Below are 72,089 nucleotides of genomic sequence, written 5' to 3' on the forward strand. Positions count from 1 at the left end.
ACAAAATTACATATAAGAGGTTGTGAGGGGAATGGGAAAATAAACAAGGAGAGAAATGAATTACAGTGGATGGGGTAGAGAGAGAAGATGGGAGGGGAGGGAGGGGGGATAGTAGAGGATAGGAAAGGTAGCAGAATACAACAGTTACTAATAGGGCATTATGTAAAAATGTGGATGTGTAACCGATGTGATTCTGCAATCTGTATTTGGGGTAAAATTGGGAGTTCATAACCAACTTGAATCTAATGTATGAAATATGATATGTCAAGAGCTTTATAATGTTTTGAACAACCAATAAAAAAAAAGAAAGTAAAAAAAATCGTATGGTAAAAAAAATAAAACAATAAAAAAGAGTGGTATAGTGTTTGTATTCCCTCAGAATTCAAATATTTAAACCTAAACATTAATGTGATGATATTAGGAAGTAGAATTTGGGAAAGTGGTTAGGTTTCAAGGTTAAAGTTCTCATGAATGAAATTAGTTAACTTAAGGAAGAATATCAATAGAGACTATTCCCTCCTTCCAGCATTGGAGGACATAGTAACAAGGTGCCATTTATCGGATGGGTAAGGGGCACTCACTAGACCTTGATAAAGCCTTCATATTGGACTTTCCAACCTCCAGAACTGTAAGAAAAACATTTTGTAAAAAATAAACTACCCAGTCTATGGCATTTTAATGTATCAGTCTGAAGGGACTAAAACAAATATTCTTTGTGTATTAAGAAAATGGAACTTTTGTTTTATGCATTGCATATATTATGATTTGACATTTGCCATTCAATTTATTACTTTTTTTCTGTGGACAGGTTTGATTCTTAAATAGTTATATTAATCTTTTCAAATAAGCAGTCTGTCTTCTGTTGTTCTTGTGCTGACATTTCCAAACAGAATTTCAATGTCTTACTGAGGGCTTCTGGTCTGCATCAGTATATGGTAGAGAAGCAGTAGGGGAAGCAGTCTCATAAAAAGGTGCATGTGTTTGAGCAAAAAACCAAGAAATTTGGGAGGGGCCAAGACTGTTCTAACAATCCAGTCTTACAGGTACTATTCCACTCCTATGAGATCTGACCCATTTTCACAAAGCAGCAAAAAGTAGTTGGGTATTGGTATAATTACAGTGTAGATTAACACTATTACGTGGTTATCTACATGATACATGTAAGTTAACAGTATTAAACATTATGCTAAGTAAAATAATTCATGAACAACATGTCATACATAATATTATTTCTTTTGTATAAAATGTCCAGAATGGATAAATCTACAAATAGAGAAAGATTCATGGTTAACAGGATCTAGGAAGAGGCAGAATGAATACAAAGTGACCACTTAATGGGTATAGGGTTTCCTTCTGGTGTGATGGAAATGTGTTAGAACTATCTAGAAGTGATAGTTTTACAACATTTGAAAGTATTACATGCTACATATCTGTACGCTTGAAATGGTTATTTTATGTTATTTAAATTACACCTAAATATAGCTATTATGATATTTAAAGAGGAATTTTGATTACACTCTACTTTTCGTTTATTTGATGATTTTAGAACTTAGAATGTAACATCTGACTTTAATATATGGCCAGATTATATGAATTAATATTTGATTAGAGAATTCTGCTTCGATATTTTTAGTAAATATGCCTAAACATGTTTGTATTATTGTCAGATTTTGGTCCCAGAGGTTTTTTAGTTTTACAAAATTAGCTTAGTGCTTTCTCTGTTCCATAGAACTTTAGTGTTCATGATTTATAATTGAATATCTTAATTTATTGCTAACAATAATTAACACAAACTGTGCCTTTTAGGATTTCAAATATCTTTGATGTGCATAGATTTACTAAATTTACTTTTCTTCTGAAGTTGCTGAAATAGTTAAGGAAATCATAACCCTTTCTGTACAAACATTGAAAATAAAGCCTAGAAATTTAGAAAGAGGATTTATGCAGTTAATAACTGACTGTCAGTTATGAGCTCTTCCAAATTGCCATCTCTGTTCCTTCTAGATTTTCAAATAACCTTTAAGAATGGTTATTTTTTCTTCTTTTCTGAGACCAATGTTTTCCTTTTAGAACTTTTCTTTTTTTGAGAGAGAGAGAGAGAGAGAGAGAGAGAGAATCTTTTTTGTAGATGAACACAACACAATGCCTTTATTTTTATGTGGTTCTGAGAATCGAACCCGGGTCCCACCTGTGCTAGGCAAGCGCTCTACCACTGAGCCACAATCCCAGCCCTAGAACATTTTTAATTGAAATAAATTAATTGTACCATATTTATGGGGTACTGTGTGATAATTTGATACACATATACAATGTTTAATTATCAAATCAGAGTAATGAGCATTTATATCTTCTTAAATGTTTGTTATTTCTTTGTATTTGGAGTCTACAAATTCCTCTTCTTTAGTTCTGTAAAAGTTTATGCTATTGTAAACTATATTCACCTTAATTTGCTGTAGAAAACTAGGAATTATTCTTCCTATATAATTGTGTTTTTGTACCTGTTGTCAACCCCCTTCTCTGTTCCATTCCTTCTATCCCTCATAGTCTCTAGTAACCATTATGCTACTCTCTTATTCTATGATGTCAACCTTTTTAGCTTTCAAATATGAATGAGAACCTTTGCTATTTGTTTTTCTGTGCATTAACAGACATGTCTCACTTAACATAATGCCCTACATGCTCATATATTGTTGGAATAACTTTCAGTCTCAGCTAGCAGCTACTAGCAACTCGGAAGTACCTGAAATATCCACCTTCCTTCAGGCCTGACAGGAGCGCCTGCAGGATGGGGTGAAACCACATCCTCAGCACTTGTGGTTAGCATTGCCAAACTGCCAGGCCAGGAAACCGAGAGTCAGGGGCTTCAGGGCATGAAACCCCTGAAGGGCTAAAGACCCTTCCAGATTGCTTTCTGCCATGACAGCAATATTTAGAGTTTCCTCACAGTGCGGTTACATTAGGCAGAAGATGATTGGCTTATGGATATTGCCTTGCTTATGTATGATTGATAGGCACGCCCCATTCAAACCTATAACCATTGTGTGCATTCCAAAAAGAAACTGAGCTACTGGATGACGACCTGAGGCGGGTCTCAGGCCAGTTCTCTCACCAGCTCCCAAAGTCTGTGTGTTGATTCCGCATCTCTACCCCACCCCCACCCCGCGACAAGGTAGCTGAGTGACCATCGACCAAGAAGGGACTCAGGAACACATTCAATATATCATCCAAAAATTACATAATTTCATTAGTTTCTACATCTGAAATGTAGTTATTTGTGTATGTATACTATATTCTCATTACCTAGTCATCCACCAATGGATACCTCTATTGATTCTTATTGTGACTACTGAGCCCAGTGCTGCCATACACATGGGAGTGCAGGTATCTCTTTGATATGCTGATATATATATATATATATATATATATATATATATATATATATATATATATATATATATATATATATAGCTTTCTTGCCAAGCTTTAGCTGTGCTGTCACTAAAACCTGTCCTCCAGTCAGATATGCAAATTGGGAGACTCTCTGTTGCTATTTTTCCTCTAAATTTTGATTCCACTTTACCATCCACTTGTTTTTATTCATTTTCAGAAGCCCTTAGGTTATATATATTTTTTGAATTTTCTCTAGAGTTTTTATTTTTTATTCTATTAATGTCAGTATGTTAGTGGTTTACCCCTCCACACTAGAAGTGGAATTCCCATGTCCTTAACTATAGTTTTCTCAGAACACCATCTCAATTGGAGTTCATCCTTTCTCTCCTGTGAATTACATCTGTAGCTTGTTTATATTGTGCATTTAGTTTGTAACTTACTACATAAATTTTAATTACCTCTTGACATTTCTATCCTCACAAAACACTAGAACAAAATGTTTTTTCCCTTATATCCATAGTACTACCTGTTACAGTATTTTCTCATTTTAAACTACGGAAGAGAACTGCAGGCTAATTTCAGAAAAGAAATGGAATATGTAAAGATTCTTTGGAAGGTGAGAATATCACAATTTTAAAGATCTAAAAGAAGCATGTTATGATTAAAGCACAGAAAGAAAAAGAGTGTGTACTAAGAGATAAAAAGGACCCACATCCTACAGTTTTTTAACACCCTAACAAGGGTGCTAAATCTTAACAAAGATTTTGTTTTCATCTGAAAAGCAATTAGAAGTATTTTAAGCCAGGTAAGGTGGGGCAGTAACAGATCAGGCTTTTTCTCAAAGATTTTCTGTGTATGGTGACTGGATAGCTAGTGAACCAGAATTAATGGAGGTGTGACAGTAAGGAAGCTGCTGTGTAAGTCAAAGGAAGAAAAAATACTTCAGAATGGGGTAGACATAGAAAAAAGTGGACAGATTAAAGAGGCATTTATTGCATGCTAGCTTCAAACTCCAGGATAGACTGCTAGCATCTGGAAAAAATTGTGACAAAGTAAACATAAATTGCAGTAGATTAAAATCAAAATCAATAATGTACAAGTACTATACAATTGAAACCAGAGGAAACCTATTGAGACATAAGTAAGTATAAAAATTCATTGTACTCCCAGAATGTCTGCGCTGGATTTGGAAGCAGAATGCTTGTACCTATTAGGAAGCTAAGCAGCCATCAATCTATTAGATAAGTGCTGCATATTCAGACATTCAAAGACCAATTTTCCATTCCCCATCATCCATATTATTTTCTTTTTAGTTCAGAAGTTGTAACAGAAAGTTGATAGTGTATTATTCTTTGGACAAAGAAAAGTATGATAAGTGAAGACTGAAAGAGAAAAAAAATCATGGTACTAGTGCATATTTGGGATTGAAGTATTTTATGCTCTCTCTGTTTTGAGTGTCAAAAATTCAGAGATTAGGAGTAAAAGATATACTTTAAGTTCATAACTGTAATAGATGAAATCCTGATAAAATCTTAGAACCATAGGTGGATATATGCCTTTTGACATACTATTTACTTGTAGATCTTAGAAGGTGATTTGATTAATATTAAGGTAGCCAATTTTAAACAAGTTTCATTCTAGACACTATCTGCTGGTCAAAATATGGTCATGAAAAAGGAAAAGAAAACCTTCTAGAACAAGGGAAAGGGATTAGGGAGCATTATCTCTATGATTTAAAGAAAAAAATAAGACCTATGAGAACACATTTTTCATATTAAGCAAGAATCAAAAGCTATGAAAAATAAAAAAAATATAAATCACAATGAAATGGAATAAATAGAGAAAAATGAACTAGATTATAGGAGAAATAACTAGCTTACTAGTGAGCATTGCAAGAAAACTAAAAAATGCAGTTGAAAATTAAGATAAAAATTCCAACTGGATGTAGCACATAAAAGACAATAGATATGAAAGAAAATTAATGCAACTTCAAGCTAGATACTCTTTAAAAAAGAAAATGAAAGGAATTGTGCTAAAGCAATAATCAAATGTGTAATTAAGGCAGCATCTATTCAATAGGCAATTTTAAAGTTTCAATATTTAGATGAATAACCTATGATATTACCAGAAAAATCATCAAAAGGTAACCTACACATTGAGAAATTTCACCCCAAAATTTGAAATAACTAGTTTAAAGACAAAACATCCAAACAGAAAAGACACTACTTAAAAGGAAAACATTGTCTACTCTCAGAAGTTTGCTCTTAAACACCAAATATTGGAATATGAGAAAAACAAATATATATAGAATAAGATGTAAGAAATTGATAACAAGCTTTTGTTTTATTCTCAGTTCTAGTACATACAATGCACATAGTAAACAGAAATTCTCAGTAAGCTGGAGTTCAGAAAACAGATCACCCATGTGATATTTAAAAACTGCTTGCACACACATATCTCAAGCAAATTAACTAAAATGAAGAATATATAAATGAAGAACTCACATTATGAAGAAATTTTAGAGTGATCATTAAACTCAGATAATCTCAGGTGGCTGAGGCCAGGAGGATCACAAGTTCAAAGCCAGCCTCATCAACTTAGTGAGACGCTGTCTCAAAATAAAACATGAAAATGGCTGGGGATGTGGCTCAGTGTAGGGGTTCTGTGTTTGGGATTGGGTTCTCTGCTAAAGTTCCTGATTGTGGCATGCTTGGTGACTAGGAAGTTTCTGTGCAAAGACACAGAATGCCTGACTGTTGGGAAACTCCTGTGCAAATACACAGGAAACCTGGCTGCTGTAGCAGTCTTTTCAGTTTTGACTCTCACCTCAGGCACACAGCTCCTGGGAATACAGGGGCTTGTAGGTATTCTGAACATGGAAATGTACAGGGAAGCATTCCTCTGGTGAGCAAACTTCTGGGGGGTAACAGGCACTCTTGTCTTCCGCCCTTGGAATGCCCAGCAGTTTCTCCTTGAAGCCAGTAAGCTATACAAGTGCAATATCTAGTTTTATGGTAATGTCCTTAGAGAAAAGGGCTCTGTGTCTTAATCAGCCTGAACTCTGATCTCAATTATCTAGCACCTGAGGTTAAAGGAATACTAAATAATAATGTAGTCATGGTAGGGAACAACCTAAAGGAACTTTTGATATAAATAAAAGTAACTGCTTGGAGGAGCAGCCACTTCTTTTCCTGCCTCCATATCTTTTCCTCTGTGTCTCTTTTTAGTTTCCTTATAGCTCAGTGGTTAAGTGCCTTTGGGTTCAATCCCTGGTATAAAAAAAAAAAAAACAAAAAAACCCCCAGATACTCATGTATCTATATTTCAATATTTAAATTGAATTTAAAATTGAATTCAAATAAAAAATGTTGCAACCTACTATTGTGTCTTTTCTTCTGCACTCCCCTCACTTGTCAGGAAAAAGACCAAAAGTTCTGTCTCAGTTCAGGGAGCCAATTTACTTTCTCTATTGGGGATATCACCCAGAGCATTAACTGGCTTGCCTCCCACTTCAAATCTAAGAGCATAATGTGAAATCATGATCCTGTGAGTATGGAGACCCAAAAGGACAAAGAGAACATGTAAGGGAAAAAGGCATGGCTAGCTGGTAGTGTTCTCCCTTAAATTAAATAGTTATTAAGAAATTAGTATCCCGCATTCTGAGTGAGGCCCAATTCTCTCCACCATGAACATTTACTAACTTTGACTCAGCACAGACAGACCAGTATTTATTACAAGAAATATATCTAAGGGTTTCAAGGTCTCCCAACATAACAGTTTAGTCCCAAGGTCATGGAAGGAGGGGTTTGAACTGATGACTGCTAGAGGCTCCAGGATCAGGGAGCCATCCCCCCTAGCCAAAGAAACAGTTTCCTTCATGCTGATGTCCATGTTCTGTTTTTTTCATTTTTGTTGTTGTTGTTGTTGTTCAAAGGGGAGCCTTGACCTCAAAAGTAATACCATAAGCCGACCAAATCACAGATGAGAAAAAAGAAGACACCTGATAATTTTCTACATCCAAACCCGGCCTGATTACCATCTGGAGGAAAAAAAAAAAACATGCACTCCAAATGAAAACAAACTATAACACCATATGATAAAAACTGGTTTTACAAAAGGAATAGGAAAAAATTGGTAAAAAGTACATTCTGGTCTGATAGAGATACTCTGAATGCTCCTTTATGAGAGTAATTACTACCATGTTTTGTCATTTTTTCAGAATTTGTATATATATATATATATATATATATATATATACACACATACACACACATACATATATTTTTTGAGCTCATGGTTTTTGTCATGAATTTATATTTGATCCTGCATGCCTAAATTTTTTTCTGATCAGTCTTGTCTTATCTAAGTAAACTTTTTCCCCCAATATCACTTTTTCCTGTTGTCTTTATTCAGAGGTCAATTATTCAAGGAAAGCTCAGAAATCTCTTTTCATATATATTTTAGTGTTTACCTGTGTACTGTATGTTGTGTCTACATATGTGTTTTTGTCTATATATTGTTTACATGGTACCAAAATTGGCATATAGACAAATGAGGGCTCAAAAATGAAATTAATAAAAGGGAATGAACCAAATACCTTTTAGTTCATGTGACTTAAACCTTTATAAAATGGTTCAAGTTAAATTGGTTAAAAAGATGAGAGTAAAAATGTCTTCAAAATTATTAGCCCACACATTTTTCTAGATAGTCAATCAATAGTGTTCATTTCTATGAAATGTTTGAAGAATAATGTCTATTGCTTCTAGGATTTTTCTTCAACAGGAAAATATGGCTCATACTCTTAACTACATTTGCCTGATATCTTAGTTATTCAAAGTTAAAAGTTTTTAAAACGAGTAAATTAGATTTACCATAAATGAAATTAATATTCATAAATCTGTTTAGTGGAGACATGAGATTAATTTTCAAGTTAAAACACCAAATTCAAGTACTTTTTTCATCTTTTATATTTATTTATTTATTTATTTATTTATTTATTTATTTAATGTGGTGTTGAGGATCAAATCCAGCGCCTCACATGTGCTAGGCAAGCACTCTATCACTGAGCTAAAACCCAAGCCCTAAAGTACACTTGACATCTTGAATTCCATAAAGTAAAATATATTTGCATCTATTAAATGTGTTTTTATAAGTTGGTAAAGGAAAAGAAAGTTTAAGATTACTTTGTTTCTAAGCCTTTACTGAAAGGTAGGTTAATAAAAATCAAAATTCTAATAGGTATAATTCAATATGCAAAGAATACAAAAGGTTTCATCTGTGTTTTAGCTAATGCACTGTATATAACATAAAGCATTGCATATTATTAAGTGTCTTAATTGGAAAAAATTAGAAATTTTATAAGGTTTGTATCAGAAAGTAAATTTAAAAAAGGGTCAGCAACCTGGAAAGAGATATATACAAGTTCTAGATATGAACCTAAATATGTTTGACTGAGCTTTGTCTAAATTCTGTGGAAAAGCTTGTATTATAGAAGCTAGATGCATTTTTACATCACATAATAAGTCTATTTCTGATCATTGACAATGTTTTTTAAAAACACAAGAGATTTAAATTGTATGTTGATTTTGACAGTGTTGCTGACCTAGAAGAACTGTGATTATAGTTTCCATACACTATGGATTCTAAATGATCATTTAGAAGTTAAACTTGATTGATATAAGGACATCAGTGTAATTGTGATGCTGTTACTGGTTTCTTTGTATATTAGATATATTCGTGTTATCCATGGACATTGGTCTTATAAGATTTAGGAGAACAGTTTTTCAAGCTGGTGATCTCCAAACTAAAGTTGTCTATAGCAATAATTTCTTTTTAAATATATATATATATATATATATATATATATATATATATATATATATATATGACAGTGGAATGCATTACAATTCATATTACACATATACATGCAATTTTTCATATCTCTGGTTGTATGCAAAGTATATTCACACCAATTTGTGTCTTCATACAAGTATTTTGGATAATGATGACCATCACATTCCACCATTATTTCTAACCCCATATCCCTTCCCTTCCCTTCTCACCCCCCTACACTATCTACAATTCATCTATTCCTCCCATGCTCCCCCTCCCTAACCCACTATGAATCAGCCTCCTTATATAAAAAAAAAATATTTAGCATTTGTTTTTTGGGGGATTGGCTAACTTCACTTAGCATTATCTCCTCCAACTCCATCCATTTACCTGCAAATGCCACAATTTTATTCTCTTTTATTGCTGATTTACATTCCACTGTGTATAAATGCCACATTTTTTAATCCATTTATCTATTGAAGGGCATCTAGGTTGGTTCCACAGTTTAGCAATTGTGAATTGTGCTGCTATAAACATTGATGTGGCTGTGTCCCTGTAGTATGCTGTTTTTAAGTCCTTTGGGTATAGACCAAGGAGAGGGACAGTTGGGTCAAACAGTGGTTCCATTCCCAATTTTCCAAGAAATCTTCATTCTGCTTTGCATATTGGCTGCACCAATTTGCAATTTCTCCAGCAGTGTATGGGTATACCTTTTTTCCCACATCCTCACCAATACTTATTGTTGTTTGTCCTCATAATAGCTGCCATTCTTACTGGAGTGAGATTAAAACTTAGAGTAGTTGTGAATTGTACTGCTATAAATTTGCTTTTCTCTAATTGCTAGAGGTGATGAACATTTTTTAATATATTTGTTGATTGGTTGTATATCCTCTACTGAGAAGTGTCAGTTCATGTCCTTGGCTCATTTATTGTTTGGGTTATTTGTTATTTGGTGTTTAGCTTTTTGAGTTCTTTATATACCTTAGTAATTTGTGCTCTGTCTGATGTGTGAAAGGTAAAGATTTGCTCCCAAGATGTAGGCTCTCTATTCACCTCACAGATTGTCCCTTTGTTAAGAAGAAACTTTTTAGTTTGAGTCCATCCCATTTCTTTATTCTTGATTTTAATTCTTATGCCACAGGAGTTTTATTAAGGAAGTTGGGGCCTAATCCCACATGATGGAGATTAGGGCTTACTTTTTCTTCTATTAGATGCAGGGTCTCTGGTTTAATTCCTAAGTCCTTGATCCATTTTTGTGTTGAGTTTTGTGCATGGTAAGAGAAAGGGTTTAGTTTCTTTTTGTTGGATATGGATTTCCAGTATTCCCAGTACCATTTGTTAAAGAGGAGATCTTTTCTTCAATGCGTGTTTTTGGCAACTTTGTCTAATATAAAATAATTGTAATTTTGTGGGTTAGTCTCTGTGTCCTTTATTTTGTACCATTGGTCTACCAGTCTGTTTTGGTGCCAATACCATGCTGTTTTTGTTACTATTGCTCTGTAGTATAGTTTAAGGTCTGGTATAGTGATGCCACCTGCTTCACTCTTCCTGCTAAGGATTGCTTTAGCTATTCTGGGTCTCTTATTTTTCCAGATGAATTTCGTGATTGCTTTTTCTTTTTCTATGAGGAATGTAATTGGAATTTTGATCGGAATTGCATTAAATTTGTGTAGTGCTTTTGGAAGTACGGTCATTTGATAATATTGATTCTGCCTATCCAAGAGCAAGGTAGATCTTTCCATCTTCTAAGGTCTTCTTTGATTTTTTTTTTCTTTAGGGTTATATAATTTTCATTATATAGCTCTTTCAGCTCTTTTCTTAAGTTGATTCCCAAGTATTTTATTATTTTTTTTTTGAGGCTATTAAAAATGGGGTAGTTTCCCTCATTTCCCTTTCTGAGGATTTGTCACTGTCAAACTCAAGTATATAGGATGTATTACCTTCCCCAGCAAACTACCAGTTTTCTGCAGGAGAAATTAAGGTTCAAAATGATGCTGATAAGAAGAGTACAGGTTATCCTAAATTGTGTGTGGGTGTATGGAAATGGTGGCTTTTGTGAGCCTTATACAGACCAGATCCCAGAACTGAAGCAAATTAAGTATTATTTTTCCCAATCACAAATTTGGTAAGAACAAGTTCTAATTAGACCTGGAAAGCATGGGCCAAAGGGACCTAGAGATGTTATGGCATTGGGGACTTAAAAATCTGATGTCACCCTTCTGTCAACCAAAAGCCAAGAATTGGGCCTAGGTGGGACTTTCTGGAAACTTTGCTAGAATACCAACAAAATTAAAGGGCAAGAGAGGCATGTTCTCTCTTTCTTTTCTGAGAGGACCCACTCTCTCTCTGAAGAGTGTTCACTTTTCCCCTTTCCTATCCTCTCTAACAAATTCTTCCTTGATACTCTTGATTCATGTGACATGTCTAAAATATTTCTGACCTGATCACAAGAATCCAGGTTTGAAGCAGGGTCTTCATGCTGCCTCAGTTTCCCAGAAGGCCCCAACACTGCAACAATGTGAAAGTGGCCATTTATATTTGCTTTAAGACAACACTTGCATGGAGCATCATTTAACATACTTTCACTCGAGTCTTTAAATGTCTTTTGCCAGTGAAGTGTGTTTCTTGGAGATAACATAAAATTTGGTCTTGTATCTTTTCATTGGAGAATTATGACCCATTATATTCATTGTTATTACATATAGGTACATGTTGCTTTCTCTCATTTCATTTTATTTCTAATGTTTTAATCATGCCTAATCCTCACATGCTTATATACTTTTCTAATATGGTTTATTCTTTCCCATGCTATTTTTGTTATTTTTATCTTTCTTTTCTTTGTGTATTCTGCCTTTCAGTATCCTATGCAATGCTGGCTTAGTGGTCATGAACTACTTTAGTTTATGTTTATCTTGAAATGCTTTTTATTTCTCCATTAATTCTGTGATTCTGAAGGATATAAAGACATAAAAATCAACATTGTTATGGTTTGGATATGAGGTGTCCCCCAAATACTATCATGTTAATGCAGGAGGTAAAATGATTAGATTATAAGAGCTGTAACCTAATCAGTGAATCAATACTCTTGATGGACTAGTAATTTGAATGGGTGGTAACTGTAAGCATGTGAGGTGTTGGTAGAGAAACTGCATCATTGGGGATTATATTTTATATATATATATATATATATATATATATATATATATATATATATATATCATATACTTTGTTATTAGTTCTTAGGAGTTTCTCTGGTTCCTGGCCACCTGAGATGAGCAGTTGTTCTCTGTCATACCCTTTTGCCATGATGTTCTGCCTAATTTCAGGCCCAGAGCAATGATTTCAGCTGACCACTGACTGATACTTCTAAAACTATGAGCCAAAATAAAAATTTCCTCCTCTAAGTTGTTCTTGTTAAGTATTTTAGTCACAGCGTTCAAAATCTGAGTAACACAAAGGTATCAGTTGTTTACTTTCAGGGCTGGATATATATCACTCAGTGCCCTCCAGACCTTTGGAATTTCTGGCAGGAGTATGCTCTTATTCTGATGGATTTGCCTTTATAAGTAATTTGATACTTTTCTCCTGAAGCTTTTAGAATTCTTTATCTGTTACGAATTATTGGCATTTTATTATTTTTAAATTTTTAATTTGTTTTAATTAGTTATATATGACAGTAGAATGCATTTATGCACTTTGATATATCTTACATAGATGGGATATAATTTCTCATTTTTCTGAGAGTACATGTTGCAGAATCATATTGGGCATGCAGTCACATATATACATACAGTAATAATATCTGCTTCATTCTACTATCTTTCCTATTCCCCTTTGCCCTCCCCTTCCCTCCCATTACTTCCCAATACCTAATCTAAAGTAATGCTATTATTTCCTAGTACCACCTGCTTTATTGTGAATTAGCATCCACATATTAGAGAAAACATCTGGGAATCAATCTAACAAAAGAGGTGAAAGACCTCTACAATGAAAACTGCAGAACACTAAAGAAAGAAATTGAAGGAAACCTCAGAACATGGAAAGATCTCCCATGCTTCTGGATAGACAGAATTAATATTGTCAAAATGGTCTTACTACCAAAAGTGTTATACAAATTTAATGCAATACCTATTAAAATCCCAATAACATTCTTCATAGAAATAAAAAAAGCAGTCATGAAATTTATTTAGAAAAATAAGAGACCCATAATAGCTAAAACAATCCTAAGCAAGAAAAGTAAGCAGAAAGCATCACAATACCAGACCTTAATCTATGCTACAGAGCTATAGTAACAAAATGGCATGGTATTGGCACCAAAATAGATTTGTAGAACAATGGTACAGAATAGAGGACTCAGACACAAATTCACATAAATACAGTTATCTCATACTAGACAAGGGTGCCAAAAACATTTACTGGAGAACAGATAGCCTATTCAACAAATGGTGCTGGCAAAACTGGAAATTCATATGTAACAAAATAAAATTAAACCTCTATCTCTCACCTGCACAAAAATCAACTCAAAGTGGAGCAAAGACTTAGGCACTAGAACAGAGAGAGAGCTTGCAGCTAATAGAAGAAAAAATAGGCCCAAATCTTCACCAAGTCAGCCTAGGATCTAACTTGCTTAACAAGACTCCTAAAGCCCAAGAAGTAAAATCAAGAATCAATTAATGGGATAGATTCAAATTAAAAAGCTTCTTCTTATGGAAGGAAACAATAACGTGAGGAAAGAGCCTAGAGATTGGGAGAAAATCTTTACCACATGCACCTCTGATAAACCATTAAACTCTAGGATATATAAGGAACTCAAAATACTTAACATCAAAAAGCAAATAATCCAATGAATAAATTGGCTAAGGAACTGAACAGACACTTCACAGAAGAAGAAATACAATTTATCAACAAATATATGAAAAAGTGTTCAATATCTCTAGCAATTAGAGAAATGCAAATCAAAACTACTCTAGGATTTTATCTCACTCCAGTTAGAATAGCAATCATCAAGAATACAGGCAACAGTAAATATTGGTGAGGATGTAGGGAAAAGGTACATTCATACATTTCTGGTGAGACTGCAAATTGGTGCAGCCACTATGGAAAACAGTATGGAGATTCCTCAGAAATTTGGAAATGGAACCACCATTTGACCCAGCTATTCCACTCCTTGGTTTATACCCAAAGGACTTAAAATCAGTATATTCTAGTGGCACAGCCACATCAATGTTTATATCAGCTCAATTCAGCTAGACTATGGAACCAATCTGGGTGTCCCTCAATAGATGAATGGATAAAGAAAATGTGACAGTTTAATGTTAATATATCATGGATAAGTTCTTCTCTGGTTCTAATTGGACCTCTTGTAAATGCTTCTCATTCTTGCATGTCAGTATCCTTTCCAAGATTAGATAATTTTTTAATATTGTCCCCAAACTTGTATATTCTGTTCATACTTTCTCATTTTTTTTTCTTTACTACTGCCTCAGTGTTCTAATTCTTGCATTTTTCTCCTAGGTCTGATATTCTTTTTCTGTTTAGTTTAATTTGCTGGTAAGCCTTTCCACTGAATTTTTATTTGATGTTTTTCATTCCTAATATTCATCTGATTCTTTCTCAAAATATAAATCTTGGAAATGCTCTTTTATAGCCTGCATTTTCTCCCTTTGTTCCGTCTTTAGATTTTCTCTTAAAATATTGATCACTTCAAGGGGCTGGGGTTGTGGCTCAGTGGTAGAGCACTTGCCTGTCATGTGTGAGGCACTGGGTTTGATTCTCAGCACCACATATAAATAAATAAAAATCCATTGGGGAATATTCCCCAATGGATTTTTATTTATTTATTTTATATATATTCCCCAATGGATTTATATATATATATAACTTTAAGAATCAGCTGCAATTTTGGGGGCATTTCCTCCACTTAAGTATCTCTGGATTTAGTTTTTGGTGATTTTTCAACTTTTGGAGGCATCTATTTGACATCTGTGTTATCTGTGTTTCTATGTTGTAATTTGCTCATCTGTTGGAAAGGATATCTATAGCACTGTTATCTGAGGGTCTTTTTTTGCAGACTGATTTCTATTTACAATTTTAGCCTCAAAGAACCCACTGAATGTGCTCAAAGTGATATGTTTGATTCCTAGCTCCACTTTGAGAGAATAGCCATCATTAATAACAACAGCTTGAAAGCAACCCATATATTAAACATACAATAAGATTTTATTGAAAGTCATCTCTACCCCTCCATTAACCAAACAGAAGAAGTGGGATGTGATTGTGTGTAATAGGATGAAAAATCAGATAACAGAGAAGATAAAATTAATTAAACTTTATAGAAGTAGAGGGCAATGGAAATTAAGGGAAAAGAAGATTAAAAAAAGAAACAGAAAAAAAGTATTGTGGAAGAAGAAAGGAGAGAAGAAGAAAATAAAAAAGAAAGAAAAGAATAAAAATGTGATTAGAAAAAAGAGATAAAATTCTGATTCACAAATTAAAAATAGTTAAAATTATTTGAAATATGAAATAACAAGTATTAAAGGGAAACCAAATAAACAACCATAGAAAGCAGGTGAAATAAATAGCAAATAGGAAAAAGACTAAAAAGTTCTCTTTGCTGAAGTGTTTAAAACATAGAGACTTCTTTCAGGTACTTACAGTTTTGAAAATATCAAGGTGTCAAAGACTTGGATAATGTCCAAGACTTGGTAGTGTATTCCCTGATGGGCTTTCAGCATAGAGCCAGTGTCTGAACCACTCAGTTATGTTGGGATGGAGAGCTCTATATTGTTTTTTTTTCCCCAAAATTTAGATCAGGCTCTTGATTCAAAAATACTGTGTAGAACTCAACCACTGTAGATTTTACATCTACTCTTTCCACATCTTCCTCCTAATCCCCCATTAATTTAGACAGTTCTGGTTGTTCTGTTGCAAAGTTTTGATAAAGCAATGACCCCCTGGGGTCTGTGTCATTCACAGCCCAATAGTCAGATCCCTCTTTGGGACAGGTGGCTGTTTTGTGTATTCTCAGTGTTTACTAGGTATGCAGGAAAGGCAAGGGAAGCCAATTTAATTACAAAGACTTTACCTCACTCTCCTCCTTTGGTAAAAATCTAGGTGAGTCTAGAGATTTCGCACCAGGCCTGTGAACAAGTACCCTAGTTTTGTAGAGGAGTTGGAGCTGGTGTGTCCCCTGCCTGGTGAATGGAACCCTCTCCTGAGTGACTAGGTGCATTCTGTGCAACTGGAATAAATCATGCACAGGGAGAAGCTCCATAGTCCTAGGCAGTGGAATGGGCCCTGCTCTCTTCCCTCTGCTAGCCAACTGGTTTTACTGGCTTTAGACTAAAAGTCATTTTACTATATCAAATATCTTGGTGACTTGCTTCCAGATTTTTCCTCTGTTTTACTATGTTCTTCATTCTCCAAGGTAGATGAAGATGCAGCACATTTTGTTTTCCTAACGTGTAGGCTTAAGGAGCAAAGTTTAGGGAACCACAAAACAATGGCCCCCACCACAATTCTCTCCTTATAAATTGAGAAAAGCAATGTACTTCTCAAATATCAGCTCACTATGCAATTCCAGGTTCAGCTAAATTTACACTGACTTTCCCCTCTGCCACTGTTTCTGCAATAATTGAGTCAAACATGTATCTCTTTCTCTCCCATTTTGTATCTCATAAACTGTCTCTTTCTATGTCATTCCTTTCAGGTGGCAAAGGAAACCCATCTTCCTATATGGTCCTGTTGGCACCATCCACATGGGAGAATCAAAGGGCTGCTGACCATCACCAGGCATAGGTGATGGAAGTTCAGCAGTACTATAAACAAATATCTTTAATTTCTTATGATAGATGCAGTTAAAATTTGCTCTGTATTTTCAGTGGAATTCTGTACAGCCATTTAAATCAGATTGTCAAAGCATATTTATTGACATGAGATAAAAATCATGGCATGTTAAGTAGAGGCAAAATGTAAAAGTGTATACATACTTTTGTAAAATGTGCCTATGTGTACAAGTATCCTATGGTTGTGTATGTAACCTGATAAAAGTAAAAGGCCTGAAAATTTTTGCAAAATGATAACAGTGGATAATTCTGACTCTTGTAGTTATGGGTGGTTTTTAATTTTTTGTACTTTATTTCCAAATCTTGGACAAGAAACATCTGTACTTCTATAATCAGAAGAAAAAAAAATTAAAAGAACTCATAGGATGAGTTATTCAAGTTTCACAATAATTATATTTATTGAACTAAAGAAAAACTCTCACCAATGTAAGAACTAAATGAAATGATTTTAAAGCAAGACTTTAAAGTGTTAAAATGAGCAGACTATCAGGAGAGTAAAGAGAGTGTATGATAAATTAATTCTTCTTTATGGTCAAATAATATTTCATTGTGTATGTGTAGTACAATTTCTTTAACATTCATCTGTTGATGGGCATCTAAGTCCATTCCATAGCTTAGATATTGTGAATTGTGTTACTATAGTCACTGATGTGCTGTGTAACAGTAGTATGCTACTTTTAAATCCGTTGGATATATACCAAGGAGTAGAAGAGCTGGGTCATATGGCAGTTCCATTCCTAGTTTTTTCTGGAATCTCCATACTGCTTTCCAAAATGCTTGCACAAATTTACAGCCACACCAGCAATGTATGAGTGTTCCCTTTTCCCCAAATCCCCACCAACATTTGTTGTTACTTGGATTTTTGATAATTGCCATTCTGACTGGAATGAGATGGAATCTCAGTGTAGTTTTAATTTTTATTTCTCTAATTGCTAGAGATTTTGAACATTTTTTCAAATATTTGTTGATCATTTGTGTTTCTTCTTTTCAGAAGTGTCTGTTTAGTTCCTTTGCCCATGTATTGATAGGGTTATTTGTTGTTTTGGTGTTAAGCTTTTTGAATTTTTTTGGAGATCAATGCCCTATGTGAAGTGCAGGTGGCAAAAGATTTTTCGCACAATCTATAGGTTCTTTATTCATGTTCTTGATTGTTTATTTTGCTGTGAAGAAGCTTTTTAGTTTGATGCCACTTCTTTTTTTATTTTTTGATTTTCCAGTAAATGGATGGATCTAGAGAATATCATGCTAGGTGAAATAAGCCAATCTTCCAAAAAAAATCAAGGTCGATATTTTCACTGATATGTAGAAGGTAAACCACAATAAAGTGGGGAAGGAGAAGAAGAAACTAAGTAGTTAGACAAAGGGGAATGAAAAGAAGAGAATAGAGATAAGAATTAAAAAGACAGTAGAATAAATCTAACACATTTTTCCTATGTACACATATGAAATTGCCCACGTGAACACCATCATCATGCCTACACAGAAGGGGGTCCTAATTAGAACAAGATATATCCTATGCTTGTATAATTTTATCAAAAATAGATTCTACTCTCCTGTGTAACTAAGAAAAAACAATAAAATAAAATTTAAAAAGACGATATATGAGGAAATGAAGTTGCAGAAAGAGCGTAATAATAATAATAAATAATAAAAATAAAATAAAAATAAAGTTGCAGAAAGAGCATAATAATAATAAAGCTTGAATTGGAATTGTATAGTTCTTATAAAGTGATAGGAAAATGCTTTGAGTGACTGTCACCAGTATATTTTAAGGAAATCATTTGAGTTTTCGGGTTTGTTACTTATGCATTTGGGGTATTTCTTATAAAAATTACTAATCCATTGTCATTAGATGGAAACTCTGTGGAATATGTCATAGAAAATCTTCAGACTTAGGGATAGGTATTTGCTTTATTGTTCTCTCTTAACATCAGTCACTTCACTTCACCAGATTAGTCAGAGGCCAAAATGACAACCTGATATAACTGCTTTGACTGAACTTTTTCCATGCATTCAGTTACGTGCAAACCAGAAATTTACTTTATTCTCATAATCTTTGATAAATTGTTAAACTCTAGTTTCATGTCAGCTATAGAAAATTCAGTTTGAGATCAATATAATAAACACCATTTAGTCTTATCTATTCCAATAACTTTGCATTTAAAGATAGTTTCTCTTTGATGCACAGCTCAGTAATATTTGGGTTTTACTGTTATTCAGTTTCAAGTTACAACTCTCAGTCTGAAAATTGGAAAGAACAGCATATCCCTAAGGCTAGAAATATGTGAGACTGCTAATTCCTGAGTGTGGTAGAGAGATATTGTCTATTAATTATTTTTTAAACTCCATTCTTTCTCTTTTCTGCCTGATAGTGTGGTTAATATTTGAAGATGGAAGGGAGCAACTGTTAAACTCAGGATACACATATTGATGGGAGTAAAATTGCTTCTTCCTTTCTGTTACTTCTTGTTGCTTTTCTGTCAGATGTTGTACACAGAAGGATGGAATGTATGTTTTCTTTGGTAGTGTACATGCTGAATGAAATTTTTAGCACTATTCCTAACAGAGTATCATAAGTTCTATTCAGTCTGACTAACAATGAAACACTAAACTTTTTTCCAGGATCATATAATGATTCCATTGCTTTGTAATGAGACTAAATTTGTTTTCAGGTAACCTAAAATATTTAGATCCATCATAAATACTATAAGGGAAAATTATTTGTATTAGCATCACTATTTGGACAATACCAACAAAATAGCAGAACATTTTCTATATCATGTATTTTTGAAAGTTTGCAGTAACATGAAATTTTAGGAGAAGGTCCTAGTTCTGGTGTACCTTTCTGAGTGGTTGAATGTGTTGCTGAGGAAGACCAGGCCTTTGGACTAGTCCTTTTGTTTCACTCCACATACCAGATGGAACTATGTGTTTCTACTCAAACACTATGTTTTTCTCCTTTCAGGGCTATATTCATATTTTTCTGTCAGCTTAGAAAAGCTCTTCCCTCATTTCTGCCTACCTAAATATATTTAACTATTTTTAAGACCTACTTTCATAGCTACCATCACAAATCCTTCCTTAATTAATACATACAGATGAAAGATCATTGCATCATAAGATTGCCCACAGCATGCTGTCAAATTTACTTAGAATTTTCTGAAACACATGGCTTCTACTGGGTAGTTCCTTAAGCATATGATCATATTAATTCTATACCCTATAGAGCATATTATACCTCTTTAAAAGTTCTGCATGAAATAGATATTTTATAAATATTTGCTAAATTGAGACTGAGCTAAGTCTCCAGAAGACAGGGCTGTCTCCCACATTGAGATCAGGTCCAGAATACTCTAGATCTTAAAAATTTTCTTTTTGTGCACATGTCAGTAACTTGGAAACAATGTTAGATTCCAAATTGTTTACCCTGTAGAGAATAAGCATTCTCCATGGCAGTTTAGTTATCTGAGTTATTTTATGCAATAAATTATTAAATGACAAAAGTGGCTTAAGGTATCAAATGAATTGAGATTTGTGTGTTAAGGTGAATATAATAGTAAGCTGGGAATCAGAGATTTCAGAGTGTCAATTTGGAAATAATTGTTCAATTAAATAAAAACCTCTGGGCTTTAATTTTGATTAAAATTCTTATCTTTTCTCTCTTGCAGACTATTGAAATTAAATTTATCCATTTAATCATTGAGGGCCTAACTTGTGTCATGCACCATTTTAGGAACAGGGAACAAAAGCAGTGAATATGGCAGGCAAGGTTCTTGCTCCTTAGACTTTACATTCTAAGTGGGAAAAGATGAACTATCATATAATAAAAAGGAAAATATAAAGTAGTAATAAATTACACAAGGAGAATAAACTAATGTGTGACAGAATGTGACAGGGCTAACATTAATTAAGACCACATGTTCAGGAAAGACATGTGCAAACTAGGTCTTAATTGGAGAAATAGTGCAAGCCATGAGATTAGCAATCATAATGTTTGAGACAAAAGGAAAAGAATATATAGAAAAATACATGTTCTTGGTACAAAATTATTATTACGTTTGGCTAAATCAAAATAATGGATATAGTAGTAAAAAATGAGGGAAGAAAAACAAGCATATTCTAAATAATTTAAAGCCTTGGATGTCACGATAAATAGATTTTCATAGGCATTATGGGAAGTCTACAGGGGGTATTAATCAGGGGAGTACAAAATCATTATACCTTTATAAGGTATAATTAACAAATAAGCATTATATATGTAATGCAATTTGCTATTTCACAATGTGTATATTGTGAAATGATTTCCACAAAATAATTAGCATGTTCACCACCTCACATAATTATCTTTTTATGGTGAGATATATTATCTTAACAAGTTTAAATATAAAGTGCTTTTTTACAATTACTGTGCTATAATTAATTCTCTAAAAATTATTAATCTTTTAATAACTAGTTTTGACCCTTTTGACAACACCTCTCTGTTTCCCCTAATTCCATAGCTGTTCTTCTACTCCCTACTTTCTATGACATTCAGTTTTTAAAATTTAGCATGTAAGTATTTGTCTTTCTGTGTGTGGTTTATTTTGCTTAGCATGGCATCTACCAGGTTCATGCATGTTTTTGCAAATGATAGTATTCCCTTCTTTTTAAAAAACTAAATAATATTCCATTATGTGTGCATACATACATATTTAATTTCTTTTATATTTTAAGCATATATATATATATATATATATATATATATATATATATGTAATTTCTTTTTTTATTCACCCATTAATGGACACTTGCACAGTTGGGTTGCTTCTATATCTTAGCTAAATAAATAATATTGCAATGAACATGGAAGTGTAGACAAGAGCAAGCTTTATGATTGAGCAGAGATGTTAGTAGGTTTCCGAGGCCTCCCATCATTATTACACATTCTCCCAACCACTAAGATATGCTAAGGGCTTCAATATTCTTGGATGAAGATAAAAAGAAGTGGGGAAAAAGTGGGCATCTGGGGTTAGCAACCTGTATGATTGAGGGAGTCAGGTATTAACTCACTACATACGCACTTTCTCTGGCTGAAGAAATTATTGGCCCAAATCCTCTCATAGCACTCAGCTATACTGACTTCAAAAAGCTATATTGCAAGTAAAATGAAATTGTTCTAGTTACCCTCTTCAACACATTTATTCTCAGTTTATTATCCAATGGTATAGTGGAACTTCTCTGTTGGACTCCCACAAAGGTACACTTATCTGTGTATATTTGTCCAAATCAATGCTTATATGGGTAATGATGGTAGAAAGCTTCTATTTTGCCATTGCAATGATATCAATTCCTCCTGATGAAATCTTATTTACATTGAAGAAAACAAAAACTGTGACAAATGCATTAATTTGAGTCAACAACTGACAGTACATCATTCTAGGCAGATGTTCACTACTTATAAGGTATTCACTCCTCAAAAGTACAAATGTTCAATATGATTTTGTCATTAAAAAATTAACTTGATATTAACCTAAAATAAAGAAGTCTTCAGATGTCAGAAATTAATAGAAATCTCAAAACCGAGGGATGGATGCATAATATGAGTTGTATGGTAGCCTAGGAGGCTAAAGTTTAGAAGTACAAAGTGGCCTTAATTTGTGTGAGCAATTGAATTAAAACCATCTGCATAAAACTGAAACACTAAATAACTGCCATATTCATGCAAATGAAACTAGGAAAACTCCACCCACAATGTTCATGGAATCTATGAGCTATCACGTGCCCACTAATATAAGAAGAAAAAAGAATATTCTTTAAAAAATAAAACCTGAGGCTGTACAAATAGTGGATATGTGATTTATATTTAAATTATCTTCATACTTTTGGAAACCAGAGTCAGGGCATTAGTATGAAACCTGATCAAAGACTAGTGAAACCATGGGGAAAACAAATAGAAAGACATTCTTTTGTGACTCTTCAACAATCCAGGGCTCACTGGACACCTAATGGAAGAAAATAAACAGAAAAAAATATGAGTTTTATATTTATTAGCTTTATTACATGGGTAAACTATTCACAGTTAGAGATATGTGCACACATACAGAAAAAAATAATGAAAAAAAATTAAGATAACTTAATGTTATAAAAGAGTCTCTGAAATAAGTAGCTTAAAATTTATAAAAGAATTTAAGAAGGAATGTAGACCACAATGGAATTGGAGAATGCTATAAAAATAGGCTGTATTTGAAAAATAATCAAGGTCACATAGAAATCTTATAAGTCGGTGATTAAATTAAAAACTCAATGAAATAAATAGTTTGACATAGAGAAAGCATTAGTGACTTGAAAGTCAGAGATTATGGAAAACACACACAGCAATACAGAAAAATAAAGATGGAAAATAAGAAATAATTTGAAATGTGAAGAATATAGAGAAAGTTCAACATACATGTTGTGGGCTGAATATTTGTGTACTCACAAAATTCATATGTTGAAACAGTAATCTCCCATGTGATGGGGAGGTGAGGACATTAGGAGATGAATAGGTTTAAATTATGTCATAAGGATTGTAACACTGATGATGATATTAATTCTCTAATAAGATAGGAGAGGAAGGTAATGAGAGAGAGAGAGAGAACATAAAGAGGAAAGGCCATGTGAGCACACAATAAGAAGGCAGCAGACTATAAGGCAGAAAGAGATCCACTGCCCAAACCTTACCCTGCAGGCACCTGGGTTTCAGACTTCCAGGCTTCCAAAACCATCAAAAATAGTGTCTGTTGTTTGAGACAACCAGAATATGACATGATATAACAGACCAAGCAGGATAAGACATACCCGATGTAAAGTGGGCTAAAGAAGGAGAGAATAGAAGGACTCATTGATAATTTCTCCAAATCTGAAGAAAGACATATATCTTTAAATTGAAAACACAACAAAAGAAGATTTTTTTAAAGTAGAATAAATATAAATGAATATAAACCTGAAAATATTGTGGTATAGACCTACAGAAGAATAAAACAAAGAGAAATGTTGAAAGAAATCAGAAAAATACCGTTTATCTACAGTTAGATAGTATAGTTATCATTAGCAATAATTGAATCTAGCAAACCAAAGGATATTATTATTAAAGCACTAAGGAAAAATAACCAATCTGGAATTCCATAACCAAATAATCTATTAGTCAAGTGTGAAACACAGAAGTTTATTTCAGAACACTGGCTCATTTAAGGGAGAATTTGAACTGTTTCCAGAGGGAGACTAAATAACTATATTTTCAAACAGAAAAAGACAAGAGAATTTACCATTTACAGACCTTTGCTGTGTAAAACTAAATAAGAATAGATACTTAACAAAAACAATTATTATAATTCCTATGAGAGATTAAAAACAAAGTAGATATAAAATATTATACGTATGAATTACAGGCAAGGAAAATAAGTTGAACTTCTAAGTTGTGCAAAGAATATAATTAAAGAATCCCTGTATACTCTACTTCATTGCTTAAATTTTATATATAAATTATTTAAGTAGGTATTATGTTTACATTACTGCAGTAATGTTCACTAAGTGGCTTAAAATATAAAGTAATTCTATGTAGCAGTTTCACTGACTAAATAGTTTAATAGGCATTAAAATAGAAAAATCTCAAATGGTCAATGAAGCAAAGTTTAATTGTATATGTATGGTATATAGACATATATGATATAAAAAGTATGTATAGTGTGAAATCATTTTTTTAAAAACATCAATAAATATTTGGTAAATGTATCAATATAATTTCAATATTCTGAAACTTAGAAAAGATAAGAATTGTAAGTTCTTTCAATAATGAGGAAATTTTAGCCCAGAAATTTTTATTGAATAGAATATTTAACTATTTCCAGATTGTAATTTTGAAATTTCTGATTCCAACCTTAAAGGTCTATTCACCTTAACACACAAATCTCAGTTCATTCAAGACCTAAGCCTCTTTTGTCATTTAATGGTTTGTTGAGTAATATCACTCAGATAAATAAACTGATATGCAGAATTCTTGCTTTCTGGACTGAATGTAAAGATGTTCAAAAAACTGAGCTATTAAAAATAAGAGTTAATATAGGAGGAAGTATATGGGGTTAAAATTCTTAAAAAGCATTTTAAAATATCCACACACCTAATACTAGGTGAAACCAAATGAAATGTTCAATCTTTTAGCTAATAAAATGCCAATTTTATATAATTTAATCTAAGGACTCTGTTTTATGGGCTACATTTATATGTTTGTAAATTTCAAAGAAAAAGTTCTGAAAAGATACATAGCAAATTTATAAATCACCTTTAAAGATGAAAAGAAAGACAGGATTTAGGGATGGTAGTCACAAGAGTGACTTAGAAATACATGTGATATTTTAACTTTTTAAAAGCAGAATGTGCCAGGCATGGTGGTGCACGTCTGTATTCCCAGTGGCTCCAGAGGCTGAGGCAGGAGGATCACAGTTTCAAAGCCAGCCTCAGCAATTTAATGAGTCTGTAAGACTGAGAACATGTCTCAAAATAAAAAATGAAAAGGATTGGGATGTGGCTTAGTGGTTAAACCCCTTGAGTTCAATTCCAAGTGCAAGAGAGAGAGAGAGAGAGAGAGAGAGAGAGAGAGAGAGAGAGAGAGAGAAAGAAAGAAGGAAGGAAAAATATGTAAGTGTGTGTGTGTGTGTGTAGTTAAAATCTGTTTTCAAATATTATCTCATTACATCTATCAAGTGCCTATTAGGTACAAGTCCCATGGCAGCAAAGTTTTGGTGTATTTTTACAATTTTTTTATTGGTAACCCCAAGCTGAGGAAAAATATATGCCTGAATATTTTTAACTAAGCCTGTTTACAATAGGCTTTTGATACATTCTTCGAATTGGGACTATACACAATCTATTGTCAGAGCTGGATCACATTTATCAGATGAATACAATATTTTTAAATAAAAGTAATTCAACATTGTCCAAGCCCTTTAATTTAAAGTTACAGTATTGATCCACACAGACTAGAAAAGTTTTAATTTAGGAGATAAAACAAGCTTTCAATAGGGCTTCATCTTCCAAGTTTGGGAAAAACTCAGTATTCATCCCAAATTGCTGCTGGGGTGAGAAGGAAGTGAACTGCAGAGTGAGCTGTCAGCAACTCCCCAGGATCTGAAGGAGTTCAACACATGCTCTCCACATTCTGACCTCTGCTGTCAGTCATGATTCACCAATAGCCTATTCTTCTTAAACATTTATCATCTGTTCCCCAGACATCAACAATTGGATATAATTTTTGCAGGCTGTCATTTGTCATTATTTTGGAGATAAAGAGAGAGTGAAACATTCCTTGGAGTTTAGTATTTCTTCTACTTTCCACATATTGTGTGCTTACAGAGAAGAGAGTTTCTTCCTTTATATATCAAAGTGAACTACACTTCAGCGACAGAAATATTAAATGTAAACAAAGTAATTTAGAATGAAAATCATTATTTGAGAGATTTCAGCATCTATACCAGACAGATTTAATTAAAAACATTAAGCTGCATAATTGTTAGCGTGTTAATCCAAACAGACAATAAACAAGCACAAATAAAAATCTGACACTGTCATTTGAGTAATTCATTACTCACCTTCTCTAATAAGTAATTATTCAATTATATGCCAAGGGAAAAGTTCCATGTGCTAAATTATAATCATTGGCTTAATTCATGTCAAATGATATGAGAGGCCTCTAAATTTTTTTCTCCCAATTTGAAAAACTTTCTGATTTTCTAATTCTTTCTAGTTTATTTCTAAAATCAGCTTTCTGATTTTCTAATTCATCTGTCAAAGTGTCAGGCATGATCTCAATTTAACTCTCTAGTCAAATTAGGCTTCATATTGCCTTAACTTTTTTTTTTTGTTATGGAACTCAAACCCAGGTGTGCTTAACCACTGAGCAACATCCCTAGCCCGTTTTATTTATTTATTTATTTATTTGTTTGTTTGTTTGTTTATTTGTTTATTTGTTTATTTATTTATAGATATACATGACAGTGGAGTATATTTTGACATATTATATATGCATGAAGTATAATTTATTCAAATTAGGATTCCAAAATGTTTTTTTTTAATCTCCAATTTCCACACAATTTTAGTCTTTTTTTAACTTGAAGAAAGATGAAGACTCCCTACATTAATTTTACAAAAAAAATTACTTATTGATGTAATGGTCAAGAGAGAATTAGGGAATATCAGGAAATTATTCTAAATAATTCAACTGCTTCTATATGTACCGTGCTCTCATAGTAAACTGCTTTCATATTTCCACTGGTAGCAATGCATTATTTCTTACTCCCATTTATGCTATGAGAATCACACTGTGAATAATAATAAGAAAATATAGCATTTTGTTCCTTCAAATTAGCTCATAGATAAAAGGATTTACAGGAAGAAGTGTGAAGAAATCGATTTGCATTCAAGACATTACTCCAAAGCAGAAAATCACAGAGCCTCCTGATATTAAACAAAGTAAAACTGGAAAATAATTCCACATTTTGTAAATAAGCAATTTGGGTTTAGAAAAGGTAAGTTGATTAACTAAGAGCACGCAGCAAGTTAATGGCAAACTGAGTCTAGAATTTGGATCCCCTAATTCCTACACTGGTTAATTTCTACTACCAAAGGTTGAGAAAAGATTTATAGAATAATATAAAGGAAAAGGACATAAATGAAGTCATTTGTTTGACACTGTTTTAAGACACAATATCAGTAAGAGCATCACAGATATTCAATCTTAGAAACAGATTGAAACTAATATAGCAGCTCAAGTCCTAGATTATTTAGTGTTAATCATGGGAGAAAAGAAGAAAAATAATGAACTAGATAGTTATTACAAAGCAATTAGAATGCAGTTTATTTAGATAAAATTGTCATAGCTGGGTATCCCACACAGCAAAGTAACATGGCTCAAAAATCTATACCTTAAGCCCTGAGTTTATATTGATTTCCAGAGTGGTGACATCACCACTTCCTGCTCTTTGCAGGGCAAGTACTGCGATGTCAAAAACAGGTAGAATGAAGGTGCTCTTACCTTCTTGCATACTGCATATTACATGAGTTATGGAAAGGTTCACATTTGTCCTTGGTATCATATATGAGAAGTTATTCTTCAAAGTCAAGGTTTGGGTAAGTAGAGGTAGGTCCATGGAGTCAGTGTATGGCAGCAAAACAAGGACTTGCTAGCTTTCGTAGATACCTCACAAGCTACTTTAAATTTTAAAAATAAACTGCAATAAAAGACATTTTGGGCATCTCAACACATTCACAGAGATGGGACAGTTATTTTAAGATTTTGAGGAAAATCAACCGCTGTCACATACTCAGTGCACTACAACTAGGAGATAAGTACAATTACAACATTAGATCCTGGTAATATTCCTTAGACTGTTACTTGTTTGTGAAGTTGGGTATTCTGAAGTTGTCGCAAAAGCAACTAGAGCTAGAGATGAGGATATGAAGTGGGATAGCGCCAGAGTATTCCTTTATGATGATTTTGAGTATTTTGTTTGTGGGGGTGGATATACAAATCTATGCATGGGATAAAATTGAAAAAAAAAAGATAAAATGTGCACTAATAAATGTATATAAACTGATGAAATCTAATTAAGGTCTAATGCTTATACCAACTTCAATTTCTTGCTTTTAATATTATACTATAGTTATGTAAAACATTACCATTTGGGGGAAAATGATAAAGGGTGACCAAGACCTTTCTGTATATATTTTTAAATATATTTATTGAGATATCATTCACATGCCATGCTATTTTCTTATTTTAAAAAAATACAATTAATGCTTTTTAGTGTATATAGAGTTGTACAACCATCAACACAATTTTGGAATATTCTTAATAATGCCAGACAGAAACTCTGTAGCTATTTAATATTAGACTAATTCCTCTCTCCCTAGGCAACCACTGACATTCTTTCTGTCTATAAAAATGTGTCTGTTATGGAAATCTTGTATAAATGATGTCATATAATATATATATATATATATATATATATATATATATATATATATATATATATATATGCTATTGTGGTGGCTTCATTTACTTGGCATAATTTTCCCAAGGTTCATCCATGTTAGAAAACATATTAGTATTTTATTCCTTTTTATCACTAAAATATTCTCTTGTGTGGTTATGCATTTTTATCCATGTATCAGTATATGAGCATTTAAATTTCTCCATTTTCTATAGTGCTGCCATCAACATTCCTGTACAAGTATTTGTATTGACATGTGTTTTGTTTTTTTTTTAAATTTATGTTTCAATCCTCTCATTTTTATACTGACTCTGCAATTGTTGAGTCATATGACATCTCTGTTTAACCTGCTGAGTAACTATCAGACTATTTTCTATAGTAACTGTACAATTCTATATTTTCACTAGCAGTACATGAGGTTCTTATTTATTACCCACATTTTCTCTATCACATTACCTTGATTTAAATTGCTTCAGTCCTAATGTATGTGAAGTTTTATATCATTTACTTTTGATGTGAATTTTACTGGTGACTAATATTCTTGAGCATCCTTTTCTTTGTTTAGCGGCCACTTGCATATGTTTCTGGAGAAATGTCCATTCATATACTTAGCCTATTTTTAATTACATTATTCATCTTTTATTATTGAGTTGAAATAGATACAAATCACTTTACAGATATACAATTGAAAAATTTCTTCTATTCTTTAAAGACAAAGTAGGTGGTGGCCTGACATGGATGGAGCTGTAGCAAGAGGGATGTCTGGAGTTTCTATTGGCCATGGACCTCCCATGCCAGATAATGTTAGTCCCATTTGGGGTCCTGATAGCCCATCATCCTCTGCATGTGGAAAATACCAGGTCCATGACCCTGAGGCTGTTTACAGCCTGGGACTTCCTCTCAAGGAAAATAGTGTCTGGCTAGGTTTCTGAGATGGAGTAATGCAGGATAGATCAGACTCAGGTATTCCAGTGGCTACAGGTCCCATGACCTCCTGCAGATCTGGGTTTGTAAACACCACCAAAGGTGTGCTGTTTCCCAAGACAGTGATGGAGTCAGGATCCCCAGGCTGCCAAGATTACAAAGTGCTGCGTCTGTTGAACTTTGGGGCAGGTTTCTGGGGTGGCCAAGGGGGCCATCTCCTGGGAAGCCATCTGTCCTGGGAAGTTTCATTGTCCCTCAATGTGGCCATTGTGAGGTAATAGGACTTGCTATGGAGGAGACTGTACTGGAGGGAAGCTCTGGGGGAAACCCATCCATACTTGAGGTACCATCAGAGGCTCCTGGGACCCATGCCCCATGATAGGATTGGGTGACATCAAGCCAGGCCCCATTGGGACACCATGAGGAGGTATGTTGTGTCCCATAGCATTCAGAGAGGGCATTTTATTGGAGTGAGAAAGTGACTGAGTCTTTCCCATTTGGCTAAGAGTTGGCATCAGAACCATGGGGATTGGACCTGAAATTTAAGGATTCTGTGTATGAATGCCCATTCCTGGCATATTATTCATTGATGGTAGGTTGGAAGAATGAGCTGGAGGGAAGTCATCATTAGAATTGGCCACAGTCTTGTTGGCATCATGGTATAATGAGGTCGAACTGGGCAAACTTGGACATTCAAGACATGAAAATTGACAATGGGTTCTGGGAAAGGATCTGCTCTGGAGGCATAGTGTAAGGTGTACTAGAGGGACGACTTCCAGGGATATTCACATAGGCAAACTAGCTGGCTGTAGGAGGTGGGGGGGCACCTGACTGTATACTTCCCAGCATGGCTGGGGAGGCCAGGGTGAGGGGAGCTTTACAGCATTCTGAAGGGGAGGTTTGGGAGAGGAGGTCCATCCAGATGATAGGGCAGGAACTGATGAAGATTCGAGGTGAACTGGTGATGCAGCAGCAGACCCCAAGACAGGGGAGGACTTAATGGAAGCAGCAGCAGCTGGGCCCACCAGCATGCCTGCCTGCTGTGATGGAGTCTGGGAGGTCTTGAGGTTCCTCGAGGACAAGCCCAGCATCAGGGACTGAACTTGGTGCATGATGGGAGACTTCAGATATTAATGCCTGGGGAATATACCTGGCAGTTGCCACAGATATATCCAAGTGCTTCTATCCCAGGTCACGCTAAAGTGGAGGAGCTATGTTGAGGTTAGTGGCATTACTAGAAAGGTTAAGAGGAGTGGTGACATGTGACTGAGCTGGCTGTTAGTTCATTGGTTGGGCCCAATTGATTCTCTGAGATTCTGCAAGGCACTATTGCTGCCTGGACTCTGAGACATGGGAAGGAATGGCTTGGGGTCCATACCATATTCCTGTTGAGGGTTCGCACCAAATGGCAGGGGTACCATCTTCTGCTGTGGAGGCAGCATGTCTGAATTACCTGTGTGTAATTTCATCATCTTCTCAGGGCCTGCCCTAGCCTCTCTAATCTTCTGAAGTATCATCTGAGTGTTGGATCCCATGCTGAAATTTAGATTGTAATCTCCCTTTACCTCACTAGGAATCATCTCAAATTCAAGTTCCTGACCAGGGCCTATCTGTGGAGGCATTCCTTTTGGAAAGTCACCCTTAGAAGAACTCAGTGGACACTCAACTAGTAGTCAAGGGAAAATGGGATTGTTCCTATGCTTCATGTAGCACTGGGATCCTGGGATCATCTTGTTCATTTCCATGCTGGGCCTGATGCCTTTCATGCTTATCTCTCAGGGAGACCCAGTTGTTTGTCTGTCAGGTACTATTGAAATATTTCTTCAGGCAATCCTTGGGGGTTGTGGAAGTGTTCCCCTAATCCAGGACTGCTGATGGCTCCTTGGCCAGAAGGAAGGTTTCAACCATCTGGAATTTTTGGCCTATCATCTGACCAACTGACTTCAGAAAGGCCTGATCTAGGTGCAGGACTGGGCACATTTGGCCCTTTTATTTCATAGTTTATCATTCCTGCAAATATAAGGAGGTGCATTTGGCTTCCTGGTATGTTGTGATGGGGAACCATGTCCTTCAGGGGCTGAGAATGTGAAATATTGATATCTTCAGAAAATGTCTCCTGTGCTCATATATGAATACATGATAACTCCACATCATGTAAAACCACAAGAATGGGAAGTTACACTCCATGTATGTATGATATGTCAAATACATTCTACTCTCATATATAACTAAAAATAACAAATAAAAAGAGAGAATGGTTCTGTAAACCCAGGCAGCCAGCCTTCACTAGGAGTCATTTGTTTTGAAGGGGGTGGCCCTTGAACCACTCCCCACAGCCCATGCTGATGGACCATCATGTCCTGGAAGGAGCACTTCTGTACACCACTTGTTCCTGCTTCCTCATCTTGACTTCATAAAACTTCTGCTGCAGTTTCAGCCACATTATCTGCTCAGGGGTCATGTGTTCAGGGGGTCAGGTCCTATGGGCCCAGATTGGGAGTTGATAGAAGGTGGAACAATTTCATCTGGAGAAAAGGGTATATCTCTATATCCTTGAGTTCCAAAGGGAGTTCCACATCTGTCAAGGGCCCAGATTAGGCTTTGGGATTGAGCTATCGTGGCCTGTATTGGCTCTTATGTATTTTTATGAGTTCCATCTAAGCCAGAATTCTGATGGGGTCCCCATTTTGTCCTCCTATGAATTCTTTTGGTCAGAGAAAAGTATAAGCTGGATATCTCTGAGAGTTTGCAAGGAGTGCTCATAGTGCTCCAGCTGCTTCCAAGACAGGCTATCAGGGATTTCTCCCAATGTCGGGGGCTCACCACTAGACACTGATAGAGATGGAGAGGTTTTGGGATCTGCTGATGAGCTATTGCTCCCCTGGGAGTTAGGGGTCACTGCTCCATTGTTAGGCATCTATTTTGGTCTGGTACCATCTGGGGGCAATGGAGTGGAGATGGCAGAACTGCCTACAGAAGGAATCAGTTTATTTTCTACCACAGAACTGTCATGATACAGGGTATTTAGGGATGCAACAGGCTTGGGTGCTGATGCCAGAATGAGTTAGCTGTAGATGGGTTTTAGTCAGCTATTTTGCTACTGTGACTAAAAGAACCAACCAGAGCAACTGTAGATGAGGAAACATTTATTTGGGGGCTCATGGTTTCAGAGGTTTCAATCCACAGACAGCAGGCTCTATTCCTCAGGGCTTAAGGTGAGGCAGGACATCATGGTGGAAGAGTGTGATAGAGAGAAACAGCTTACATGATGATCAGGAAGTAGAGAGAGAGGTCTCCACTTGACAAATACAAATATATACCCCAAAGTCATGCCCCAATTCCCACCTCCTCCATCCACACCATACCACTTCAATTACCACTGAGTTACCCTATCAGGGGATTAATTCACTGCTTGGGTTAAGACTCTTATAATCCAATCATTTATCCTCTGAACCTTCTTGCATTGTCTCACATGTGATCCTTTCAGGGACACCTCACATCCAAACCATAACATCTGGTGTTTCTGAGAAGAATTCTGTTCCTGGTTGGCTGGAGCTGGGGGTAGATATGGGAGAGGTTTCCAATAACTATCAAAGGCAGATATCTGTGTATTCAGAGGGACTGTGCGTCTCTCTGTGCTGGGAGCCATTAGCCAAGTATGTATGACAATTTCCTTGCCAGCGTACCCCATGTTGCTTAGTGGAAGGACTCGTGGAAATAGGACATTTTGCAGTGACATTGAATGTAGGTGACCTTGCTCAAGGACCAGGGAGGATTAGGGTGTTCCCAGTTTAGGATAATCGGGTTTAGGGCATTCCAGGTTTAAGATTATTCCTGCTGGGAATAGGGCGTATCCTGCTGCCTGAGTTCCCCTTGAGTTCTCACGGGATTCAGACAGTATATTTTGGGAGACAGAAGCCCAGTGGATGTGGATTTGGGCAGAGAACGTGGATTTCCCCAGAATGTGTTTGTAGACGGCTGGTGTGAGTTCGGGAATAAAGAGTTGCTGTTTGAATCTACAAGCTGTGTGGTGGCTCGTGATTGTGTGCCCAGCCAGACTGCGACATTTGTGCCCAGCCAGACTGTGTCATTTGGCGGCTCGTACGGGGAATGTCTAAAGCTTGGAGGTAAGTGAAATTGCTCACCCCTGAGGAAGAGCGAAAGAATGGGTGACCAATTCAAAAAACAATGTGTTATTGTTTTGATTTATCTTGTTTTTGTTTCAAGCTGCCTATCCCTAGAAATTTCTCAGGCAAATTGGAAAAAAATGGTTGACTAAAGGTTTGAAGTTTGTCGGCCCTGAGGAAGAGAAAATTGATACAACGATTTTTTATTCTGTTTTTGTTTCATTCAGTTTCGGCTTTGTTTTGTGTTATCTTATTGGGTTGCGTTATCTTTATAGTAGATTAGAAATTAGTAAAAAACAAACCAAAAAGATGTTAAGTAAATTGTTAGAGGTTCAGACCATGGAGAAAGATATTTTAGATCAAGCAAAAGAGAAGGTCTCTCGAGCTAGTCAGACAGAGGAAGAAAATTTAAAGGAAAAGGGGTTGTTAGGAAAAAGGCCACAACAGGAAGCTGTTACTAACTCTGTTTTATCACAAGAGGGCGTAATTCAACCAACAGCCCCACCGATGGAGACAGCTGAGTGGCCCTCAAACCCCGTAGTTGATAAATGGGATCCTGAGACAGGACCTCAAAGATTAGCATGCCCTGTACTTGAACAGGCAGGAGGGCAGCGAATTCACCGTGCTTTAGATTTTAAAACAGTGAAGCAGTTAAAGGAGGCTGTAACAACCTATGGTCCCCAAGCTCCCTTCACGGTAAGCATGATCGAGTCCATTACTAACTTGGACATGACGCCAGCAGATTGGGCTAGCATGTGTAAATCTGTACTAAATGGAGGACAATATTTGTTATGGAAGGTTGCCAATGAGGAATTTTGCGCGGAGACAGCTAGGCGAAATGCAGCAGCCGGTTACCCTCAAAGAAATCTAGATATGTTGTTAGGAAAAGGACCTTATGAGGGTCAACGGCAACAAATTGAATATGATCCTGCTATATATGCACAAATTGCTGCAGACGCAGTTAGGGCATGGAAGACTTTACAAGGACATGGAGATTTACAAGGTCAGCTATCTAAGGTAATACAGAGAGCTAATGAACCTTACGCTGACTTTGTAGATAGGCTAATTCAAACGGCTGCCAAAATTTTTGGGGATACAGAACAAGCAATGCCATTAATAAAACAACTGGCTTATGACCAAGCAAATCATTGCTGCAGAGAGGTTATTAGACCATGGAGACATGAAGATTTAAACACATATATTAAATTATGTAGAGATATTAATGAACAAGGGCAAGTCTTGGCAGCTGCAGTACAACAGGCTTTAGATGCCAGGCCAAAAACATGCTATGATTGTGAACAAACAGGACATTTTAAAAGGAATTGCCCCATAGGAGGAGGGTTTAACAAAAGTAGGTATCAAAGGAATAGAATACCGGGTATTTGCCCACGATGCCGTAGAGGGAGACATTGGGCTAATGAATGCCGTTCTCAAACCACCATAGAGGGTACTCCCTTATCAAAAAACGGACAAAGACCAGGTATTTATCCATGATATTGTGGAGAAAGGCATCAGGCTCCATTGCCAAAAAATGGACAGGGGGGCCCAATGCCCCGGGGCCCACAACCACAAATCTACGGGGCAGTGGAGGAACACAGCAACACCATCAGGGTAGTGCCCAGGACACATTGTCCATTAAATCCCTCATCAGACAAACCCGAGGGAGCACAGGGTTGGACATCTGCGCCTCTGCCAGAGCAGTATTAACTCCAGAGATGGGAGTTCAAATCATTCCCACAGGAGTAAAAGGACCTCTTCCCCAAGGAACAGTAGGCTTAGTATTGGGATGTAGTTCATCTACATTAAAAGGACTTATGATAAGTCCTGGGGTAATTGATCCTGATTATGTAGGTGAAATAAAAATTATAGCTAGTTCTCCAAGAGGTATATCAGTAATTTCACCTGGAGATAGAATAGCACAGTTGTTAATAATACCCAGCCTACATAATAAATTTCCTAGTCATAGTGTAGAAAGAGGTTCCAGGGGATTAGGCTCCACAGGTGTAGATTGGGCTATGTTGTCTTTAAATTTAGATTCTCGCCCAATGCTAAAACTAAATATTCAAGGTCATGAGTTTAATGGGATACTGGACACAGGAGCTGACCTTAGCATCATGTCTCGTCAAGAATGGCCAAAACATTGGCCATTACAACAAGCCACTCAAACGCTTTGAGGCCTAGGAGTGGTGACTAATCCCCATAGAAGTTCTATGATATTAGATTGGAAGGATCCTGAAGGATGTGAAGGAACTATACAGCCATATGTATTGGATCATCTTCCTATAAATTTATGGGGACGAGATGTCCTAGATCAATTAGGTTTGACATTAACAAATAACATCAATCCTAATGCGCCCACTACTAGGGCTAGACAAGGCTTTAGGAAAGAAGAAAGATTAAGAAAACAAGAACAAGGTATGACAGCACCAATTCAAATAGATCAAGAAACAAATAGACATGGATTGGGTTTTCAGAAAGGGCCACTGAGACAATCAAAATTACTTGGAAATCAGAAAGACCAGTGTGGGTTCCTCAGTGGCCCCTGACTAAAGAAAAGATACAAATAGCCCATGACCTGGTCAAACAACAATTAGCGGAGGGACATATACAACCTTCCGTATCTCCCCATAATACTCCCATTTTTGTCATTAAAAAGAAATCTGGTAAATGGAGATTATTGCAAGATTTAAGAGCCATTAATAATGAGATGGTTATTATGGGACCTGCTCAATCAGGGATTCCCCAATTGTCTGCTTTACCAAAAACCTGGTATGTTTTAGCTATAGATATTAAAGATTGTTTTTTTTCAATTCCAATTCATCCCGAGGATAGTCCATATTTTGCATTTACTATCCCTGCACTAAATCATGAAGGTCCTAATCAGAGATATGAATGGAAAGTACTCCCTCAAGGGATGGCTAACAGTCCAACTATGTGTCAAATATATGTTAACAAAGCAATCCAGCCACTTAGAAATCAAAATCCTGAACTACAAATATTTCACTATATGGATGATGTATTATTGGCACATAAAGATAAAAACATATTGCTGGAATGTTATGCCACACTTACAAACTTATTAAAAAATTATAATCTAGAGATAGCAATAGATAAAGTACAATTAAATTTTCCAATTAATTATTTAGGAGTTCTATTATCCTCAACCATGGTCCGTCCACCAAAATCAACATACAATCCACATACAATCCACAATCCCATACAATCCACAGGGACAAGGCATAGTTGAAAGAGCTCATCAAACTATTAAAATGTACTTATTAAAGCAAAAAGAGGGAATTGGAAGGGGGTATATATCCCCCAAAGATAAACTTAAAATAACACTTTTTACTCTAAACTTTTTAAATTTGGATTCATCAGGACTTAGTGCTGTGGAAAGGCATGTGTATCCAAAAAATTTACATAAGCCTAAAGTACTTTGGAAAGATATTCTAACAGGACAATGGAAAGGTCCTGACCCAGTGATTGTCTGGAGTCAGGGGTCTGTTTGTGTGTTTCCACAGGGAGAAAAGCAGCCAATTTGGATTCCAGAGAGATTAACTAAAACAATTTCTACAGATCGAAAAGAAGATGATTTGACTCAAATCCATAACAGCTGATATCCAGAGCTCCAGCTTGGCCATTCTTACATCGCAACAGTGATTAACCAGTGATGTAATTTTTATTTCCTTGCCAGCGTACCCCATGTTAATTGTGGTAGTGCTGGCATATCTTTGCTGATGGTGTCACCAGTGATGCAATTTTTCCCACGGAGCCGTCAATTGGCTTGGTGTCGTGGCATTTCTGTATCCTCCTCCCTTCTACTAGTGATGGTCTAAAATTTGGGGGCCAATGGCTATATGCTGGACCAGTAGTCAGTGACGGGTATGATCCAATTGCAGTGGTATCAACCTAAGACAGGAGGCTGACGCCTAAAGGTCAGTTTTCCGATGACGGGTAAGAACCATATGTTGAATTGGACAACCTACCAGGCACGGTCCTTAAGCCACATTAACCTCACTCCCCCACTGGCACCAAGGCCAAATTTGGGGGCCAACAGAGGTGAGGCTAAGAACCTCACCCCCCCACTGGTGCATAGACCTATCCACAAGTATGGCTATATGCTGGACCGGTAGTCAGTGACGGGTATGATTCAATTGCAGTGGTATCAACCTAAGACAGGAGGCTGATGCCTAAAGGTCAGTTTTCCGATGACGGGTAAGAACCATATGTTGAATTGGACAACCTACCAGGCACGGTCCTTAAGCCACATTGCTTGTTGTTTAATTAATCAGAAGGGGGGAGATGCTGGGAGCCATTAGCCAAGTAGGTATGACAATTTCCTTGCCAGCGTACCCCATGTTGCTTAGTGGAAGGACTCGTGGAAATAGGACATTTTGCAGTGACATTGAATGTAGGTGACCTTGCTCAAGGACCAGGGCGGTTTAGGGTGTTCCCAGTTTAGGATAATCGGGTTTAGGGCATTCCAGGTTTAAGGTTATTCCTGCTGGGAATAGGGCGTATCCTGCTGCCTGAGTTCCCCTTGAGTTCTCACGGGATTCAGACAGTATATTTTGGGAGACAGAAGCCCAGTGGATGTGGATTTGGGCAGAGAACGTGGATTTCCCCAGAATGTGTTTGTAGACGGCTGGTGTGAGTTCGGGAATAAAGAGTTGCTGTTTGAATCTACAAGCTGTGTGGTGGCTCGTGATTGTGTGCCCAGCCAGACTGCGGCATTTGTGCCCAGCCAGACTGCGGCATCTCTGTCTTGCTGTTAGTGATGTTCTAGGTGTGTTCAGAGAATTGTTTCACCCTGGTCCTTCAATACAGCTTCTTCAGCTTTATTGGACATCTCAATCGAAAACACATAACACCACTTTGGCTGTAATCTTCTGAGAGGGTGTGGGCTTTGGGGAAGTACTTTGGCCATGGGAAAGGGGTAGAAGATCTGGGCCTGTAGCAGTTGATGGGGTCATGGACTATGTTTTGTATGGGAATCCTAGGACTTTATAAAGTCAGCAGAATTATATTCTGTCTTGCCAGAGTCATCTGGCATGTTTGGAGTCCCAGTTTCTCTCTGATTAAAGGAGTTGTTGTTTTCTCCTTGCACTGGACATCATTTCCAGCCCCATTCTTCAGCCTAATGCTCCCATCTGGGCCAGGGTATGACCAACACTCTTGGAGTCATAGGGGGATGGCTGGGATTGGTTGGCTGAGTACCCCCTGTTTACTCTGATTAGAGATTCTGGAATCCAGCTGGGGATTTCCAGATAAGGACATCACTGCAAGAGGATGAACCATCACGGTCCTGCTTGATTTGTAGCTACACTGTGGGTTTTCTGATGGAGAGTTCCTCAGTTCAGGGTTACCGGAATGCATTGATTGAAATCCTGAGCTTGCAGTCACAAAAAGGGATGATCTTACTGAGTTCCTCTTGGGCAACTGCTGGGGGCAGCATCAGTGGTCCACGGATTGCTTGGTGTGCCCCTTAGCATTGGTCACCTGCATACCTTTTTCCTCTTTGTTTTTCTCTGCTGTGGAAGTGGGTCCTTTCCCCGTGCAGCTCCCACATTCTTTGGGTGTGTTCCTCCTGCTGCCAAAGGAAAATCTTGCTTCTCTAGGGAACTTAAAATCCCAAGGGCTACAGCACCACAGTGCTCATCCTAGAGGTGGTGAGTCCAGGAATTCCTTCATTAAAGGTGGCACTCACCTTTCAAGGTGTCCAATTTATTCTCTTCTTCTACATAGATAATAAGAGCTTTCTGAGAATGATCTCTGCTACCCAAACAAAAGGAAAATTTTAAGGCTAAGTGGAAGGACACTACCTAATCCCACATTCAGTCAATATCTATCTTTCCACTCTCTGGTGGTTATCTTTGCTTACATTTCTGCAATTTCACCACTAATCCTGTCTTGCCACCTGGAAGTAGGAGTTGGGGAGGGGCAAGGAGAAGCGGATTAGGGGAGGGGGTTTCAGTTAGGGGCAGCCTTGAATCCCCCAGTGGCCGGGCTGGGGTCAGCGGCAGCAGTGACACAGCATGTCCCCCTGCAGCAGGAAAGGCAGCAGCGATGCCACCCCACTTCCACAGGCACTCATAGGCTCCATTATCCACCTGTGCCTCCGCCTTTCCAGCTCCACTCTCCTGATACCACCCCTTTCCCCTCCCTTTGACCCTGCCCCAGTTGCACTGCATCAAGAAAGTTACTGCCAGCCCTGCCTCAGATGCCAGGAAAGAAGTGCCCCCTCCCCTGGCCCCAGTGTTCCACGGGTAGGGGAATGGGGACTGCCCCTACCGAATGCCTGAAGAATTTACTAAATTTATTTCTGGATGACCTATTTCTTGGTGAGATCATTTGTTATTTCTGAGTAGATACACCACCAATGTTTGGGATATAAATCTTTAATATTATCATACTTTCTTGTTAGATTGTTCCCTTTTCCATAATGAAGTGACATTCCTTTTCTTTTCTGATTAATATTGACTTGAAGTCTATTTTGTCAGATATGAGATTAGCCACTACTGCATGTTTGTGGTATCTGTTTGTGAGAAATATTCTTTTCCATCCTTTTACATTTAATCTGTGGATGCCTTTGCCAGTAAGTTGAGTCTCTTGTATACAACATATAGTTAGGTTTTGCCTTTTAACCCACTCTGACAGACTATATCTTTATTGGAGAATTGAGACGTTTACATTTAATGTTATTACAGAGGGATGATTTTTATTTCCTTCCATATTCATTTTTATTATAGATTTTTAGTTATGGATAGTAGTAGGGTTCATCCTGACAAACTCATACATGAATGGAATTCAGTTAACAATTCTCCCCTTTTTTCCTCTGCCTTTCCCTCCCATCCTTACTTTCTTCTCTCCATTTCAATTTATTTTTAATGTTTAATTCATTCCTGATTTTTAATTTCTTACATGCACTTCTAATGAGTTCTGTTCATTCATTGGCTCTAAAGTCTGTTGTTAATTGTACCTACCTGACAAATAAGTTCTGTAGTACTGGCTTTGTAGTCATGAGTTATTTGTTTTATATTTATCTTGGAAGCTTTTCTTGTTTAATTTATGAAGGACAGCTTTGCTGGATATAGGACCTTGGATGACAATAATTTTCTTTACATTTTTATAAGCCCTCCTGGTTTTTAGAGTCTATGATGAGAAATGAGCTTAACTCTAAATGGCATACTTCTACATGTGACCGGTGTTTACAAGTCTGTTTTTGATATGGATATTAGACATTGATTCATAATAAGTCTTGGAGACAGTCTTTTAAAAAATCTTGTTGATGTGGGCTTCTGAATGCCTCATGTATTTTGATTTCCATCTCATTCCTAAGGTTTGAATTTTTTCCTCATACTTTTTCACCAAAAAGCTTAAGCATGCCTGCCGCAGTCTGGCTGGGCACAAAATCACGAGCCACTCACAGCCTTGTAGATTCAAACAGCAAGTCTTTATTCCCGACCTCTCACGGGCACTCTACATGTTCTGGGGAATATTCACACCTCCACCAGGCTCTGCATCCCAAAATACTCTCTGAATCCAGCAAGAACTCAAAGGGAACTCAAGGAGTGGGCGGGCGCCTGAGGCAGCAGGATACGTCTTATTCCCAGCAGGATACACCCTAAACCTGGACCCACCCTAATCCAGCAGGATCCTCCCTAAACCCGGATCCACCCTGGTCCTTGAGCAGGGTCACCTTTCTCAAACATTCATGCAATGTCACTGCAAATGACCTGGGTCCAAGGCAAGCCCACAATGGAGAGTCCTCCCTCTAAGCAACATTGGGTAGGCTGACAAGGAAATTGCCATGCGTCATTCCTACTTGGTTATGGCTGTCAGCACATGCCCTTGTGTATCTTGGTGCCTTTATCAAGGCCAATCATCCATATATTTGGTTTATTAATGTTTTCCTGGAATTTCTGAATAGTCTAACCATGGTCTTTTATCATCTATACTTTATCGCAGATTGAATTTTCAAGACAATACATCTTGATTCTGAGGCCTGAATACATTTCTTCTATTTCTCTAATATACTAGTTTAATTTTGATTTTGACTAAGTTTTTAATAGGATTCTTTTTTTTTTCTTTTCAAGGTTATCTGTTTGGTTCTTTTTCACAATATCTATTTCTTTATTGAAATTACCTTTAGTCTCTTGTGTTTTTATCTCTTAGTTTTTCCTTAGATCCTCTGTTAGTTTGTTTGTCATTTTAGCCATCAACATTTTGAATTCCTTGCCTGGAATTTCATCCAATCAAATATCTGAAGATTCTATTGTTTTATAAACTTTTTGAGATGTCATATACCCTTGCTTCCTCATTTTTGCTGTACTTCTATGTTGCGATTTGCCCATCTGCCAGAAATGATCTTTCTTCCTATTTTATCCATTGGATTCCTTAATGACTGCTTTCCCTTAACTATGTGTCTTGAGCCCAGAGTAAATCTCTGAATCAAAAGATCCAATCAAAATTTTATTGGAGCTTTGTTCAATCCCTATGAGGGAAGATGATAATAATGTGAGGCTGAGACAGGAGGATTAACAATTCAAGGCCAGCCTCGGCAACTTAGCAAGGCCCTAAGCAACTAGTAGCTAATCTCATAAAATGAAGAAATAGGTTTCAAGTCAATATTAATCAGAAAAGACAAGAAATTCACTTCCTATCTGAAAAGGGAACTATCCAACAAGAATATATAATAATAGTAAATATTTATACCACAATCAGATGTTCACATGGGAAGCTAGTAGCAAGGGTACCTCTCAACCTTTGGAATCCCCAGACTTCATTGCTCTAAGTGCAATCCTTTCTGTACCTATTTCAATCATGCTGCTATAGACACACTACTGACCTGAAAGTAGGCAAATTCTGGGTCAGGCTGACAGCTTCTTTTATTAGTTTGCCACCCCCAGGCTATGCTAACTGTGGTGGGGGGGCACGCAAAAAGGTTCTCACCCTTATAATTCTGATTTCTTCGCTCAGAATCTCTGCTCCTTAGCCAAGACATTTTAGTTGCTTTTCTCTCAACAACTTCTCCCACTATCTCTGGGTCAGTTAACTATTCCACAGGTTCCTCCATGTCCATATTATTTGCTGCACTTCCTCTTTCTCCTCTCTTCTCTCCTTTCTTTCTCTTATCCTTGCTCCACCTCCCCTCAGCAGTAGGCTAGTGGCACTGACACCCCTTCCAGCCAAGCTGGCATGTCTTTAATGTATAATTTCTTATAATTTATTCAGTTTCCAATTTTCTGTGTCCTTATGATTTTCTAGCTGTCCATTGTTTTATTTCAGTGAATTACTTTAGTAATCCACCTCACCGAGGAATACTCTTCCCACTTTTTAAATCTTGAGCTGAGGAAAAGTTAGGAAGTGCACCCCTCCTCTAATCTCATAGCTTCTCCTTTCCAAATTCAACTTTTAAATTTACACATATAAGTGAAATAATGTGGTATTCGCCTTTCTATATGTCTTATTTCATATAACACAAAGTCCTCCAAGTCCATTCAATATTTGCAAATAACGGAAATTTGTTCTTTTTAAAAACTGAATCATGCTCCACTGTGCATACATATACCACAATTTCTGTATGGATTCACCTGTTGATGTACACTTAAGTCAATTTTATAAACTTGGCTATTGTGAATAATGTTGCAATTAATATAGGACTTCAGATATCTTTTTGGCACACCACATTATTTTCCTTTTGTATATTTTCAGTAGTGACATTGCTGGGTTATATGGGAAACTGTGTGTGTGTGTGTGTGTGTGTGTGTGTGTGTGGATGTGCGCACACACATGTGCACTAGGTTATTGAACCCAGGACCTCATGCAGGCTACAAATTTTTCTTTTACTATGCTACATTGCCAGCCATATTTTTTTATTTTTTTGAGAAACTTCCATGTTGTTTCCCACAGTGCTTATACTATTCTACATTTCCACCAACCACTTAAGAGCATTCACTTTCCTTCACATCCTTGAGGATTATTTTTAAATCACTTTGATACTAGCCATTCTCACAGGCATGGAGTATCTCATCATGAGTTCAACATTTGCACTTCTCTGAAGACTAGTGATATTAAGCATTTTTTTTCATATAGTTGACCAATTGTATATTTCTATGGTCCTTGTCCATTTTTAAATCAAATTATTACTTGAGGTTGAATTGTGTGAGTTCCTTATATATTTTAGAAATTTACACTTTATCAGATTATGGTTTGCAAATTCTTTCTTTAAGTTTTAGTTTGCCTTGGGGCTGGGGATGTGGCTCCAGCGGTAGCGCACTCGCCTGGCATGCATGCGGCCTGGATTCAATCCTCAGCACCACATACAAACAAAGATGTTATGTCCGCCGAAAACTAAAAAATAAATATTAAAATATCTCTCTCTCTCTCTCTCTCTCTCTCTCTCTCTCTTTAAAAAAATTTAGTTTGCCTCTCCACTTTGTTGATTGCTTCTTTTGTATCTTCATTTTTTTTTGTCTACATTTTTGGTGTCATATCAAAGAAATCATTGTTTAGACTAATGTTATGAAGGATAATGTACTTGAACCTATAAAACTACAAGAAGAAAACATAGCATTATCTAGCTTTTCTTTAATAGAATACTTTTATTAGTGATTAAATATTCCTACTCATTATTGACCTGTTCATATATTGTATTTCTTCATGATTCAGTTTTGTTAGATTGTATGTGTCTAGGAATTTATCCATTTCTTCTAGGTTATCCAATTTATTGACATATGTTGTTTGTAGCAGTTTCTTGTGATCCTTTGTATTTCTGTGGTATCGGTTATAATATCTTCTGTTTTTTTTCTGGTTTTATTTATTTTATTTTTCTACCTGGGACAGAAGCTGTGGGAGATTTAAAATGGAGATTGAGGTAAGAGTCTGGAATATAGGGTCAGGAAGGCAGAATATTGGTCTCAGAGAATCATGCAAAGCTGAAATTGTCATACAGTGTTAGAACTGTCAGGGAACAAAACAGAAGAAAGGAGTCCAAGGAATCAGATAAGACCAAACTCTTAAAAAACATGTATCCATGAAGATCAAATAATGCCCAAATAAATAAATACAGAACTCTAGATCCAAGGTCGGCAGAGAATCAAAGAGTGGGATACTAAATCACAGAGGACAATGTAGTGCCCTTTGGTACTAGGTAAGTAGTCCCTTCATTACTCTTGTGGACTCATAGGAGAACCTGGGTTCATAAATACTTGATGCTTTGCAGTGTCTATGCTGAGGGTTTAGTTGGATTACCAGGCTTTTTGTTTTTACTCATGTTTTAGAAGATCTAAATTGAATGCCTTTAAGGTGAGCTGTACTTTATCCTGCTCACCACATCTCCCCTCCCCTTCTCTATCAACTCCTAGTTTAGCTTGTATCCAGCCTTCATAGATTATTCTACTTGCTTAAGCCCCTCAAGGCATTTGAGTTTTTGATCTCTGACCTTCTTCCTGCTGGTGAAACACTCTTAAATCTAGGTAAAAGTGCTAGACCTCCTGGAAAGTTTTCAAACTTATCTGAGAAGACAGTGTGAGGGCTAATACAAAAAAGAAAGGCTTGCACTGGATTTAATTGTACTTTATATAATGGTAATTTGATGAAACACACACTGTTTAATACTGGTATATGGTAGGAAATATGCCTATATAATATACATAGGTACATATATTTGTACATATATGTTTAACATTGTGGGATATTAATATGCTTAGAGTACTTAAAAAAGAAAAGGTTAGTATAAGCTGAAGTCATGAGAGAAGGCTTCTTGATGAAGATGGGATATAGGCTTGGCCTTGAAAGATAGGTAAGGTTTAGATTGGGAAAAGGAAATGAAAGGCATTTTATTAGGTTGAGCCATATAATATTTTATACATGAAAGTAGATATTCCACATCAACAAATCCAATAAAAGTAAAAAATATGTTAAAAAACAGAAATTCCATATGGTTAATCTTAACAGGTTAGGAAAATAACATTATAAAAGGAATTAAGGTAAAGTTCTGGCCTTTCTGGAGTTAAGGAGTTTGTGAAAAGGAGAGGAGGACAGTTAAATGGTTAGTAAGTAGATAAATTTTAAGAATAATCTTTCTAGGTGATGTGGCTCATGCCTGTAATCCTAGCAGCTTGAGAGGCTGAGAGAGGAGGATGCGAGTTTAAAGCCTACCTCAGCAACTCAGAGAGGCCCTAAGCAACTCAGCGATACACTGTCTCTAAATAAAATATTAAAAAGAACTAGGGATGTGGTTCAGTAGCTAATAAGTAAACAAGAGTAATATTATATATCAAACTCAGTAATGTGGTCTTAATTATAGGATATAGAAAACTATTATAAGCAGTCAGTAAAAATAGTGTTTTGATGGAATAAAGTGTGCATTTTGAGGCCGGAGACATGGATGATCACAACCATGGTACAAAATTTTAAAGTTTCTCAAGTTCATTTACATATTATTGTAGAGCAGGGTGGACCTATCAGTGTTGCTGAGCTCTTGTCTTTCTTTAGGGCAGTATATACAAAATTACAATTTAGGGGCATGTATGTGTACTTATGGGTATAAGGACATTAATTTTAATTTAAAATTACAAAAATAAAATGATTATTTAAATACAATTACAGTTTTAAATTAAATCGTTTGAAAATATGTGCATATATATGAAGTAAACTGGTGTTGGTTAGAAGAGACCAAATGAGCATATTCATGATGCAATCAATTTGTCAATTTGTTACAGCTAACTACTTCTACCTGTAGTGTTGGTTTTGATCTTCATACATTCTTCAATTATCTAAATGTTTTTTCTGTGATTAATTATGAGTTAAAACAGAACACACTAGGAACACTGATACAACATACAAAAATTAAATCAAAAGCATAAAACAATAAATTTGGAAATTTGTCTCATGACACTAGTCACAAGATATCCAAGTTGTATTCATCTGATAAAAAATTATGCAAAAGAGAGAGCATGGTTGTACATACCTGTAATCCCAGCTACTTGGGAGCGTGATGCAGGAGGATTATAAATTTGAGGTCAACCTGGGCAATTTAGGGAAACTGTGAAAAATTAAAAAATTTAAAAGGCAAAGGGAATGGCTCAGTATTAGAACCCTAGACTAGCATTCACAAGGTCTTGATTCTATCCCTAGAAACATACAACACAATCCTCATGCAGCATATTGAAATATCTCTAATAGCTCAAAAATCAATGAATCAGTGTAAGAAACAAAAAAGACAAAAATTCACATTTAATTTAGTTTTTCCTTCCTATATCCTCTTGTTTAGTGATGGCAGCCTAAAATCTCCCGTGACTCATTATTTTTAAATAAAATACAAAATTATATTAATTAATCAGCTATTTAAAAAAGTATAAAACTCAGGAATAATAAATACCTGACATTTGGCTGAATTTAACTATTATTATTCAAAATCTAAATAAGTAAACCCATTGAAATATTTTACATAGTTGAAACATTCAGAGATATTTTCCATGCACTAGAGATATCATCAGATATTCAGTCCATTTAATTTGAAAAGAAATGCAACATGGTATCTTTCTCCAATAATAAAATATCTCAATAAATGCATGATATTTTTGAAAGGATGATTCTATTATTGAAAAAAAAGAATGAGGATAAAATATAAGAAGAAAAAAATGAAAGATGAAACCTCTAATTTTCTAATCTATTCATTTATATATATTCAATTTTCAATAAAATATATGCTAATTTGAATATATTTGTTTATAAATCATAATTTTACTTACCTTATTTACATTTATTAATGTGTTTTAATTTAAAGGAAAAAGGTATATGTCCTTAAACTCTAATTGTTTTTCTTGAAATTAACAAATACTACCTAAAGTATACAGAGTATAAAATGTTTATTTTTTATCTTAAAATAACTACTTTGTCTTATATAATGAAAAATGAAATGATTTTTTATTTTAAAATTTTTATTGGGTTAAAAAGATTAAATGTAATTTAAACGTAAAAAAACAGTTGGGAAAACACTTTTCAAAGTCTTTCAATGCTGAAATAAATTAATAAATTATTTTGTATATACTCTTTCAATACTAAGAAATAAAATTGGAGTCTCACACCTGCTAGACAAGTGCTCTACCACTGAGCTACATCTCCAGCTCAGTTACATACATTCTTAAGGCTGAGAATAGCAATTATCTTACACTCCTATGTAAAGAATTTCAATTTATTACCCTAGAAACTCTTCATTGGACATATCTAGCAGTCTGCGTTGTTTCTGTTTTGTTTAGATTTTTAGATTCTTTTTTTTTCATTTTTAATGGGTAATTCATCTGGAAGCAATTATTTGCATAAATGAGAGCCATATTTTTCACTTTTTCTGGCAACTAGTTCCCAGGCAAGCTCTCATTATTTTTGTTTCTTTTAAATTCAGAGTAATTAGCTCTTTTGGGGAGTCTTTAGAAAATACAAAAGAAACAGATGCCATGGCCATTCACTTAATCTCCTTGCCAGCCAGGAGCACAACTTGTGTAACTTCCCCTTTCTCAGCACAGATGGAGCCATACCCACCAACCCATTGCTTTTTCAGAAGCATATAAGTCACAGTTGTTTACCTGGCCATCAAGATTTCCTCAGATATTTATCTGAAGTTTCCTTGTGCTTTTTTCAACTCATTTATTCTACAAACCTCAATATTTATCATTTTCTTGTGGTGAGAATGCTTTAAAACCTTTCTTTTTATTATTTTGAAATATATAGTATATTATGATTAACGGTCACCATGCTGTTCAATTAGAACAGTAGAACTTATTCCTCCTATCTGTAATCTGTACCAGCTGACTAACAGTTCCCTATTTTCCATCCATCATTTTCCAGCATCTGGAAACCACCATTCTACTCTGTACTTCTATGAGTTTGATTGTTTTAGATTCTACATAGAAGTGAGAACATCTAGCATTTGTCTCCCTGTCGACCTATTTCACTTAACATAATATCTGTTAGGTACATCCATGTTGTCATAAATGACAGAATTTTCTGTCTCTAAAGGCTGTATAGTATTCCATTTTGCATATATACCACATTTTTAGAATTCATTCATCTATTGGCAAACACCAAGGTTACTTCCATATCTTGACAATTGTGACTAATATTGCAATGAAGGTGAAGTACAGACATCACTTTGACATACCAATTTCAATTTCCCAGGAGTGAGATTGCTGGATCACATATTAATTCTATTTTAAGTTTTTTGAAGAACCTCCATACTGTTTTATAAAATGGCTACACTGATTTACAATACTACCAACAATGTACAAGGGTTCCCTTTTTCCTACATCCTTGCCAACATTTATCATCTTTCAACTTTTGATAAAAGCCAATCTAATATGGATATGGTGATACCACATTGTTTTAACTTCCATTCTTTTAATGATTATAGATATTGATAATTTATTCATATATATCTTTTGGCTATTTGTATGTCATCTTTTAAAAAATGGTGATTCAAGTAATATGCTCATTATTTACCTAGGTTACCTTTTTCTTGTTATTGAGTAGTGTGAGTTTCTTATATATTATGGATGTTGGGCTGTTATCTGATACAGGATTTGCAAATATTTTCACCCAATCTATAAACTGTCTCCTCATTCCATAATTTGTTTCCTTTGGTATGCAGAAGGTTTTAAGTTTGATCCAATCCTATTCGTCTGTCTATTGCTTTTGTTGCCTGTGTTTGGGAATCAAATCCAATAAATCACTCCTTAGACCAAAATCTTGGAGCTTTTCTTCTATGCTTTCTTATACCAGTTCTCCAGATTCAGGACTGATGTTTAAGTTTTTTTAAAGTAATTTTCAGTTTATCTTTATAGGGATATACCTACATCCATATATCTTCTGTATGTGCATATCCAATTTTCCCAACATAACTTATTGAATAGACTGTCCTTTTTCAATTGTATGTACTCACCATCTTTGTGGAAAATCAATTGATCACAGGTGTGTGTTTTTGTGTGTGTGTGTCTTTGTCTGTGTATATGTATGTGTTTCTGGGTAAAATAGCACTTTTATTTATTTTCATTAGTGCATTATAGTTTTACATAACAGTAGCATTCATTTTGACATATTCATAAATATATGTAACATAGTTTTCTCCATTTCAGTACTTCTCTTTCTCTCCCTTCTTCCTTCCCCTTGATAGCCTCCATTCTTCTCTCTCCCTGATACCCTCTACACAATTGGTATTTAATTTCTTTCTTTATTTTTTATTGGTATAATATAGTCATATATAAAATTAGAGTGTGTTGTCATATATTCATACATACATATAGTTAAATTTGGTCTACTTCATTCCCAATTTCTTCCTCTTTCCCTCCCTACCTCCCTTCCCATGGATTCCCCCTTACTATTCTATTGACCTCCTTTATATTTTCACAAGGTCCCGTTTTTATTTTACTTTTTCCTTTCTACTTTTGGAATATGAAACAAAACTTTGGAATTTTGACTTTCTGACTCTGGCTTATTTCATTTGGCATGTGGATGTGTGGGATTATTTATGGGCTTCCTAATCTGTTCCACTTGTTGATGTGTTTGTTTTTATGCCAGTACTATGCTGTTTTGATTATAATAGATTTGTAATATATTTTGAAACCAATAGTGTGATGCATCCAGCCTTTTCCTTTTGGTTAAGATTGATCTGACTATTCAGGGTCATTTTAGAATCATTATGAATTTCAGGCTTGTTTTTTTATATTTCCCTGAATAATGACATCTGCATTTTCATATGGATTACATTAAATTTGTAGATTGCTTTGAGTAATATGGACATTTTATCAATATTATTTTTTTAATCCATGAAAAATAGATTATTTTTCTATTTATTTGTATCATCTCCATTTTTTCTCATCAATATTTTATACTTTTCAGTATACAGATCTTTAACTTCCTTGGTTAAATTTACTTCTATAATGCTTTTGTAAATGGGATTGTTTTCTATTTTTTTGCCACTGTATACTTAGTGTACACAAATGCTATTGATATTTATAAGTTGGTTATGCTCATGTAGCTTTATTGAATTGATTATTTAGGGAAAGTGTTCAGTAAATTTTATATAGATATATATATAAGTAGATAGATCATATCATCAGCAAATAAAGCCACTTTCATTTAATCTTTTCTATTTGGATGTCTTCCATTTCCTTATCTTGTCTAACTGCTTGACTAGGACATCAAGAACCATGTTAAACAGAAGTGAGTGATAAGCATAGGCATTGTAATCTTGTTTCTGACCTTAGAGTAGAACAATTTAATTTCTCATATTTAAATATGATGTTAGCTGTGGAGTCATTATATATGGCCTTTACTGTGCTAATATCTAATTTGTTGAGAAGTTGTTTTTTTTTTATCATTAAAGACTCTTGGATTTTGTCAAATGCTATTTCTGTATCTATTGAGATGGACATGTTTTGTCCTTCATTCTATTAATAGGATGAATAACATATATTGATTTTTGTATGCTGAATCAACCTTACTTTCCAGGATAAATCCCAATTGAAACTGGTGAATGATGCCTTCAGAAGGTGAATGGTAAATAAACTGTTAAATCTATGCTGTGGAATATCATGCAGCAATAAAAAGGAACAAACTATTGATACAGGAAACAATCTTATAGATTTCAAGTATATTATGGTTAATGAAAAAGCAAATCTCAAAATATTAATTATTTTATGTTTCCACTTAGATAATAATTTGCAAATGATAAAATTATATTTATAGAAAGCATATTGTAGTTGACAGGTTTTAGGGATGGTGTGATAATCATCTTTTTGTGGCTGTGACAAAATTCCTAAGAAAAGCAACATAAAGGACAAAAATTATATTTTGGTTCCCAGTTTCAGTCCATTGTCAGCAGGCTTCAATGTTTTCAGGCATATGGTAAGGCACAAATACCATGATAGAAGGACATGGCAAAGGAAACCTTCTTGCCTCACAGCAGCCAGGAAAGAGAGAGAGAAAAGGCCATGGAGGGTCCAGGAACAAAATATCCTCAAGGACTCACTCCTTTCAACAAGGCCCCACCTCCTATAATTTTTACCATTTCCCAGTAGTCCATTCAGCTATGAATCCATCAATGAATTTATTCATTGATGAGGTTAGAACCCTTGTGAGCAACCACTTCTCAAAAGCCCTACCTCTGAACATTGCTGTATTGTCAATAAGGCCCTAGCACGTGAGTCTATGGTGAACATTCCAGATCTAAAGTATAACAGATGGCAAGGAATTTGGAGGTGAAACTATAAAGGGGTGGCACAAAGAAAATCTTTGTGGTAGTGGGATAGTTATATATAGTGATATCAATATCAGTTACTGTAATCTACATAGAGAATAAAATGGCACAGATCTACTCTTCACACACACAAATGAAAAACATGAAATAATTGAAAATGTAAAAGGTGGTGAAAACTAAATAGGATTTATAGTTTCTTAAATAGTGTCACACCAATGTCAATTTCTTAGATTTGATATTAAACTACAGTTTTTTATTAGTGCATATTAATTATAAAAGAACAACAGATTTCATTGTATTATATTTAAACATGCATATAACATATTTTGATGGTTCCACCTCTCATTGCTTCCCCTTCTCCTTCCATGCTTCCTACCCCATTCTTCTTCCTCTAATAGTCTCCCTTCTGCATTCAGGTTATCTTTATTAAATTAGTTTTTCTATTTTCCATATACAAGAAAATACTTGTTTTTCTCAATCTGTCTTATTTCACTGAAAATGATGATCTCTGGCTCTATAGTTTTCCTTCAAACAGAATTTTTTATGGCTGAATAATACTTCATTGTCTGCATATTTGTGTGTGTGTCATAATTTTGATATTCACTTATATGTTGTTGTACATCTAGTCTTATTCCATAACTTGACTATTGTGAACTGTGCTGTGCTAAACATGGGTATGCAGGTATCTGTGTAGTATGTTCTTTTTACTTCTTCCAGATACATACCAAATAGTGGTATAACTGGATTATGTGGAAGTTCTAGTTTTAGATTTTTAGAAATTTTCATATTGATTTCCATAGCGACTGTACTAATTTGCTATCCCACCAACAATGTATAAGAGTTTCTTTACCCCCATATCTTTGCCAGCACTTATTATTGTGTCTTTGATGTTTGCCATTCTGACTGGGATGAAATGGAATCTCAATATAGTTTTAATTTGCCTTTTCATAATGGCTAACATAATCATTTTAATATAATATAATCATTTTTAATATAATTATTGAAAATTTATACTTTATTTTAGTGTCTGTTTAGTTCATTTGTTCATTTATCCACTGAATTTTGTTTTTGTTTACATGTAAACCTCTTTGAGATTTTTATGTATTCTGGATATTAATCCTGTGTCAGAAGAGGGAACTATAGCTATTTATATTTTCAGATACACAGGCAAATTTATTTAGGAAAAGGAGAATTCAGGTTATTTCAAGGGAGAGATTTCTTTTGAAGTATAGCAGGGAGTACACGTTCAAACGACAATGCGGGCTATCTTCAGAGGGAGGAACAGCCACCTAAAGCTATTTATGATATCATCATGGAAAACTGGAAGAAGAGTACAAAAGAAAATATGTACTACTTTTGCAATCTCCTGTGAGACTGTAATTATTTCAAACTAAAAAGTAAAATATAAGCATAAAGAAAAGCATTAATGAGGAAGTTGATTTGTGAGTCTCTGTACCACATCCCCTAATTCTTGGTAAAGAATAAAAGTCTCCTTGGTTGTTTAATTGGAGCTTGGTCTTATCTATTGGTTCTGTAATTCCAAGAGGGAAAAGGGACCCAATTTGGGGTCAAAACTGCTAAGTTATTTGGAACCCCAGATGAGATACTTACTCAAAAAACACTTCTAGGATGCCCTACACTGGGGTTCTTGCTTCTAAGACACTGAAAGACATTTCCACCATGAGAATAGATCCCTAGTTCTTCAAGTATCTCTCCTGGGAGGTGGAAATACATCTCTACTGCAAACTTTTGGCTTTTGATGGGGGACATGATCACCAATGTTTTAATTCTGTGCCTGGAATTTTTCTGACTTTGGAATCTTGGCCAGGTAATGGATATGCACCATTATCATGTTTACCTACATTTCCTGTCTTAACTGTGGCATTTTTTTTTACTCTATTCAGCACTCTTGCTCAATGACTGAAGGGAAATTTTATTGTAACCTGTATGACCCCTGGTCTTTGGGACATGCTTTTTCCTTTCACTTTCTCTGCAGTTGGTTTCCATACTGCAAAACTGTCCCTCTCTCTATGAATCCCTCTCTCCTTCTGCCGTCCAGGCTTTTTGTCCCTTTCATAAAGGATCTTATTTCTCTTAGGAGAACAACTTGGGGACAACCACTGCTCTGATTTAATTTTAATACTCTGGTAAGGGTAATTTGTATACACACCTAATTTTTTTTGTTTCTCTTCTTTGTATACCCTTCTGACTCAAACAGTTGCTCCCTTTCACACTTGATGATGGCCTTCTAGGAACATTCTCTCGTATTGCTTCCTCCATTGCATTCTGAGCAGCCAGTTTTCAAATTCTAGGGCTCTTCATCTTAACCACTTTATAATAAAAGAAAGGCAGGGGCAAAAGGGCATTACTGAATGGGCATCTATGGGGTAAGATCTTATAGTAGATACTTGGATGAAGAAAAATACTTTGTGATTTATGGCTAGAGGTCTCTTTGATTTCCCAGACTGTAATCAAACTAATGGGTTCTCATACTTTTGATATCTGGTCTGTCTCTCATTTGGCCTGGAAGTGCAATATGGTTTACATTTTCTTTTGTCTATTTGTCTGGTAATGTAGTGCAGCTATCTATTTGTATGTGTGTCTCCTTCTCTGCTGATGGATTATATATTTATTTTTTTCTTACTGGGGATTGAACCCAACAGTGCTCTACCACTGAACTATAATCCCCAACATTTTTTATTTTTATTTTTTTATTTTGAGACAGTGTCTCACTAATTTGCTTATGACCTCAAATTTGAGATCCTTCTGCCTCAGCTTCCAAAGTCTGTGGGACTATAGGTATGTGCCAACACACCTGGCTCCTGATTGGTTCTTGTAATAGTGTAAGATATTAGTTTAAATACGTATAACAACCCTTACCTTTTGATTTTTTTCATTTCACTGGGCTTTCTCAATGGTAAATGTTTGGGTTATATTCTAACTCTTTGAGATGTAAATTTTTTATCATTTAAAAAAATGTTTTTAATTTGTTCCTTTTAGTGATATGTGACAGTGGAATCCATCGTTTAAGTAATAGTCACACATTTGGAAGTGCAGATTTAAGGTTAAGAATTGCTTATGGCCACGGCGGGGGGGGGGGCAACGGGATAAACAGACTTACTTTATGAAAACTGGTTACTGATAAATCTAAATGAAAGTTATCAAATCTTTGGTTTTTCAGCCTCCTTATATCAGAGAAAACATTCAGCATTTGTTTTTGTTTTTGTTTTTTTTTGAGATTGGCTAAATTCACTTAGCATTATCTTCAAGGAGTCTGACTCATAGTCCAGTAGGGAGGGGGATCATGAGAGGATTAGATGAATTCTAGATAGGGAAGAGGGGAGGGAGGGAAAAGGGAGGAGGCAGGGGACTACCAAGGATGGTGAAATGTGATAGACATCATTATCCAAAGTACATGTATGAAGACACGAATTGGTGTCAACATACTTTATATACAACCAGACATATGAAAAATTGTGCTGTATATGTGTAATAAGAATTGTTATGCATTCCATTGTCATTTTTAAAAAAATCAGTAAAAAAATATTTGGTTTTCCTTATATTTGTGTGTATGCATGCATATGTTATGTCTACATGTGTATTTATATTTGTGTAATGTTGACATGGTCCCAAAATGACTTAAAAATAAACAATCACTCATAAATTAGAAAATATAGTGAATTTGACACATCATTATTGAAAAATTCTGAAACAAAAATATACTTTTAAGTTAAAAGACAAATAATAGTTGCCATTCTGACTAGAGTGAGATGAAATCTTAAAGTAGTTTTGATTTGCATTTCTCTAATTTCTAGAGATGTTGAGCATTTTTTAAATATAATTGTTGATCAATTGTATATCTTCTGTGAAGTGTCTGCTCAGTTCCTGAGTCAATTTATGGATTGGGTTATTTTTTTTGTAGTGTTAAATTATATATATATATTTCTTTTATATCCTGGAGATTAGTGCTCTATCTGATGTGAGCATGATAAAGATTTTCTCTCATTCTGTAGGCTCTGTCTCCACATTATTGGTTGTTTCCTTTGCTGAGAAGAACCTTTTTAGTTTGAATCGATCACATTTATTGATTGTTAATTTTATTTCTTGAGCTTTAGGAGTCTTTTTAAGGAAGTCAGGTCCTAAGCCTACATGATGAAGATTTGGAACTACTTTTTGGTCTATCAGGCACAAGGTCTCTGGTCAATCATCAAAAATAAGCAACAATAACTGTTGGTGAGGATGTGGGAGAAAAGGTACACTCATACATCCCTGGTGGGACTGAAAATTCGTGCAACCACTCTGGAAAGCAGTATGGAGATCACTCAGAAAACTTGGAATAGAACCACCATTTGACCAGCTATCCCAATGGACATAAAATCAACATACTACAGTGATGCAGCCACATCAATGTTTATAGCAGCTTAATTCACAAAGTTAAACTATGGAACAAAACTAGGGTGCCCTTCATCAGATGAATGGATAAAGAAAATGTGGTATATATACACAATGTAATGTTACTCAGCCTTAACGAAGAATAAAATTACGACTTTTGCAGGTAAAAGGATGGAGTTGGAGAATATCATGGTAAGCAAACAAGCCAATCCCCCAAAACAAACTCCAAATATTTTCTCTGATATATGCATGATGGGGGAAAGAATGGAGGAAGTTTGGATTGGGCATGGGGGAGTGAGGAAATGGGAAGATGGTGGAATGAGTCAGACATTATTACCCTAAGCACATGTATGATTCCGTGAATGTTTTGACTCTGCATCGTGTTCAGCCAGCGAAGTGAAAAGTTGTGCTCCATTTGTGTTCAGTAAGTTGAAATGCATTATGCTGTCATGTATAACTAATTAAAACAAAATTTTAAAAATGTAAAAAAAGTGACAAATGATAGAATATATAATATTTGCAAAAATAGAAATAGGACTAGTATCCAGAATGTTTAAAGAGTTCTACAAAATTAATAATAAAAAGAAAAACATTCAAGTTAGAAATTGTCTACATAATAAACATTTTAAAGAAAGGAATAACCAAATTATAAATAAACATATAAAACCCAATTATGGATCAGCATCTGCATATCAGAAAAAACATTTGGCCTTTGATTTCTGTGGATAGGCTCATTTCACTTAGCATGATGTTCTCTAGCTCCATCCATTTACCTGCAAATGCCATAATTTCATTCTTTTTGAAGCTGAGTAATATTCCATTATATATACATACCACATTTTCTTTATCTGTTCATCTATTGAAGGGCATCTAGGTTGGTTACATAGTTTAGCTATTGTGAATTGTGCTGCTATAAGCATTGATGTGGCTGTATCACTCTAGTATGCTGATATTAAGTCCTTTGGGTATAAACCAAGGAGCAGGATACCTGGGTCAAATGATGGTTCCATTCCAAGTTTTCTAAAGAATCTCCATATTACTTTCCAGAGTTGTTGCACCATAATAATTCTATCTTGTTAAAGAAAATTAATTAATTGGATATATTTTTATATTACTTCTCTTTAAACAATATTTGTGGGAAGCCAAGATTGGTTCCTAAGTCATCACCCATTCACCTTGTACTCAGAATTGGAAGTCATAGTATCCAGAAAAAGTAAGCTAAGCTTGACAGATAAAGGTCCAAACAATTTATCTTTACTCTCTTGAAGATAGATACTGTGTGTATACTTCTTTTAGCCTCAAACTTAGCTCTAATTCAAGTGTTAAAAATTATCAAGTACTTTATATTGATGTTTATTCCTGCAAACACATCATGTGCCTCTTATGCTTCATTCTAGAGTAGATGTTCTAGAATAGATGTGGATACTCAAATCAGCAAGAAAAACTGGAGAGAATTAGTTTAAAGACTTTTCCTACCTCCAATCATCCCAGATAGGCAGTAGCTACCTAAATTGTAATGAAGAAATGGACTTCTGAATACATGGGAAATTTCAAGGTCATTTCAAGTCACCCCAACCTGTAAAGGGGTAACACTCATATGCTTTGAGATCAACTCTTCTTTCAAGGTAAACCAGAAGGTGTTCTGATCTTCAATAATCAGAGAACTAATCTGGGCTATGTGTTTATTTGGTACTTAGAATGTTTATATATTTTTCTTGAGTTCTTCATGAAAACCAACAAACATAGAAACATTGGAGTACAGTAATTAAATACTCGAGTTTCAGATTCAGTTAGGTGGGTTCTGGATTCTACTAATTATAAGTGAGTGACCTTGGGCAAATAACCTGTCTGTGTTTAATTTTCCTCATCTATAAAATGGGCATGAGGTTGCTTGGAGGACTAAGCAAGAATCCATGTAACATTCTTAGAATAATGCCTGACACCTGGCAAGAGATGAACAGATATTATTTTCATCCCACTTGGTATAGAGATAAGACAAGTATACTTTTTATTTACATTTTATTCAACCTTAAACTTTCACTGTCAGAGCCAAATTCATTCTATCAAAAATAGTGTTCTAATTAAACATTCAAAGTATCTGTCTTACTGACTGATTGGCATAATATAACCATCTCAGAGAAGTTCAGGTGAATAATCCTAGACTCCTAAACAGTAAGAGTTGGGAATTTATAATTTTTTTTAAAGAGAGAGAGAATTTTTAATACTTATTTTGTAGTTTTTGGTGGACACAACATCTTTATTTTTTATGTGGTGCTGAGGATCAAACCCAGTGCCCCGTGCATGCCAGGCGAGCACGTTACCGCTTGAGCCACATCCCCAGCCCTAAGAGTTGGGCATTTATTATGTTAATATGGTATTCTCTCTCAACTGCTCTCTCTCTCTCTCTCTCTCTCTCTCTCTCTCTGTCATAATTTATATAACATGTGAATGTGCTATCCCATGTGGCAAAAGGACTTTGTTATAGTTTTGATTAATGGTATGGACCTTGATATGTTGAGATTATCTTGGATTATCTGTGTGGGTCCAGGTATATCCCATGCATCCTTAAAATTGGGAGAAATTTGGGGACTGCAGTCAGGAGATGACTAAGGTAGAATGGTCAGACAGATGCAGGATTTGTGACCTTGAAGGTAAGAGAAGGGGGCCATGGGCCAAGTAACGAAGGTAGTCTCTAGATGATGAAGGCAAGAAACAGAATTCCCCCTATAATGTCCAGAAGGGAAGGCAGCTCTTGATTTTAGCCTGATGAGACTCATTTCAGACTTCTGAATTTGGGAGTTTCAGTCTAAAGATATTTGGGCAAATTGCCCTCAATTGCTCTGAACTCAAGATTTTCTTATCCCTTTTTAGTAGAATAGATCAAACAGCTACCTCAAGATACTCTGACTGCACCAAAAGAACATAGAATACATTCACATTCTCAAAGAAAGAGGCAGGATTATCTTCTACTTTATCCTTCCTTTACTCACCTTTAGTCCTATACTTCGCAATCCATTAGTGTACCACAGCCAATATATAAATTGGGGGTTTTTCATGCCTGATTCTCCCTTTGAAGACAGTCTATCCACATCTCAAAAGGTCAGCTTGACTATAATTTCTTTTTTTGTTCTACCTTTAGTGTACATCTCCAGTAGTTTATTGGGGATATTCTGTTGCAATTCTATTCTTCTTCTTGAAAGATTTTCAGATGTGCTAGAAAGACACACCAAAGGATCAGAATAGTTAAGTGATTATTCAATCACATTTTTTTTTTTTGTAATACAAGGTCAAAATGACTATGCAGCATCTTTCAAACACAGATATATCTTATTTTTACTAAGCTAATTTGAAGGGATTATGGAACAGGAAAATTATCTTTTATTTCCGTATCTGCCTGGAAACCAATAAGAATTTCTTCCTCACCAACAAGGATAGCTGCAAACTGAACTGCTATATAGTTCTGAACTATGCAAGTCTCAGGGAGTTTTTTGAGCTGCAAATCCAGCATCTATCACTCTTCCATCCCTCACTCTCTTCCACAGTCTTTCCCTTCTTCCCTTCACTCACTGTCTCAGTTTCCCCCCTTTCCTCTTCTCTCTTATCCCTCTTTCTCCTTTTCTCTATCATGGAAGAGTGGAAAACTTTTCCTTGCCTAGGCAAAAGCTTATAATCGCCATCTACTGGTTGTAAGATTTAAGTACAGGCTGTGACTGTGTATAAACCTGCTTGATTATTCTATCTCAGTGAGGTGATTATTTCACTCTTTGACTGCATTCCTGAAAAAAAATGAAACTGCTGTTTACCAAAGTTACGTTTTAATTGAACGTGCATCTACGTGATTTTTAAACTATACCTTTTAAATTATAATTTATTAAACCTCTCCAGGAGAGGGATTCTGCTTAAAAAAACACTAAGCATTTGGTGTATAGTGAGAATTTAAGTGCATTTTGGACAAATATTTGTTGAACTTCTCCCTTGACACAGAAAATTAAAGGCTCTCTTTCTGCAAGCTGGCTATAACAATAACTACCTAACTAGATTCCCTGCCTTTATTACTTCTCTTCTAACCATGTCACATTGGTTGCTATTTTAATTTTTCTGAATTTGAATTTTTGTGGATACCAAAACATTTGTAAAGTCTCTATTGACTCCCTTTTTGCCACAGAATGAGGTTCAGAATAATGTGTCTGAATTTTATATCTCCCACCTCTCAAATTGGACCTCATCCTAATTTGCTCATTTCATCATCTACAGAACTCTTTCTAAACAAAACAAATTATGTATAAGTCCCAAAACATTCTATTTATCTCAACATGTGTGTACATCCTATTAAAAATTTAATTCCTCTTCCTGTTCTACATTTTGCAATCTATATCCTTTTTCAAATTTTGTCTTGTAAACTGCCATCTCTTCAAAACCTGTTTTGATTGTCAACAACATACAAATTTCTACCCTTAAAGTGTCCTCTCTTGCTTCTAAACTCCAGGATCACTTTCTGTTAATGTTTCTTGTCCCTTTGCATTTCTACTTTTTTTATCTAGTAATCCATGTGTGTGTTGTATTCTTACTCTTAGATTGTGAACACTATAATCATGATAGCAAATATTAATATGTACTGATTACTTATAGGTCAGAGTTGATTAAAGGTAATATAGGATACAGTACGTAGCAATGGCTAAGTGTTAGCTATCAGTAACATTATTATTGTTATTGCTCCTTTTAAAACAAATACTCCCAAACTTATCCACTGTTCTTTGAAAACTATGTAGCTTTAGAAGTCCTGAGTCCAACTGTGCTTTTGTAACTCAAAACTTTTGTTTCTTTTCTTTTTTCATGGACTTTTCTTATGAAAAGCTGTTGGAGGCAGCAACAATCAGTCATTCTCCTTGTTTAAATTCTAGCTTTGTTAATTCACAGATGTGACCTTGGGCACACCAATTCTTCAGTGCTTAATTTTCCTCATCTATAAAGTGGGGACAATAGTAGTATCTGTCTCAGGGTCATTATATAAGTTAATGAGAGTAAGTACTTATAACAATTTTTCAAACATACTACATACTATAAAATTGTTAGATATTGTGGTTATTTTTGGTATTGAGCAATATTACAAAACAGGCATTTTGACATACATGTCTCATTTAATCCTTACAATAACTCTTTGAAGTAACTATAATAAATTTTTTTGCAGATGGGTAGAACAAAGGTCAATAAAATTAAATATTCTTTTAAGGCTGTACAGCTAATAAAAGCCAGAACTGAATGCAAATCCAGGTGGGTTTGGTGCTCCCTAGAAATCTAGGGAAGCATTCTTGTTAGTGTTCTGGAGAGCTAAGAATTTTTGTAAATGTAGACAAAAGAAGACATTGTCTATAGGTAAGGTGTGAAGGAGGCCCTGCCACAAAAATTCTTCTACTTCCTTCAATGCTACAAGTAATATCACTATCATCACTTCATTCTATGGGGTAGGCATTGCCACAGATTCCTGTAAGAAATAACACTCCAGCATAAATGAGTTTATCACATTCATTAATGCCAATAGGAATGTTTGAAAGTGAAATCCTCAAAGGGGAACCATTTTCCTTAGACAAAAGTTTATATACAGCACTCATTCGAAGAACCTGATCAAACTTGGGTTTATCTGAATTTGGAAGCAGCAATTTTGGAGTAATCATGATAGGTCCCATATTCAAATTCCAGCTTTATCATTTCCTAGCTGTATGAGCTTGGGCAAATCATTGAGACTATTTTCTTATCTGTGAAATGGAGCGAACAATATTTCTATTTTATCCTCTTTGATCACTAGCCAATGTGTGTATAAATCAAAATATCACATTGTACCTCATAAATATATAGAAATATATTTATACAAACATATTATACAAATAATAATCTCATTGTTGATGAACAGAAACACATCTTGCAGGTCTATGGGGATAGGCAATGGTTTGGACTGACAACAACAAATGGGAAATGGAGGAGAGTATTCACAGTTCCTAGGGTGACTGACCTTTGCTACACCACATGAAAGCCAAACAAGACGAAAACAGGAGCTGTTTTGTATAATATATATACAAATATATTATACAAATAATATGTCAAGTTTTTTTTAAACTAGAAATAAAAGTTGTAGTGACTAAATGACTTGATACACACAGGGGCTCAGTACAGTTCTTGGCACATGGCAAGTTCTGTTGAGTCCATTGGGGGGAGCTTCCTGCTTCTACAAAGGGAGACTTACCACTGCAGTTAAAAAAAAAATCATCATTATAATAACACTAACAATTGTATGGCTTAAAGATTTGTAATATTTGGAGGTTCTACACAATTGGAATAGACAGATTATTATACATACTGTATTACCTTTGCAAAAGGTTCAGTCACTTATATGAAGTCATACGTTTAGAACTGGAGCAGGGTATCTGCAAGTCTCTTGGCTAATGTTTTTTTTTTTTTTTCTCATAACTAAATTAACACTAAAGAATTGAGATTTGAATTCTCATAGATTTCTGGTTCTTCAGCTTGCTCTATTTGTCTCTTATATGTAGCTGTCATTCTCTACAATGGCTTTCTCATTTGCCCTTTCAACAAAACATAGGTGATAAATTTAATATTAACTTTTATATCTATTTCTTTATCAGTTTTAAGTCTTTGAGAAATTGCCAGTACATTATGCATATGAAAGTATCTCTCATCAGTATGGAAAAAGAAGATTGTCCAGTACAAAAAAACATTTGTAACACACAGTAGATAAAATTGAGTAGCAGAAGCAGAAACCAATAATTAAAATTTTCCATGGTCTACTTATTTTTTTCTGCTTTTTGTCACCTTTTTTCATTTTGTTTTCTTTGTTCTTTTTACTCTCCAACTGTTCATCCCGTACTTGTGTTTCCTGACTTTTGTCATTTAAAGCACAGCCTGAAAGTTCTTAAGCATTATTCTAGACACTGTTTGGTATATTCAATTGTTCTATTGATAGCATCTGGGCCTTGTTACATGGTTTTCCTCTCTGGCACATGGAATCATATTGCAATGAAACAAAGGTCACAACCCAATCTTTTTTCCTTCCTTCATTTTTTAATTTTTGGAGGCTAAGGTCATGGGGTGGTAATAAGTAATTCACATAGGAAATAGCCAGCCAGAGAAAAAAACTTTTGAATGATCAATTATCTTGAGGGATAGGAATAGAAAGTATATGATCATTTTCTTCCCCTCACTTCCCCCCTACATCAATGGAATGAAAGCAAGCAGATGTTGGCCTTCATAGATCTGTGCTAGACAGATTTCATGACTGTCCTTCTACTTTTTTGTGTCTCACTTTAATCTACTACTCAACATTAATCATCATTTGGAAGCATCCTATATCAGTACTGTGTAATCCAGCTCTATGATTTACTGTCCAATTCTTTCAGCTCCTGTTTTCGTCTTGTTTGGCTTTCATGTGGTGTAGCAAAGGTCAGTCACCCTAGGAACTGTGAATACTCTCCTCCATTTCCCATTTGTTGTTGTCAGTCCAAACCATTGCCTATCCCCATAGACCTGCAAGATGTGTTTCTGTTCATCAACAATGAGATGGTAATTGATTTGCAGGAACTCCGTCTTTGGTTTGACTTAAATCACCTCCCAGCTTTGCTGTTCACTGTCAAAGAGAATTCAATTAACACACCACAAGTGTGAGAAACCCTCCAGTGTTCAATATAGTTACCAGCTGTCTTGAAGTTTCTAGACCATCCAGTCCTTGCCTAACCACCAACCAACCCCAAGAATAATGGGAGGATATTTCCAAGTTGTTACACTTTTCCTTCACTTTCTCTCTCAATTTTCTTTTTTTCCAGCCAGAAGGAAAATTATTTAATGTGTGCATCTGAGAGGTACATAGTAATATGATAAAAGGGAGAAAATACTGAGTTACTTCCTATTTAAAGCAAGAGGAAACCGTGAAAATAATTTAATGAATATGCATTATTATCAATTTATGGACTAAACAGTGTGTCTGACAGGAGGACCTTGGGTTCAAAGCCAGACTCAGCAATGGCGAGATGATAAGCAACTCAGTGAGACCTTGTCTCTAAATAAAATACAAAATAGGGTTGGGATGAGGAAAAGATTAACATTAAACAAAGACGAGTGGGGGGAGAGAAAGGGAGAGAGAAGGGAAAGCATATGGAAATGGTAGGAGACCCTCAACGTTACACAAAATTACATATAAGAGGTTGTGAGGGGAAAGGGGTGGGGGAAACAAGGGAGAGAATTGAACAACAGCAGATGAGGTAGAGAGCAAAGATGGGAGGGGAGGGGAGGGGGGATAGTAGGGGAAAGGAAAGGTAGCAGAATACAACAGTCACTAATATGCCATTATGTAAAAATGTGAGTGTGTAACCGATGTGATTCTGCAATTTGTATTTGGGGTAAAAATGGGAGTTCATAACCCAATTGAGTCAAATGTATGAAAGATGATATATCATGAGCTTTGTAATGTTTTGAACAACCAATAAAAAAAAAATAGGGCTGGGGATGGGGCTCAGTGGTTGAGTGCCCCTGAGCTCAATGCCCGGTTCTCCAAAAAAAAAAAAAGCATTTTATAAATGTGTATTTTCCTTATTTCCAACTTTATTTACAAGAATTAAGGTGATATACATTTGTAATTTGTTGAGTTGGATTTGCAAATAATACTGTACTTGGAAAACTTTCCAAATTAAATAATTTTCAATGCTCCTTTATTGGACATTGTTGAAACAGTATATGCATTTTATGTGAGAGTGAATGGAATGGTTCTTAAAAGAAAAGGGAGGGACAAGGGTTGTGGCTCAGTGGTATAGTGTTTGCCTAGCACGTGTGAGGCACTAGGTTTGATTCTCAGCACTTCATACAAATGAATTAATATAATAAAAGTATATCAACACCTAAAAAATTAAAAAACAAAAGAGAAACATCAAACAAATAAGTTGTCATTCACTGAGCTCCTTAAATCAGACACACCGTGTTTTGATAGTTTCTGTCTGGCAATATATGGCATCTGAGGAATACACAAGTAGTAAGATACATTGTGAACTAGTTTAAGGAGGAAATTGCATTTACTTCCTTGAGACATTTATCACAGCCTTCATCTGAGGTATTCTGCCAACAAAGTTTGTGTTAAAAAATAAAGACACCAATAATATTTTCATGTCAATTTTAGGATTTATTTTCCACAAAGAAATTTATTATGTTTATATGCCATCACACCCACTTTTGGAAGACAGAATTAGAAGCAGAAGCCACAAATTTCTTTTCCGGCATTGTTTCTAGCTATATGGCTGTGGGACAAAAAAAAAATGTCTTGTTTCTACAGTCAGCTGAAATCCTGACACTATTTTTTTTCTCTTTCAGATTTTTTTTAAAAGTCTTTTAAAATTTAATTATATCTGTCCTTTGTTTTACATTCTGAAGCATTTGAGAGTAAGTTGCAAAAAATAATGACCCTTCACCTCTAAATATTTCAGTGTTTATTTCCAAAGAACAAGTACAGAATAAAGACAATGGTACAATTATTAAATTCTGTACATTTAACATTGATGCAATTCTATTATCCTATGAACAAAAATTCATTTTCAAATATTCAAATTGTAGGGAAGTTGGACCTTTAAAATTACCTAAATAGAGGGAAGGAATAGTATTATTATGCAGTGGGGAGATAATATTGTAAGAATTTTATGAACTTCAGAGTCTTCAGTTTGTCTCAGTTAACCCTCGTTTAAAATAATCTCCTAAAAAAAAATCTTGCATTGAACAACTGTTTCTGTTTTTGTTTTCCTTTCTTTCTTCTTTTGTCCATCAAGCCAGAGTGAGTTTCTACAGTAAGGAAAGGAGTAACTGCTGATACAGATATCAAATAAAACCATTATTGTTAAAAGCTTAGTTTTAAAGGTAACAATGATGGCATTAAGAATATACTGGAACAGAACAAATTAATGTCATATAAAAGCAAATGGAAAATGGAGATTCCTAATTGGATCAACAAAAATAAATGAATGCTTCAAATCCAATGTACATAAATGCCTTTTCAATTCCTTCCATGTTTTTTCCCCTTTTTGTGAGACGCACACATTAAGTCCTGACATTGAGAGGGAAGGACCTAAACAATGCTAGCAGATGTCCAATGTGTTTGCATAATGCACTGATATCCAAAGGGGGCTAGTATTTATCACTGCTTCAAATATCCTATAAATGTAACTGACTAAAAAGGAAAATGAGTAATAGGAATATTTAGATATTAACTTTGCCTCCTAATATTTTAAGTCTCCAAGGGTCAACACTCTATAGATCCTATCCCAAAGATTAGGATGGATGAGATTTGGGGGATAGACTGCCAGCATACATCTCTAACTTCTAGATATATTGGGAATGACTATGAAGTATCTCTGGTAATGCTTCTAAGCTAAAGAAGGGGAAAACTTTAGCCTGGTAACATAAGTATCCTTATTCAAGAGGATATAGATAGCAGATTAGCACCTTCTGCTGTATGATGATTAAACATGTAAACTGTGAAGCCAAGATTGCCTAGGTACAAATTCCAGTTCCACACTTTACTAACTATTTAATATTGAGCAATTATTGACATGTCTGTGCCCCATTTTCCTTGACTACAAAATGAGAATATAATATATCCTTATTTCATAAGATTATGATGAGAATTAAATAAACTAATATTTGTAAAATGATGACTGCCAAGTATGGACAGCAATATGTAAGTACTTCCATTTGTGGGGGGGTTACTGGCAACTGAACATATGGGTGCTTTACCACTGAGCTACATCCCCAGCCCTTTTTATGTTTTTATTTATTTTTTTTGTGGGGGACAGGGTCTTGCTAAGTTGCTTAGGGCCTCACTAAATTGCTGAGGCTGGCCTTGAACTTGCAATCATCCTGCCTTAACCTTCTAAATTACTGGGATTATTTGTACATCACCATACTCTGCTGTAAGTGCTTTTTAATGAAAAATGAAACTGATGTTCTTGGAACAGAATTCAAGGTAAATGTCAGTTTGACAGTTGTTAGAAATATTATGAAAAAACAACAGTGAAAGCCAAAAAATAGCAGTAGCCTAACACATGTAAAGAAGTTAGTAAAAGGTGGCATCTGCTTTCTGTGTCAAGTCCTTAGTCAATCAGTGGTGTGGGCCTTTCCACTGCCTGGATGAAAATCAATACAAAAACCATAATGAAGTGATCAAGAAACAAAGTTGATGTGGAGAGACTAGAATGGAAAGAATAAATGAACAGAAAATCTATCAGACATGGAGGATCTGGAGTGGATGCCGATAATTCAATTCAAGAAGCTTGCTCTCCAAAGCCAGGTATCTCCTATTGTTCTTGGCCTTCATGCTAACTGGAAGATCCTCCCTTTCCTCCAACGTCCTTCCTCCAAGGTCCATTGTCTTCACAAAACCTTCTCAGATTTCGCAAAGTCACACCCAAGTATAATGAAATTTTAGAAACACCAAAGTGAGACATTTTATAACTGTTCTTCCAACATTTTTTAACTGCATGATCTTAAGGGCACTACCTGATTTCTCTGAAGTTCAGTTTCTTCATCAGGTAAATATGAATAAATATCTACTCAATCAGGTTTGTATGGGCATTAAGTGAGATGATATATAAATGAGATGATATGTATACTTAGCATAATTGTATCATAAATGGTAGTTCTATATTTTATTACAATTTCTCCTACCCTATAAAATCATCTGTTTGTGTCCTTACTACTGAAAACTTTGCACCTTGTATTATAATTATTGGTGAAATAACTTGTCTCCCTGACCAGGAGTCCATAAGGACAATAATGGCATAGAGATAAATCAGAACATTTTATCTGAAATTGAAAGAAATGTTACTCACACTAGCTTTATCAATAACAACAAAAAATCTAAATAGATCCAGTTCTTAAATATGGCAAAATAGAAATGCTGGATATTGCACAACAAAGAATGTGATCCCTGAGAAATGAGAAACATATACCATGACCCTTAATTGCGGAAATTATGTTCTTAAGAGTTGCCAAGCCATACAATGAGGAGAGAGATATGAGGAAGAGCAAAGACCCTGTATTAAAGAAAGGGAGCTGAGGAGGCAAGGAGAAAAAAATTGGCTAAAGTTCATAAGATAAATATAATAGAGGTGATAGCTATAGAGAAAGAACCCTGGGGAGATGCAGAGTGTCCCCTTTGACTACTCCACAGAGTAGTCATCAGTGCATGCATATAAGGAAACTACTGAAGAGCAAACTATCTGATAGCTTTACAAAAAACAATGCTCACACAGTGCTAGAATTAGTGCCTATTTCTCTCAGACTAAAAAAACTCATAATTCATATTTGATAAGGTACTTGAAGAGGCTTGCATCAGTGATAGAGAATGATAAACACCGAGTTTAGACTCCAGATTTAATGCTGCCCTTACCCTTCCTAAAAAAAAAAAAATCTTGCATTGAAGAATTGGAAATTTAAAACTCTTTCCAAGAAACTCGACTGTGGCCTAGGATATTCATAGGAGTATAAAAATATCCAACATCCAAAAAATCAAAATTCATGTAAGATATCTAATGCAAAATTAACAGTCATAAAAAGAGGCAGGGAAGCATATATCATAAGGAGAACTATCAATCAAAAGTGATCCCGAATTACTTAGTGATAGCAGATTAGGATGTCAAAAAAATTTATAACTATTCAAGAAGATAAGTGGACATGAAAGATATTTTTTAAAAAAATCTAAGTCAAATTCCTAAAAATTAAAACTAAACACTTGAGGTTTTAAGATTCACTGGTTGTAATTACAAGTAATACATATCTTAAGAAACTTTGAGATGGAATTTCTAGCAGCTTTATACACTCCCCTTTTCTTTATTAAATAATTTAGCCCTTTTTTGGCCTAAATATAGTAAATCTCAGTAATCGCTTCCGAAATCAAAGGTTTCCCTAGAATCTTATAGGTTATTAACATTTAATCTTAGAAACAGGGATTGCCTGCAGAAAATGATAGGACAGTCCTTTTGGGGTATTCAAAGTGATTTTATTTGTTAAATTCTAGAAAGAAAAGTTAGTGTAAGTGTCATGGATATTATCAACATTCAGGTCATATCAGTTCATCTCAGTCTTTTCTAACAGACTGGAACTAATGTGTAATACTGATGGAGGGCAAACTAAGGTTTCTCATGATGAATTTTAAAGGAAATCTTGAAGGATGCTGACTTTTTCATTATTCATTTACTATTTGTTATTTTTTAATGTGGGCGCAAGAAAGGAGAAAGGGGATGCAGGTTGATTTGATTTTTGCTCTTTTAGAATTATTTATCTCACGTATGAAATTATGTAATGTTAACAAAAAGACAATGGTGGGATTTCAGGCATGGTACCTTGAAAATCAAGGAGATATTTTTCTTATAAGTGTAACTTTAAAGTGATCACACATAACTGCATGTGCAGTCAATTTGTCTGCCCTGTTTGGCATAAGGCAGCCTTAACTTTAGGGGAAAAAATATCATTTTCCCCTCAGCTCATTCTTAATCTCCATAGAATGAATTTTTAAAACTACAATTTTATTAGAAACAAAAATGCCATGTTTTGTTTAGAAGCAAGATAAACAGGAGAGCTAAGTCTTACTCTCAGCATGCAAGTGTTGCATTTAGGGTGTTAGGGAGTCAAGAGAAGTGTGTACCAGCTGAGAAATGTCCAAAAGTACAGACTGTTAGAAATATGCCACCCTGACTCCTCACTTCAGAAGGATCCTTAAGTTCCTGACTCAGTATGTACTGTACACAGCCTGTGAGGGGGAATCTTAATTGATTACATTAATTCTATGGCCTCTAAAAAAGCAGCAGTCTTGCTGTTTAATAGTGCATGAAAGCTCAGCCTCTGTGTTTACACTTCAGAACAGGAAGAGCTTGGAATCGTGGGTGAACAAGGTATATGGGGACAGAAAAGGCAGTGGATGTGAGATGGTGGCAAAAGACTAGGACAGAGAATCAATAATGCTGGGATGTGCTGTTAGCTGTGCCAGTAATTTCTGGTGACCTAGAAGATGTCCATTTCCTTTCTGGCTTCGATTTGTACCATTAACAATGAAGGTGTTAGACAAAAGGTTTCTGAAGGCCTTTCTAGCCACATGCTTCAATGATTCTTTAGGTATTACATTAGCCCTTTCTGACAACAACTCTGTTTCTACCTTCCAAAGTATGAGAACTCATACCCTTTTATAGCTATATGGCCCACTTCAGTTTATGAGGAAACTTTCAATTATATAATGTTCTTTGATACTAGTAGTGTCTTTCTGTGATAGAGTGGGTATATTTATTCCCAGTTGATAGATAAAGAAACTGAGGTTCAGAAACTAAGTCTACTGATCATTTACTCATTGTCAATGTGCTAAGTATTTTACATGGATCATCTCCTTTAGTCTTCACAATAAGCCTCTGAGGACATTTATGATAGGTAATATAATTTACACTTTATAGATGAAGACACTAAGGCACAAAGAGGTTCACTGGTTTGTCCATGATCACCTTGGTGATAGTGCCTAAGTTTTAGAGCCTTGCATTTAACAAGTATGTCATATAATGCTTTTCATGAGAACACAAATGGAATTTTGCCTTTGGGTATAGTAGTTAAGGATAGGAGGAAAAACACCAAGAATTAGAAAAGGTATAAACCTGCTTTGGGCAGGCAAATCCTTGGCAAAACTGTGAATATAATTTATCTTCATTGCTTTCTGACATCTTCATCTCCTCCAGGTTCCCTGCATCAATGAAGCAAGACTTATTTTTTTTTTAATTTCTATATGACAGTGGAATGCATTACAATTCTTATTACATATATAGAGCACAATTTTTCATATATCTGGTTGTATACACAGTATATTCACACCAACTCATGTCTTCATACATGTATTTCTATGGGTTTTATTCTCTCAAGCTCGAGGAATTAGTAAAGAGGTTTTAGAGCACAGTATCAGAGTTTCAATCCTCACTGGCCAGGTGGGATCTTTAAATAACCTCACCTCAGAGCATTAGATTGAAGTGATGTAACTTAGACTTCTTAAGCTTCCCAGGTGCTGATTCTAATGTGCAGCCAAGGTTCACAAAACAAATATTGTTCTTAGTTTTGGCTATACATTGACATCATCTGGAGAGCTTTTAAAATTTAGCAAGGGATCCACCTTCAGAAATTCTGATGTAATTGGTCTGGGGTATAATCTCAACCTTGAGATTTCTACAAGCTCCCACGTGATGTTACTGTTGATCCAGAGTAGGAAATCATGGATCTAGTTATAAGGCCTAAGATCTACTATAGGCTT

General features: G+C 35.4%; 1 pseudogene; it reads right to left on the bottom strand.

Moving 5' to 3' along the window:
- Window positions 1-29,774: 29,774 nt before the first annotated feature.
- On the bottom strand, window positions 29,775-39,495 carry LOC124077249 (B-cell CLL/lymphoma 9 protein-like; annotated as a pseudogene).
- Between the last annotated feature and the right edge of the window lie 32,594 nt (window positions 39,496-72,089).

The sequence above is a fragment of the Marmota monax genome, unplaced genomic scaffold (assembly GCF_021218885.2).
Source record: "Marmota monax isolate L192 unplaced genomic scaffold, Marmota_monax_Labrador192_F-V1.1 WCK01_AAM20220418_F8-fsc00258, whole genome shotgun sequence".
Classification (NCBI taxonomy): domain Eukaryota; kingdom Metazoa; phylum Chordata; class Mammalia; order Rodentia; family Sciuridae; genus Marmota; species Marmota monax.